The sequence below is a fragment of the Eschscholzia californica genome, unplaced genomic scaffold (assembly GCF_041429995.1).
Source record: "Eschscholzia californica isolate CP2 unplaced genomic scaffold, dmEscCali1.0.p SCAF_1, whole genome shotgun sequence".
Taxonomy (NCBI): Eukaryota; Viridiplantae; Streptophyta; class Magnoliopsida; order Ranunculales; family Papaveraceae; genus Eschscholzia; species Eschscholzia californica.
In genome coordinates this window covers 17,298,989-17,353,393 of record NW_028238198.1, presented here as the reverse complement: position 1 = coordinate 17,353,393, position 54,405 = coordinate 17,298,989, and the positions used below count along the sequence as shown (strand labels likewise).

The following is a 54,405-nucleotide window of genomic DNA, read 5'->3' as shown; positions in this document are numbered from 1 at the left end:
TAAATCAATCGGACTTGATGATCTTCCACATCAATTATCCTAGCCGACATATTGCTCGCATTGCCATCTTGGTCGAAGGACATCTCCTTCAACTCCTTCACAATCTCGTTGACAAAAATTTTTATTCCCTTGCTATTTTTTTTTATGTCCTAAAATCTCCAAAAATAATATTAAAAAAGTAAAATGTATCCTTTCAGTCAACACATATAAATAAAATTTATAGTTAATGATTGTATAGGTCAAAATATTATGTATAATAACTGAAAAAACAAGTATCTTTTTCAAAAACAGGTATGTTCGCAAACCTTCAAGGTCTATTCGGGCAGACCACTGACGAAGAGCTTCTTTTCGCTGGATTGTTTAGAGAGAGGGGAGAAAGAAAAAAATATATATTTTGAAGTATGAAGGTCGCCGGAATTTTGACCGGGCGCCCATCCTATCGGAGAAGATGATGATGTGGCGAAGGGGTTGACGTGGCAAAGAGAGGTGATGAGATGGAGGAGAGAGAGTAACAGACACTTAACGGTAACGGAAAAAAAGGGCCTTCTAGCTATCATTGATAAAGTAAGGGGATAAGCGAGAAGTTGGTCACAAAGTAGGGGGCCTCTAGGAAAATATAAGAATTAAAGTAATAAAAATAAATCAATGAAAATTTTACTTTTTAACTATGTTTTATTAAATATAAAAATGACGTGTGTACTTAATAGAGTTATTTTAGATATCTTCATAGGACATAGATTGGCGGGCACAAAAAGAAATTAATTGTCTTCATTTTGTCACTTGAATAAAAAAATTTAATTAAAACTTTCGTTTTTGGATTGTTTTTTTTTCTTCAATGCTCCATTAGAGAGGCTCTTAATTAGTAACCTGTAAGTGATCTTTTAAGGGTAACAGGTGACATTAGTAAATATTTATGGACAAAATGTGTTATAAACATTTCAAGATGTTTTAAAGTGTTAAGTCAATAAATAAAATATCTCATGGATATATCAAGATATTGAATTCATAGACAAAATCGTATCGATATTTTAGTATTATTGTTAATTTAATATTTATTACTAATTTTATTATGGATTAATTTCATTTTAGCCCCCAATTTGTGATCAACTCACCGTTTTAGCCTTCACAAGTGTCCGCAGTTCGTTTTTTTTTCTCGTTCTCTATTCTCATTGTCCAGCGAAGAGGTTCTCACCTTCATTAGACAGTGATAGTAGAGAAAGAGAAGAAAGGAAACCGTGGAGAGAATAAGAAGAAGAGAGAAAAAAATAACACTTTTTTCTCTTAAGGCCGCCAAGGAAAAATTGGTTGTCGACCTTCATTGGAGAAGATATGATGCGCCGAGAGGGAGAAATGGTGTGGAGGAAAGAGATGATGAAATTGGGGAGAAAAAGAGATATGAGGTGGACTTCATTGATTTTAAGTTTTTTTACTTATTGAAACTGAGGAGAAAAATTGGTTGGCCCCTAAGGTATTTCCGAAAAAATAAAGAAAATACATGCTATTAGGGGCCAAAACGAACTGTTGGATAATTACGAAGCCAAAACTGTGAGCTGGTCACAAATTTGGGGCTAAAACGAAATTAACCTTTTTTTCATTATTTTAGTGTTATTATTAGTAGTTTTATTATTATTATAAGAATATATAATATTATTGTTATTTTTTTTTGTGCAAATAAACATTTTCAGATTATTATAATAGCAGGATACTAGGTTTTTAGACTACTAATAATAACACTAAAATAACATGTTTTTACTTATATGCCAAACATTTTCAATAATATTAAAGAAAATAAACATTCTCATTATATAAAATAACATGTTTTTACTTATATGCCAAACATTTTCAATAATATTGAAGAAAATAACATTCTCATTATATAAAATAACATGTTTTTACTTATATGCCAAACATATGTTTTTAGACTTCTTTCGACATCTGAATATCGACAGTCGGTGAGTATTTATTATTATAATAGTAGTATTATCCATAATTGGTGAGTATTGAGGGAGAGAGCGAGATCTAGGTTTAAGGAGCGTGAGATTTATAGTGGGAGATATCTAGAGAGATATGTTTACAATAGGGAGAGAGATCTAAGATCTAAGATCGTGATAAGAGCGGTCAAGATTAAAGTGACATCATGGAAACAGAAAGCAACCCAAACGAGCGAGGCATTGCTAATCATGGATCGTTGGAATCTAACACTCCCACTCACCATGAAAATTGCAACTACATGTAAATGGAAGGGTCCTGAACTTGGCCAGACTCTTGTAAATACAGATGGCGCTTTTGATTCGTCATATGGAGGTTTTGGTGCTATATTGCGTGATTATAATGGAGATCCGATTGTCGCAGCTGCAGCCATTACAATGAGAGAGTCAGTAATAACTCATGAAATGCATGGAGTCCGGTTAGGGCTCCAATTGGCTTTGAAATATGGTAAAACTCGGGTCAAGAAAGCAACAGATTCTTTGCTTACTGTTTCTATCCTCACAAACCCAGAGAAACCACCACCGTGGCAGATCAAGAGATTGGTCCGAGAAATCAAATTATTATGGGAGCAATTCGATGAGTGTTCTATTATGCACGTGTATAGGGAAATAAACCAGGCAGCAGATTACCTCTCAAAAATGAAGCCCGCAAATGGAATGATTGAGATGACCCCAGAAGCAATGCCTGAGGAATTAAAGAAGCTAGTGAGAGATGACCAGAGGGGCGTAATTAGAATTAGGCATACTTAATTTGCTGATTGATATGTTTCTTTATAAGTTCTTATTGTTTCATTCGTCATTTTCTGACTCATTAGTTGTGTAAAGGGTCGGGCCCTTCAACCCGTTGACAATTTCAAAAAAAAAAAAAAAAAAAAGGATGGAGACTAGGGGCAGAAATAAAAATAAAATCAATTTTTAGTCCCAAAATGAGTATGTCCTCCAGGTCCAATCTGTAGGGATTTACACCCTTCTACTAGTGTTTATAGCGGAAATAAGACATCTAATGTCTACACTAGTATTCCCAGGATCACATGCAAAACTAATAATTAATCTAATGGAGATAGTGGATTACCGTAATCGCTTTTCCCTCGAACTAGTTGAATTGATTGAAGAAGACCAAGAGCTTCAAGTGTAGCTCCTCTACTTGGGACACGAGCAATCAATTTGATCTCCCACCTTGTTGTATGGCTAGCACACCAATGGTGGTTGGATAATAAGAAGACCTTCTTGCTTGACTAGAAGATAGCTTGGGAATTAGCTCACTTTCTCCTCTCTACTTGATGTGGTAGAGTAAGAAAGCTTAGAGAGAAATTCCACACCTTATTCTCTGCCCTAAGAGTGTTTATATAGAACCCTAATAAGAATCCACCTCCTTTTAGGTTTCCCAAAACACCCTTTAGAATAAGATTTAGGGAAATAGTCGAAAATAGCAACTATTGGTATTTTCTCAATTCCCTAAGGAGATGACGTCCAAACCCAGCCAAAATTGGCAGATTTAATATTTATAACATAAGGAAACGTCACTCCAAAAATCAGCCCAATCCGAGCCCTAGAAGTGCCCGAATCGGCTAAGGCCCAAAAACCCTGTTTTTGGCCTTTTTGCACTATCTTTGCCCAATTCCTTTTTAGGCCTATGAGATATGTTTATGGGACACTCCCATGATTATATCTCACTCCCACTAGTCATATCCTAGATCAATTTGACACTCTTATATGTAACCCGTTGTAGGATCCGATCGAAGTTAGCCGCGAATTACTTCATAATTCGACGATCGTAGTTGGTCTCTAGCTACAACTCTACGATCCCTAAATCAATCGGACTTGATGATCTTCCACATCAATTATCCTAGCCGACATATTGCTCGCATTGCCATCTTGGTCGAAGGACATCTCCTTCAACTCCTTCACAATCTCGTTGACAAAAATTTTTATTCCCTTGCTATCTTTTTTTATGTCCTAAAATCTCCAAAAATAATATTAAAAAAGTAAAATGTATCCTTTCAGTCAACACATATAAATAAAATTTATAGTTAATGATTGTATAGGTCAAAATATTATGTATAATAACTGAAAAAACAAGTATCTTTTTCTATTAATCAAAATGTGCTAAAATATTATAAGTAATGAGTCCTAAAGTTGAAAATAATATGAGTAATTATAAATCAGGTCTTTTTTTTTACTTTTTCCTTCCCTAAATACCCTTTCTTACTTAAATAACTCTCTCTCTAAGAAACGTGATATTTTTTTGGGATTATTTGTTCTTCATCTCGGTTCTTCTTCTTCATCTATGTGCTTCTTCTTCATCGATCACATTAAAAAAATCAAACAAAACCTAATATAGATCAACAACTTTGAAATCATTATCTTCTTCTTCATTAAAATATCTTCTCTTGAACTGTTTTGGTCTTTTTTTTCTTGTGTAGGAGGGTTTAAAGGATACCACCTTGAATGTGTTCATGTTCTGTTGTTGAGATTAGTACTTCCATACTCCAGGTTCATTCAGTAGATGACAATGATTCAACTAAGGAAGACAATTCCACCCCTAATTTTCACCAAGCTCTCAAATCTTGTTCATTTGCGAAACTGGGTAATCTCTCCTTTTAAATTATGCTTTTGGTATAAATTGGGATGTTTGATATTAAACTTCTTCAAGTTCCTAAATTTAACCCTAATTTGAGAAGAAGATGAATGAAATTATTCACACTTTCTTCTCAATCATGTCTACTGGACTGTTTTTCTTATTACTTGCTTTAGATGCTTCTTCTACCAACAATCGAAGAGAGAAATCTTTGGGACTTCTTATCTCATTGGATCTAACTTGTAAGTTTCAATGGGTATGTAAAATTGGGATATAATGGTGTTGCACATAGGATATTCAATGAAATGCCAGTTAAAGATGTCATTTCTTGGAACATCATGATTTCTGGATACTTGAAAGATGGGAATCAAGATGCGGATTGAAGCTATTTACACAAATGGTTAAAACGAGAATTAAAGAGAGTAAAAGGTCAGTAGTAAGTATTCTCACTGCATGTGGCAGATCAGCCAAGATAAAGGAAGAAAAATCGGGCCACTAATCATTTATTAAGAACTTCTTGAACTCAAGTTCAATTCTTAGCACTGCGTTGATAGACATGTATAGTAAATGCAAAAGAGTTGAATGTGCAAGAATAGTATTTGAAAGTATGTCGAATAGGAATTTAGTTTGTTGGAGTTGAAGGTCGTAATTTTCTTTATCAAAAACTTGAAAAAATGATGGTTTATGGACTTCGATACAATAACAATTTTGAAGGTTTGATTTTAAAGTCGACCACACAATTTCTTCATGAAATTCATATGATGCATGATTAAATCAATTCTAAACTCAAGTTTCGTAAATACACTCTTATTTCAAATTCTCGATTAACAAATCAAATTTGCAAGATATGCAACTCAAGATTATATTATACGAAACTTGCAAATCATGTTTGCAATCTACATTATGCAAAAACAGTTTGCAGTTTACATTATGCAACACATGTTTGCAGAACAGATTGTTGCAAACACGTTTGCATAACAGATTTTTGCAAACACGTTTGCATAACAGATTTTTGCAAAAACGTTTGCAGAAAAACGTGAAGAGATTTTTTTTTTGAAAAAAAAAATATTGAAAGTGGATCTTGTTAGAAAGCTAATGAAAAATCATTTCTAAATATATAATTTTTATAGAAATCCGACATCTCAAACAAAAGTTATGTCGATTTAAAGTTTAAAGAAAAATAAAACAATTTAGTTACACAAAATGACAAAAAAATGGTAATTTAGTATTTGCACACTTTTTGACATGAATAATAATTTTCAAATGTTGTGTGCTTTTCTACTCATTTTCAATATTATTTTGACCTTTCTAGAAATTACCTCTAAAATTTATTTGAAATCTATTTCAACTCAGAGGCGGCACAAAAAAAAACAAGTCACCATTTTGGGGACCAGTAATGAAACAACCTCTATAGAAAAATATGGGTATTTCAAAAAGAACTTTCTATAAGTAATTTGATCCATTCAAAACTCCTTTTAATAAAAATAAAAACCACATGGTCTTACTCTTACGCCTGTCATTCTCATACAACGTATGAAAAAGGGCAAGCACATTCCTTGTTGGCTCCCGCGTTTGAACTTTCGTGACCCAGTCATTTGCAAACGCATAAAGTTATTAAGACAGATATAATCATTTACAATCCTATGAAATCAACAACAAATTTGTAGTGAATGCTAGCATAAAGTAATACAGGGATATTGTAATTACTACTTCATAACAAATTTCATTTTTGAGTGGTGATTCCATGAGCTCAAACTCATAAGCTATACGACCCCATGTATTGACCAGACTGTCCTGAAGCCCTACAAAACAAAGCCACTCTGCTAGCCGAAAACTGATGCTTATGTGAGAGCTGGCCTAGAAGGCGTCTTAATGTTCTCATGGGTGCAAGGACAACATTGAAGTGGCTGAATATGTTCTTTTGTTTGGGTGCTTAGTGGTGGTCGGTTGCTCTTGTTCTTGGGTTTCTTTGAAATCGGTTTAGTTCAAACTCAAATTTCTCCTTTTTCTTCATTGATAAGATATGTGATCATCAACTTGTTCAAAGTAGTGGCATGAAAGTGATAGATAATAATAACAATTAATAAGAACAATGCAACAAATGAGTTAACAAAACCTGCAATAATTTTCAAGAAGAACCCCAAACGTCGAGATATGAATTATTTTGGTTCAATCTCAATTAATAATGAGAGTTAAGGTTTGACAGATATTGATCCAAGGTGATTTCCTCGGCATTTTCTATATAGGTTTGGCTGCCTTTTAGTTGAAGATCATCCATCATCTTGAAACTCTTGCATCAAAAGCTTCAATTTTATGATTCATGGGTTGAAGATATATTTACTTTCTTTCTTGAAATATGTTTCTTTAAGAAAATGTGAAATTTTGATTTATAGATCAGAGTGCCTAAGTCTATTTTAATTTGTTTGAAGTTGATCGATATGTGCTTTAATCGAAAATCACGGGGAAGGAATCCTTCATTGCCATCCAAACATTTGTGCATAGATGTTTCGGTTGACTTTCCCTTTGCTGCCCATTTAAGTTTCATGGGAATGTTAGTATAAAAATATACGTTCTTTGATCTTTGCCTAGGTTCATTCGAGTTTTTTTTTTTTTTTTTTTTTTTTTTTTTTTTTTTTTGGAAGTCGACTACGATCTACGTATGTCGTTGCATTTGGCACTTGATACATCATAGATGTGATAAGCTCGATAACCGCCCACTCAAACACTAACAGGACCGGGCCTATAGCCCAACTAGAACATGCCCTAAAGGCCAACAACATTATTTACACCCTAATAATCCCAATTCAAATAACCAAAGATTCCACCTTCTCTGGGATTCGAACCTGGGACCTCCAGGGCTTTCTGGAGTTTATGTCAGAACCTTAGAACCACTTGGGCTACCAACTGTTGACAGGTTCATTCGAGTTGGTTTTGAAGATAAACAATGTTGTAGGATAGTCTTGTAAATAGATAGGTTTGTGTGGCTTATTATTTACCAAATTTCAAATAATCCATAAATACAACAGATGACAGGTTACTCAAACAAAAAAATCTTAGGAACGGCCTAGATCAAAGTCAAACTTTAAATTTCTTTTGTCTTTTAGTGAAATGACTCATCATGTCAAAGATTTTGTCAAGGATTTTGTACATGTAACACTCTCGTTTTCTTTTTTTAAGGTGCATTGGTCTTTTTATCAGAGGTGTTGAGGTCAAATTCATATTTGACCGGTTGAGGTCATGGAATGGCTGTTTTTTCTTTTTCGAAAAGTAACAACAACAAAATAATCAGAAATTTGACTTTCTAAACCAGCCATTGACCATTTAAAAAGAAACTACAATATTTATTCGGCAATTAACCTATTTAGTCAAACAACTCCATTTATTATCAATCCTAACTCCGTCCATGATAGAATCTAAATTCCTAGTACTATATAATGTTTTTTTTGTTAATAACATTTATTTTTAAATAATTTCACGGTTCAGTATCAAAAACATATATGGATCCTCTAAACAGGTTCAAAGTCAGTGAATCAAGTACGATAATCAAATATCATAATCATAGGTGAAATAATAACAAATCTCAAATTTGACTTTGACATTCGAATTGAGAAAGAAAAAAAAAAGAAACCATACCCAAGTATTAAGATCCGAGTAGAATTATAGGGTAGAGCAGAATCAGTCGCAAACCAAACATACGAGATATAACATCGAGTCAACATTTGGTTGCCCAAATGGTTTAAAGTGTTAACATATACTCCAAAAGTCCCTGAAAGTCTCACGTTCGATCTCAGAGGAGGTAGAATCTTTGGATTATTGAATTTGAGATTATTAGAGTATAAGTAATGCAGTTGAACTTTAGTCCACAGTTTAGTTGGGTTTTAGACCACAGTGTAGTTGGACTTTAGACTGTTCTTTTTAAATTTGACAATATCGTGCTTATCACATCTTTCATGTAACTCTGGTGTAACAATTCTCGTAGTCAATTTCCAAAAAAAAAAAAAAAACCTAGATATAAGGTCGTGGTAGGTAGCTAGCTAATGGCGGGAGGAATCAGGGTCTAGAATTGGCTAGGGTTTTAATGGCGGGTACTTCTACTTGAGTTGAGGATGTACTCGTAGTCTGTATGTGAAACTCGAACAAACCCAACTTTTTCGTCCATACCAAGATTTGATTATCAGTTAAAATTCTATTTCTGATTAAACAAATCCACATCGAGAACACTATTATTAGGTGTCATTTTTATCTTTCAGTTCTTTTCTCCTTTTATATAGATTGGATAAAATTTCTATTATTGTATTTTACATGGACAGTGTTTTAACGAAGACTACGAGTATGATTCTACTTTTAGTCAACAATATAGAGAGAGAAAGCTCCTTTCAATGATTACTGTAACTATTACCTCAATTTCGAAGAAAGGGTCGTCGTCTATACTTTCTCTTTTCTCTCTCTCTCTCTCTAAAACTTTCATTTTCATGAAAACCCTTTTTCATATTCTTGCTAATTCTGCCTATAAAAGTATTGATTTGGAAGTTTGATTTCATAGTCTAAGTTTTCTTAATCTTTACTATTTTCAATGGTTGGTAAAATGATCTTTGGATGCCGTGTATAAGTTTACTGACCCTTTTCTTTAATTAAATCATGGGAGTGAGTATTCTCTTTACTGTTTGAATTCTAGGGTTTCCTTTTCTAGAAAGACCCAGGAGATGACTTGGTGTAAATGAGTTAGTTCCCTGAAATCCAGACATTGAAGATCAGACCAAAAGTAGGTGAGTCTTTTCTCTTTACCCTAAATTTTCTTAATTTGGAAGCAAAATCATAAGAAAACTAGGTTAAGGTCGATTTTCTGCCATGAGAACTAATTTAGGTAAATGGGTATTATGTAGAAATGAAAGATGCTCTTTATAGTTAATCCAATGGATTCAAGATCAAATATTTGTATTTGGGGAATTTTCGTTGGCAACCTGTAAATCTGAAAGAGTTATGTCGCTTCAATTTGATATGTTTGAAAGTATAGGAAGAGATTAATGATGGAAAGCTGAATTTCCATTATTCGATCTCAATTTGCATTATTGAATTATGTTGTTTACATGTTTTTGTAATCTCTATCTATCTAATTATTTACCTCTCTGACTCTCTTTTTCATCGATTGGGCAGAGGGTGAACTGGTATTCGAAGTTTCCTGACAGTGATATGAATTGTTTTCGTTTTTTTAACGGAGAGAAGAAAAATGAGCCCAAGAACACAAACCCCGTCTCGGTTCTATCATCTAGTGTTTCTACATTTACTGATCGTGAGGTGAGGTCGGGTACTGAGTTTCATTCTCAGGAAACTTCGGAAACTAGCGATGATTCGGTTCGGGCCTCCTTTCCTAGTTTCTCAGAGAGACCCAACAATCTCAGAGAATTCACATTTTCTGATCTGAAAATTGCCACAAAGAATTTTACCCGCTCTTTTAAGATTGGTGAGGGTGGGTTTGGTTGTGTATACAAGGGTATTATAAGAAGTTTAGAAGATCAGCAAATCAAAATCGATGTTGCTATTAAGCAACTAAACAGAAAAGGAGTGCAGGCAAGGTTTCTCTCATCTGATTTTTAATTGTATAGACTAAATACCACCAGTATTTTTCTGCAGAAAACTGATAATCTTTTGTACGTTTTAGTAGTAAATTGTCAAATATTGCACAATTAGATTGACTTAAGGTGTCCGTGGAGTTGAACCTATCAACTCATTGGTTTGGGTGGTCTTGGGCCTCTCTTACCCCAAAAGCTAGCTCAAGAGGTGGCTTCTCCCACACTTGTTAACACACCCCCTGCCCCTTCCACAAACAATGTGGGATTAACCTAACAAATTTAAAGTTAGTTTAGATGAAAACTTGATGTTATTTGAGTGATACATCAATTACACTGCAGATGTCAAAATAGGCAAGTCTTGTGGGTGAATCATCAATTACACTGAAATGGGAGTGCAACCAATGTGGGATTAACCTAACAAATTTAAAGTTAGTTTAGATGAAAACTTGATGTTATTTGAGTCGTACATCAATTACACTGCGAATGTCAAAATACGCAAGTCTTGTGGGTGAATCATCAATTACACTGAAATGGGAGTGTTACCACTTACCAGTGGCAACACTTTACTTGACTAATACCAGTTGTCTTCTCTTGCTGTCTTTAAGAACGGTCAGTTCCTGAGCCAAGGGTCCTTCCCTCAGCCCATTGTCAATCCTTAATTATGTGGGTAGGGCAGATAAGATATTGATCTGGTATTCTGGTGACCCCATTATGATTGCTTTCTATTACTCCCATCATATTTATAGGTTTTTGTTTCCCGTAAGAGTTGGTCTATAATCATAATGGCTGATGGTGGTGAAATTGGGTTTAAGTTGTTCCAAGCATGTCTATTCACATTGGACTTGCCTCCTTGGAGATGTATATTAATAGTCCCACATCGCTCGCGAGAGTGTCCAGAGACTTGGCTATAGGTGTACGCTCAACCTTAGTAAGTACCGAGGCCTTTTGGGTGGGCTCATGGTGCCTTCGCCAAGAACAAAACCCCGTACCCTTGTGAGGTGGTCAAAGAAGGGACAATATCGATAACTGCTAAGACTTGGGGCGTCACAAAAGTGGTACCAGAGCCAAGGACGACTCTTCGATGAGGGTGGGGGATTGTAATAGTCCCACATCGCTCGCGAGAGTGTCAAGAGACTGGGCTATAGGTGTGCGTTCAAGCTTAGTAAGTACCGAAGCCTTTTGGGTGGGATTGTGGTGCCTTCACCAAGAACAAAACCTTGTACCTGTGTGAGGTGGTTAAAGCGAGGACAATATCGGCAACTGCTAAGGCTTGGGGCTTTACATGTATCCAGGACGGAGTGACCGTGTTAATGCTGGTCTTGCCTCTAAAATTTTTATAATTGAAATGATGGTTAACTTTAAAATAGTAACTAGTACGCATCAACTCATATAGCGTATTAGGCAAGGTTAACCTTTAAGCTTAACTTGTAGAGATTTTAATATCTTTAGAACTAACATCCTATATATTTTTCTTGTTCCTGGTTATTTTCTTACTCTACCTTTTGTTTTCAGGGGCACAAGGAATGGGTGACTGAAGTAAATGTTCTTGGGGTGGTCGAACATCCAAACCTCGTCAAATTAATAGGGTATTGTGCAGAGGAAGATGAGAGAGGAATCCAACGGCTTCTGGTGTATGAATATATGCCAAACAAAAGTGTCGAGGACCATTTATCCACTAGGTCAACAACCCCTCTCCAATGGTCTATGAGACTAAAAGTAGCCCTTGATGCAGCCCGTGGTCTAGCATACCTACACGAAGAAATGGATTTTCAGGTATGTGAGTTTTAAACTTTTGTTCATTAAGGTCAGGTTCTATCTTTGTCCAATGACTTCGATATGTTTCGAGCTTTAGCTTCCGCTTTCCTTGTTTTGTGATATATCTGCATCTCTAGGCAAATTATATTTAGAATTTCTTCTGATCACATTTAGGCATTGTTCTGTAGACGCTTATATTTGTAATGTTTTTTGTACAGATTATCTTCAGAGATTTTAAAACTTCAAACATTCTGTTAGATGATCAGTGGAATGCAAAACTATCGGATTTTGGGTTAGCGAGGCAAGGGCCAACTGAAGGATTGACTCACGTATCAACAGCGGTATGTCTATTTCATATCTCAGTCTAAAAGTTTGTACTTAGTATGTGTGAATTGAGCAATTTATCACATCTAATCAGTACAAGAAACCGATAGTGCTTATTATATGAACTAGTGATTGAATAATCATGTCCGACCTGATTTGTTTAAGTCTGCCTTCCATGCAGCACATTTGTAGTCTTCGTTTTTTTTCGTAGCAACTGTTAAATGATCTTTACGCCGAATGCCCAGAAAACATATACGACCACCTTTGGTGCATTTTCTTCTTTTTCTGGTCGAATAAATGCTCTTTGACGAGTAATACCAGTGCTCCAAGGAGCGTATATTTGAAAGAAAACTAGCGGAAAATTAGACCACAGCTGGTCAATAACCTAAAGTCGTATTAAAACATCCTCTCTAACATCATGTGATCAAATAGTGTGGTTGAAATACAGTTTCTCTATTTGATTTTATCCTGTGATAGCAATGGCAATTAATATTCCTAATACGGAAACAGGTTGTAGGTACCATGGGATATGCAGCTCCTGAATATATCCAAACGGGACGTGTCTCAAGCAAGTGCGACGTATGGAGCTACGGGGTGGTCCTCTATGAGCTCATCACGGGTAGACGCCCCTTAGACCGAAACCAACCCAAGAGTGAACAGAAGCTTTTGGAATGGGTGAAGCCATTCTTGTCCGATACGAAGAAATTCCAACAAATATTGGACCCGAGAATTGAATGGAAGTCCTCCATAAAGTCTGCTCGAAAACTTTCATATGTGGCCAATCGGTGTTTAGTACGGAATCCAAAAGCTCGCCCGAAGATGAGTGAAGTTTTAGAAATGGTGAAGCAGATAGTAGAAGGATCGGAAACAAGGACTTCTGAATCGCCTATGAAGAGTCTGACACCAATTACAAGTAGTCCTGAAGAAGATAAAAAGAAAGGAAGGAACGTTAAGTCGTATATTGGAAAGGTTTGGCGATCCTTGAAATTGTAGCATGTAAAAGATAACTGATACATCTACCGAACGAATTTTTTTCTTCGTTGAACCAATGAAGAAGGTTGTTTGACAAAGAGGGATGATATTATAGTTCATTTGTAATGGCGTGTTTTTCATGCATTTATACTGTTAAATGCTGGTGTATAGGACCTTATGATAAAGATAAATAATAGAAACGTAGTGCAAAGCGATATTACTATCGTCTGTTATATGTAAATTGACAGGTCATTATTATTATAGAGTTTCTTAGTTAAGTCATATTTAAAATCAAACTCAAGGTTTAGATCTTTTGAAGATGAGGGTTTTCGAGGGGGTAAGAAGTTGAGATTTTATTGTGTGGAGGTGGATTGGAAAATCCCCGGTAAAATAAATAGGAAGGCTCTTTCACGCAGATAAACAAAAATGTCGTTGTAGTATAGTGGTAAGTATTCCCGCCTGTCACGCGGGTGACCCGGGTTCGATCCCCGGCAGCGGCGCATTTTTTTATTAAAAGGCAATAACAGACGACTTTTTATATACACAATATTCAAACACGTTGGTAGCCTGTTGGTTAGTGCATTTCTGTGCAACGCAGAGGTCCCATGTTCATTCTACTAGAAGTGTAAATTCAGGAATGTTGAATTTGGGTTATTATAAATATATATCATATGATAAATTTGTCGGGCTTTAGGCCTCTTTCATCTTCTTGGACTTTAGCCCTCTTTCATTTCTTAGTTTAACTTTGGCAGTTATCGAGCTTATCACATCTTCGTGATGTATAAATGCCTTTTAAAGACTAACGTAGAACGTAGTCGATTTCTCAACAAAAAAAAATACTCAAACACGTTAACCATAATAACCGACGATTGACAAGGTGAAAGAGAGTAAAGACACTGAGATAATTAAAAACTTCGAAAAGAAGGTGATAAAAATATCGACTGTTAAGTTTAACTAACAGAATCACGTTTTTGATGTCTAATTAGAACGATGTACAAAGGAGTCAAAGTTTTACGTTTGGTCACAAATAGGACCCAAATTGACATTAACCCTTAAATTATTCTGGGTCAACATTTTATTTTATGTAGGAAAACATTTTAAAAAAAAGGTAAAAAAATATTGACGGTCAAATTTAACTTTGTGTCAATTTGCTAACTTAAGTTTAAATAACAGAATCATCCTTATATTGTCCAAATTACATTTTTACCCTTATGTTGTCAAATTATATTTTTACCTTATGTTGTAAAATTATTTAACTTTGTGTCACTTTGTTAACTCAAGAGTAAGAATGCCAAGCTGTTAATAAAACAAGATAAAAATGTAATTTGACAACGTATGGATAAAAAAAGAGATTTTACTAATATGAAAAGGTAAAATTGTCATTTTGACAACAATAAGGGTAAAATGTCAATTTGATATGGTGATGGTAAGAAATCCCGGGTCAAGAAGTCAGTTGGACCGGGTCATTGATCGGAAGTCGAACCTCCACCTGTTAATAATTTTGCGGGCACCGACGACGTCTTTGGGCTTAACCTGTGACAAAAGAAACAAAACACACGTGACCATAAGGTCTTAGGGGACACCGGGATGGCGCCGACCTAAGGGGGCTCCGATGGTCAAGTCAGTAAACTTGACAAAGAGTAAATAAGAACTGTAAACCAGAGTTTGAGCTATGGAGTTAAATATGTTGCTTGAGCGAGTCGGTCGTTGGGAGAAAAGGTGATACAACCAAGTGTATGCCTGCCTTAGTTCTCTTGTCGTCGAGTGAAGTAAGCGCTTGCACCCCTTAGTCGTGTAGAGAGAGAAATGACCAGTCGCCTTCCTTGAGCAGGTGATCGTCAGGAGATAGTCCTTGAGCGGGTGATCTTCAGGAGAGAGAATGATCACTCGTCTTCCTTGAGCATGTGATCATCAGGAGAGAGGGAATGATCGCCCGTCTTCCTTGAGCAGGTGTTCGTCAGGGGAGAGAATGACACTCGTCTTCCTTGAGCAGGTGTTAGTTGACTGTCAGTGGTTCGGATGATCGATGTGAGAGAGAAAATAAGTGGTTAACTGATTACAAGTGAATTTGGATGTCGGGTGTTGTTATCCGTAAGTGGATGCCTTAGTCGATTACCAGCTGATCCTTATATAGAGTTTTGTGGTCAATTGTCCGTTTTGGTCAACCGTCACCTGGTGGTGAGTTGTTGCCTTGAATAATGCACGGAGTTATTACCATGAATGGGGATATCGTAACTCTCATCCAACGAATATGTTGGGGATATCGTCATCTTGAATGACGATAACGACTCCCCAACGGATATACGAAGACAGGTCAGCTGAGGAGGAGAGGACAAACCTTTTCTATCCAGAGCTGGTTGTACTTCCGTATTTTGGTCTGTTGAGGGAGTGAGGACATACCTCTTTATCTAGAACTGGATGCACTTCCGTACTTTGGCCTGTTGGTGAGGACGGATCTCTATATCCAGAGTTGGACGTACTTCTGTACTTTAACGTTGCTTCGGGATGCCTGAAGATAAATGGGTCGGATCCATTGGTCATTAATTCATGGACCTCGTCACCGCGTAAGCCCATCAATCGTGGATTTCTAGGGACTCCCTTGGTGACGTATTTTGGCCCATAGAGATATTATAAAAGAGTAAAAATGTAATTTTGGCTATATAAAGCCAAAATGTCATTTTCACAATTTGGTAAACATGTCATTTGGTAAAAAAAAAGACAAAAATGTCGTTTGTCCAATGTATAAGTAAAAGGTTATTTTGTTGAATTTTATGGTCAAAAATGTTTTTGAACATATATGGAGATAAATATTAAGTTTCAAGTATCTGCATATATTAAAATATTTTTATTTTGATTTTTGAATTTTCCACGAAAACTAATTTCTAGGAGGAGCAAAGAATTAAAAGTGAATTATTTTGTGAAAATATATTTTCTAAGAAATTAAAGTAATGAAACTACACTTCGTATCAAACTGTAGAAATACCTATTTATGTGGGAATTCCACCGAAATTGGAGATATCAAACACACCCCCAACACTAAAATTATTTTGGGTCAATATCTTTTTCTTTTACGTAGGATGATAGATCTGGTGAGCCACTTTAACACCTTTGTTTTAGAGAGAGAAAAAGACACTTGTAAGCAATACTCAACTTCCCCTGTTCACGTCCAACGCAACCTAAACCCAATCCTACTTTCATCTCATCAAATCTTCTAACATCGTTTTCCCTTCTATTTAATCACTGGGAATTTAGTCACTTCTTGAACAATCAATCTCAATTATGTTAACTGGCCAAGAAAATGGGGAAAAGAAACCACCAAATTTATCAGGAGCAAGATCTTGGGGCGGTGGTGCTACTTTTTCAGGGCAATCGATTTCTACCAGCGGTGGAAGTGCCGGTTCTCCATCGACTCGTAGCGAATCTGGGTTGGTGATGATTTCACCGAGTGAAAATGCTTTTGTTCGAATCAATCAGCTTGATATTAACGGAGAAGATGTTGGATCTCAATCGGCGGTTCCGTGAGTTTCTTCTTAATTCTTCAAATTAGGTTTACTTATATAAAAAATTTGATCTTATTTTGTTTGGGTAGTTTCAATTTCTTAATTTAATGGCGGGAAATCGGGAATCACAGATCAGAAAGAAAAAAAAGAAATAATGGCGGGAATTATCGAATTTGTCAAAAACTTCATAGATTTTTCCCAGATTAGGGTAGGAAACCATTCAATTTGACTCGTCTAGGGATTTTGGCTCGTTTCATATTGTAATTTAGATCAACCCATGAATCTAATTTTCATTTGGTTTTGTCTTTTAGAATTTTAGGGCACAATTCTCGAAAATGAACTTGTACCCTGTTTATAAAAATTCTTTTTTTTTGGGGGTGATCTGAAAATTGATTTCTAATACAGTGGCAACAAGAAGAAGAGAGGTCAAAGGGCATTGCCAGGTGATAAGAGTGGTAGAGGGCTCAGGCAATTCAGCATGAAAGGTGTTCTTTTTCTTCGTACTGTGTCATTGTTCAATTTATTTGATTTCCTTTCGAAAATGTAAACTAGGGTTAGTACTAAAGATGTGATTCTAAGAGGAAAACCTATAGAATATCGGTGAAACGATATATCAGTTAGTCTGTATTTGATTTTCCTTTGGGTAGTCTGTGTCTTTCGTTCTCAATAATTTTTGTTGGCTAATTGGTTATTGAGTTGTCCTAATACATATTTCATGTTTATTCCATGTTTGTGATGATTATCAGTCTGTGAGAAAGTTGAAAGCAGAGGTAGAACTACTTATAATGAGGTAGGGCTTCATATCAGCTCGCAATCTATGTGTCATATAGTCGATTATGTTTGTCCGTTCTTTACTCTTGATGTATGAAACTGAATAAGTAGTGATCATGATCCAAGTTCATTACTTTTGATGTATGATAGTGTATAAAAATTTATGTTTTTCTTGGTAATTTTAGTATAACGAGATATGTTGCAAATTGCAATTTTCGAGCACCATACTCATGTGTTGAATGATGTAGCAGGATCTTAAATGGGGAAGTTTAAGTTTTTTCTTCGAATTGATGGTTGAGATGCCACTAAATCGTCCGGCACAAATATTCCGTACTTGCAATTAGGTCTAACTGCCTGAGTATCATTTGATTGTATTGAGTTCACGGAGATTAACTGCAGATTGTAGACCAAGTGGACAGAAAAACCTTTTGAGTGTGAAAACCCATATTTGTAGAAAACGTTAAAAAATAAATCTTGCTTGAATACAATTCATCAGTAGAAGTATATGTTTGACATGGATTCATTCAGCATCTAGCCCCATTTCTTAGATACATCGAAGTTTGAAAATGTTTCTGTTTTCAGTTAATTATGTTTGTTACACTGATTTTATGTCGGCTATCACACTAGTTTGATATTTTACCTAGCCTTAAACGTTTCTCATCCACATGCCGAGTCCTTATTACCTGGCCATCTATCTAGTCTTCATATTGTGTTTCCTGGTTTGGTATCAACCACCACATGAATATCTACACAATACATCCAAGTTGTATAAGTCAGTTCTCTTTCAATTGAAAAACTGAAATTAGAGTATTTTTCAGGTTGCAGACGAACTCGTAGCTGAATTTACAGATCCTAGCAATAGTCTAGCTCCTGATCAGGTAAGAAATTTTGTACCCGAACAACACAAAGTTGTCGGTGTTGAACTCTATCCAATTGGGTGTATGTTAATAATGAAAATGGTCTAATTTAGTCCCACACGCAAACATATTTTAATTGTAACAAAAATTTACAAACCTTGCCTGTCTCTTCTGTTTATGAAGTGGTTATGGGAAGATCGTTCTGATTGAAATCAACTTCACACCCTCTCTATACGATCATGTGATATTAGAAACCATAAACTGATAAACATATATGGAACTCAATCTTGTGACTTTTTTTTTGGTGCACAGCAGCAGTACGATGAGAAGAATATACGACGAAGAGTCTATGATGCTTTGAATGTACTCATGGCAATGGATATTATATCTAAGGACAAGAAGGAAATACAATGGAAGGGTCTGCCTCGCTCTAGCGTGAATGATATTGAAGAACTTAAGGTTTGAGCAGGACCGGGAATGAAAGATTTATTATTAAGAGCTTAAGTTTGCTTCTGCTTAGCCCTGATAGAAGTACTCGTTCTTCAACGATCATTTTGTAGGCTGAACATGCTGGATTGAGAAATAGGATTGAAAAGAAAACTGCCTATTTGCAAGAACTAGACGAACAAGTAAGAGTCTTTCCTTTCCGACCTCTCTCTCCCTGAGTTGTCTTTTTTTTTTTTTTTTTTTTCCGTCTTACGCAATCTGGATTCTGGGGTGGAATATGTTCTTGAGTTGTTTTTAGCCACGATGTTGATATGGTCGTGATGAATTACTGTTCACTAACTTCTCCTCCTTTTCCTTCAAGTACGTAGGTATTCAGAATCTGATACAGAGAAATGAGCATTTATGCAGATCCGACGATGCTCCTTCAGGAATTTCTTTACCTTTTATTCTGGTTAAGGTAAAATTTACTAATCTCACTTTTCTAGTAATCAAGCCTGTTTTGACCCTGAAAGGAGTTTAACGAGTTTTTCTTTATAGTTTCTTTGATTTTCTCGAAATGTAACCATGACCAAGAAAGAATGCTTGCCACCTTCTTATTTCAAATTTGCAGAGACTTAATTACTGGATTACATAGTCTCTAAAATCTGAATTTGGCAAAAGTATACTCCGATCATGTTGTTTCAATATCATTACGCCTCTTTTGTTTCGTTTGATGCTCAAGGAGCTATTTCAATTTCCAATTACATTTAATGTAACTTTATTTTTGGCCTATTTTTAATTTTAGTCGGGTCCAAATGCAACTGTTGAGGTGGAAATATCAGAAGATATGCAGCTGGTTCATTTCGATTTCAATAGGTACAAAAACTCAATATAATAATGTTTATTTTTATCTTATTATTTGGTGGTAAATATTGTTAGATGCTATATACATATTTTGACCCGAAATGGCAATTCTAGAATGAGCGTGGTTAATCAGTACAAAACACAACAAAAGTCGCACCTCTGAGGCATTCTACACACACACACACACTCTCTAATGATCTCTCTCCCTCTCTCTCTGATTATGTTTTTATTTGGACTGTAATTGCAGCAGCCCATTTGAGCTACACGATGACAATTACGTTCTCAAGGCTATGAAATTATGTGAAAGACCACAGAATGATGAGGTTACCCATGATTCTACTGCAAATGGCGGTGAGGGTTCTAGCATGCTTGGCATGTATCAACCCACCATTACAAACCCTTCAATGTCCAATACCACAGGTACTACTAGGCCTCCCACTTCGCCCCCTCTACCAGGAATTTTAAAAGCACGAGGAATGAAACACGAACACTGACCCATTCTAAAGCTTTATCATCTCGTCAGAATACTCTCTTTACCTGTATAATATGTGAAGTAATAAGCAGATCTAGAGGAAAATAACTACAAAATCAGAATAACAACCAGTTGGGAGGAAATTGAAGGTACAAGCAGATTAGCCCTAGTTTGTTCTTGAAGAGTTCCAAATGGTTCTAGTATAGCAGAGAGAGTCCATCACTACACAAATGTAATGGTTCTTTTAATTTTTGGTTCTCGTTTTTATTATGACTTTGTTGTTAGAAATGAAAAACTCCTTGTTGGTTTCCCAGATGAAGCAAACTTGTATTTCATATATGTAAATGGACCGTGGAGTTTTCAGGTTCAATAATGATAGACGGACCGAAAAAGGGGGCCGAAATCAACCAAATATGACCATCAACGGCCGCGATCTTGGTCTCTCAAACAGTGAGATGTTGACTTGATGATCTGGGCTGTTGGGTCTGTTTTTAGCAGATTTCGGTTTTCCTTTTACCTTATTTTTTTCTACCCCTCTTGATCCTCTATTTAGTATCGAGTCCGATGTTTATCTTCTCTTCTTTCCTAGCCCTCATCTCTTTTTACCTAACCTTTCCTTCTCCTATTTTCTTTCCTCTCTCCTTAGTACCTTGTGTATATGTATTGACACTCGAAACCTCTTCCTTGAACAGTTGATAAAATAATAAATATGTTATGACCACTTGAAAACTGATGTAACTCTATTACCTTTATCCGTCATGGCGTGTTAAGCACGAGCAATTGATTGAAAGACGAAGAAAACATAAGAACCGATAGGGATGAAATCTAAGGTTTAATAAGTTGAGTTTATCTTTATATGATCATAATTAGCAAGTCCTAAGTAAACCTTTTTTTTTCTAATAGGATGTAAACAAGCTATGAATTAATCAGTAATATATTTATCTTCAAATATTGGTTGTTTTATCTTTTTGCCCTAAAAGAAAGGCAATAATTAGTAGTTAGCCCAACAATCCATCAAGCAATGATTTCCTTGACGTGTCAAATCCCATTTTAGGTCATACATCTATGGGGCCTAATTGTTCCTCACCAACAAGGATTCTCTCCCATTATTTATTCAAACTTTGAAGAATCTTCAAAACCATTATAAAGAATTATCAACTTTACTAATCAATAATTGAAAAAAGTTTTCCAAGGACAATTAAACCCGTAGATCTTAAACATACTACTGAAATCTTTGTTGTTGCAATACTGATAAGTTATGTTTTATATATGATCGTTGTCTCCAAACCCACGTTTCAAAGGCGTATTTTGTGACTTCAACTCTAGCGTTAAGGGACAGTAAGTACGGGTATTATTTCTTGATGTACGAATATTTTGTATTTGTTAAGTATGTAAGGTTGGGATAATCTTGTTTGTAAAGAGTCGACGCTTTTTTGCTGGACTTTTGTGGGCATCAGAAACAGTTGAACTACCTAATGACACAGACTTTTGGGATGTTTCAACTATAATATTTCTTTAAGAAGATCAATTTATGTACATTATAATTTAGTTTTGTGATTTACTAGTTAAAAACAAAAAATTATTACACAATCCAGAAGACAACTCCATTAGGCCTGCCAACAATCCTTGGTTGGAGTGGTAAGAGGTATAATATTCCACCTAGAGGTAAAGGGTTCGAGGCACACGCTGAACAATTCAAAAAAAAAAACTCCCTTAGGCCTTAGTCTCGTGACATGTCCTTAGTGCCAACCTAATAACCTATTCTGTGAAAAAACTTTAAAATGCTCGAGAAGAAGAGAACTACTCCATTTAAAAATTACTTATAAGAACTAGTCCACTCCGTATACAAAATAGAAAATTAAAGGTTTCTTAATTAACTAGTCCACTCAGTACACAAAATTAGCTGATTTAAAACATATGAATTGTTCCAATGTCGATGCCCATAGATATATTTGTGAGAAAGAGATAGTTCATTATCATAATGGTAATGGGTTATTTAGAGTTCATGATGTTAACTTCTTCAGTATTGTTGGTTTAAGTGAATTAATAGTACAATTAAAGACACCCATGTTTCCCAAAAATAAATGTACCAAACAAAATCAATAAAACTTTGTTCTAATATAATGTCAAAAGTGTTTTTCATCAAAACCCACAAAAAAGGACAAACCCTAGAAACTCATAATGATCATCATCATGAAAATAAGTCTGTAGACATCTCTAAAATCCATAATTCTGAAATCTTCATACCTCACCTTACCTTTCAAATCTATTGATTTCAGAAATACATAACTCTCTCTCTTGTCTTGTTTTCATCACTTTTACTATTACTACTACCACCATTGACAAGATTTTTAACTTCTTCAAAACCAAACCCTAATTGATTATTATGATCTTCCCAAACTAACCCATTTGATGGTTTCTGTTGAATATCATTACTCCATCCATTAACACTACCAAAAACACCATTAGTTGCAGAACTAAGCATGAATTTTTGGTCTTGATCTTCATCTACTATTGCTACCCCATTATACATGTAATTCTCCATTATCATGTCACAATTAGTACTACCACCATTAAAACTCTTATTACTACCACCACCACCATATTCATATTCATGTATCTGCTGATTACAACTTCCATCAGAAGAACTACAACTTGGTTGTTGATGATGATCAAAAGTAGTACTAGCCCCAAACATGAGAAAGTTATTAGTATTTTCTAGATGAACTTGATTATGGGTCATAATCATATTACTAGTAGGACTCATGATTTGATCTTGGGGAGGGTTAATGATGGTATGTCTATCAAGGGTAGTCATGAAAGTTGACCTAATAGGGGTGAAATTAAAGTAGTTACTAGTAGTATTAGCATTGAAGAGTTTTGTTGATGATGATAATGGTGGATGAGATGATGATGATGGAATGACAAGTGATGATCTCATGATTTTCTTCTTGAGTTTAGTATTCCAGTAATTCTTGATATCATTGTCAGTTCTTCCAGGTAACTGTGCTGCTATAATTGACCACCTGCACTCTTCAATAAAGAGAATCAATTCCATTACAAGAAACTAGTCTAGGTATAAATGAAAAATGGGTTTTATTCACATATGAAGAAGAATCATCTAAATTTAGTAATCACTTAATTACTAACATCAAACTTTTCCTAAAACTAGAAAAACTACAATTTCTTTTTTCCCACTTTTGTATCTACTTCATGTTAGAGAATAGAGAGAGAGTTTAGAGAGAGAGAGAGAGAGAGTAACCTGCTTCCAAGTCTGGCAAAGAGGTTACAAATGATTCTATCTTCATCATCAGAGAATTCACCATGTTTAATATTAGGTCTAAGATAGTTTAACCATCTTAACCTGCAACTTTTTCCACATCTCCTTAGACCTGATCAAAGAAAGTACAACATATTAACCTAAATCAATAATCCAACCAAAACCCATTTATCTACAAGAATTAACTAAGAGAATACCTAAAGAAAAACAAAAAATTAAATAGCTATATAGTTTGGTTAAAAATGAAAACAAGGGGTGTGGTAAGTTGATATATATTCTTCTCTCTCACTCTCTCTCAAAGTCTCTCAAAGTCTCTCAAAGTCTTACCAGCTTTTTGGGGCAAAGTAATCCAATTCCCACAAGTTCCATGTTTCTCAATGAACTCCTTGAGCTTTGAATCTTCTTCAGGAGACCATGGCCCTTTCTTCACATTTGCCTTGTCACAACAAGGAGCTCTACCCATTACTCTCACTCTTTCTCTCTCTCTCTAAAACTTTTGAACTCTGTTGATTATACTAATAAATAGAGAAGTTCATGTCTATATTGTGGGTAGTGGGGGTTCCTTTCTATATAGAAGACATGTGCTTCTCCAGAGAGAGAGAGAGAGAGAATAGATATAGTGTTTTTTTTTTAATGTTATTATGAAGTCAAAGGGATAGGCTTGTGTTATTTCAATCAGTTCTTACCTCTCCTCCTCCATGGCTTTGATAGAACTTTCCATCACAAGTAAAACGAGCCCTTACCTCCTAGCAAATGAGGGCCCTGTCTCTCACCTACCTTTGTTTTTCTCTTTCTTCTAAATTAACACAAAAAGTCTTACAAAACTAAAGATACATACCTCAAGCAAAATTTATGAAAATGGGTAGCCTACAAAATTATCATAAAGACTCAAACTTGAAAGTTTCCTAACCATAGGTATATAGTAATTCATAGTGTTCTATATATAAATGAGTGATATACAATTAAATAAATATATATTTGTACTCCCCACAGCTAAGGCAAATTTATGTGTACATTCACTTTACTTGGAAAATCATAAAATATAAACAGACCGATAGACACTAGAGAATAGAGTAATTCAGAAGAATAAAGTCGGCAACATAGAAAAATATATCCATTGTCAGCAACCAATATGTTTACGTATGTTTATTTATGTTTATAGCGAGAATTTAGGCTAAGTTTTGTGTACATCTTCTAATCTATATGACTATATGATCATAAAGTATAATTGTACTACGTAGAAACCATCCGTGTAACAACCAACAAAGGAGTGAAACGGAAAATAGAAAAACGAACTTGTTTTACGACCGGCCAACTAGACTAGGGTTCTATATACATATATAGATATATGAAGAATAGTTTTGGTCCACAATATCATCAATTTGAGTAGTAGTCAAATTAATTTGTGGGCCATCTTCACCAAATAAATTAAATTGTGTGGACCAATTTGCTTGATAACTCATTCGTAGTCAAGTTTCCAAAACCAATATTTGATAAATGTCTTAGCTTGTAGAAATGAAGCTAATAATAGGGCTAGTGTTACATCAAACCAGCTCATATTATGTGGTTTTGATGTACAATTGCACATATTTCAAGAAAGTTCACTAGTATCCAATTTGATTGGAACTATTTGCACCAGGGCAATGTTCGATTCCAAAATCATTTTGTGTTCTTTTTTGTTGCAAAGATCATTTTTTGTATAGTTAGTAATTGTTAAGTTGCTAGCCACAATAGCTGCCAGCACAATAGCTTGCCACAATACTTTCTAGTTTAAGTTCCGTGGTTGTGTGTGGATTAGTGAAATACTCGTCAATTTAACCTCAACGAAACTATGTGCAAGAGAAAAAGGAAAAAAACAATATTATATGAGATCAATTTTTCTTATCGGAAACAACACAGACACCGAATATGTGGGTAGACGCCGGGTAGACACTTTGATGTGGCACAACATGTCGGATTTTTTACCTAGCTAGCACAACTTTTTAGTGACTCAGTTTGTTTTATATTTCAGCTTTCAAGTCAGATCGGTCTAGATCCTTGATAGGTGTTACCATCTGGATCGATAGATTATTGAGCAGTCCAAATCGGTTCAAATAAACCATACCTTTTCGTTCTCATTTTCTCTATCGAATTTTAACCAATGAAATTATAGTTTTTGAAGCTTTTTTTTTGTTGAAGTTTTGAAGCAAAATTAAAACTTTACATAAAATTTGTAGGATCCTTTAGTGTGATTCCCCTTAAAAGTATACAAGTATGACGTCACCAGTTGCGTGCTGTAAAATGTTTCATCCGTCATGACGAGAGACATTGGAGAGGGAAATAAAAAAATGAATCATATTTCAGATTAGACGGCCGAAGCCTGGGAGAAAATCTCATTCATTGATTTGTGGGTCCCAAATATGGCTTTGTTTAAGATTTCTGTCATCGTACGGTCCATAATCAAGAAAAAATCTATCTCATATTCCGGGATTCTCTGATATTGATAACAATGATTTAACGTCTAGGGTTTTACGAACTTCAGTCCCACCCCGTACATGTACACCGTAGATCATTTTGCCTGTTTGAGTTAGTATCTTGACGATATTAAAATCTTACGGTAGGAAAAAAGAGGTGCATTAAATTCGGTAAGCGCAAGGGTTGTTTACCTTTTTACTAAAACTGTTCATCCCTAGGGGGATGTCTTCTTAGGTTAAAAATGTCAGTCATAGTTAGGGTTTAAGTCAATGTCTACCAGAAAACATAAATGGGCCTGATTCCTCTTGCCGCACGTGCTTGACCAGTTCATACATCTTCACTTCTTCAGACCGGTGCCTCGGCTAAGCTAAGTGCAACTCCATTCCTAAGGACCCGGCCTCAACCCCTCAGTGGCTCACTCCAACCGGTTTCTCTTGGGGTTGAGATAAGGTAGAGTGGACTAGAGCTTTTAGGGTCGGGAGCTCATCTGGTCGTTTGGGTGAGCTCCAACCGCTAGATCTACTAGATTTGGACAGTTGGAGCTCATGTTTTCTCTTAACATCTAACTTAAATTTTAAACTACAGCGACGGACTAATTTAGTAGGAAGATTTGTTAGAGAAATTGTGAGAGAGAAAAATGGCATGAGAAGAAAGTAGAGCATTAATTATTTTAGGGATATCCTAACTGTATTTAATTTTTTTTAATTAATCACACTGTTACCCTTCCCTTTTGAATCTATTTACAAAAAGATGGATTAATACCAGCCGTCGGATGTGATCTCTATCAAGCTCCCCACAAAAAAATAGACGGCTAGACTTATCCCTCTCCTAACCGATTGAGCTGTTTTATTATGATACTAGGTTCCCTCCCCGTCCTACGGACGGCCTCTTGGCTAACGCCTTCGAGGAGAAGAAAATAAATTTAAATCAGATGAAATTACAGGGGAGAGTGATAACCATGTGTTTGAAGAGTAGAGAGGGAGAACCGTAATTAACAATTTTGAACTGACTTAGAAGTCTAACCGAATCACTAAAATGAATATTCAAAATAATTAATTGTTTACACTAATACCCTTATTTTTTAAGTCAAATTACACTAAAAAGGATTTTATAACAGTTGTTCGATCTAATCAAAGGTAAATCTCGTAGAGAAAATGAACAGTCAGACTTATCCCCTGAATAACCGACTGAGTTGTTTTAATATAATAGATAGGTTTGGATGATTCCAAAATTGTTTGCCCAACCCTAACTAAAACAATGTGTAATTATAATCGCATTAAACAAAGGAGATCTACCGCACCCTGGTCGCGATGGGAGAGGCAGTGGACACCTACTCTTTCTTAATAGTGCTTCCCTGTAATGACAACCCAATTGTTAAAACAGACAAGACATATCCTCTGAAAAAAACACTTCCACCTTACTGACTTTTTTTTGATGAAGAGATTCCACCTTACTGACTTAAAACCACAAACTTCATTTCTCTCTTTAAATTCGATTTTCAATTGTTTTGTTTTTATTTGAAATTTTTTGTGTATGTGTGAGGTTTCTTCAATGGCTGAAAGGAGATATCTTCTAATAAGTGTCACTCTTAATTAGTGGACTTTTCATTTTGTAGATGCTTCTAAGGATGTGTGTTTAAATTGATAGATTAAGGTTAAGCAATAGGATCATACCCTTTTCTGTAACAAGATCAATGGAATAAATCAATTTTAGTTCACAAAATGGGTTGAACCCTACTGACACGACTAAATGGGCCCAGTTAAACCAATTTTGGTTCACAAGATCAATTCTACCACACCGATTTCAACTCCAAAGCCTCCTCCAAGTTACTGAAATTGAAATTGGTGGACGGACTTGGCGAACCAATACAAAAGGGATTCATGAGTGCTGGAGTTGAAATCTATGGGGACAAACTAATATTAATAACCAAAATGGTTCAGTTAGCCCAGAAAAGACCCAGCACACCCAGCTCACAGAGCGCACGACCCATTTATAAATGGGCAATCTGAACCACCATGGGTCAGTAAACAGGCCTATTAGTAAGACACTTGTAAAACAGTACGAAATCAGATCTTCAGTGGAGAGAGTATGAAACTCTAACCAGATGTTCTTGATGGCTTAGCTCACACGAGAGAAACTCAAATCAGATGCCATATACTAATGATATATCAGCAAGCTTAAGGATCGTTAATCAAGAATCAATTGTATTGTGATATCACAATTTATAAACTCTCCATTAATTAAAAAAAGATCAATCATAATCAATCAAATGGGATAAGGGGAGAATGAAACCCAATATCATAGCAGTTAAAGCAAATAAGTTCATTTCATAGCTTTCTCACCCAAAGCGCCAAACATCTTCCATAGAACAGATAAAATTTTGAAGGTAAGAACAGTAGATTGTATCTAATAATCTAGTCAAATGCTTCAAGGACTTGATTGTTTGTGGTTTCGTGTCAATGGCCTTTTTTTATATATGCATTATGGAGCTACTCAGCTACTTATATTTTGAGACCCCAACAAGCAAGACTTCCGTTTTCAGGTGGTGTAGATGATTCAAGATTTAGGAGATCCGAAATTTCTTTTGCCATAGTAGGGACTATTTGAACGATCTACACCTCAAATTGAAGATTTCTTATAGAAGAAAGAAACAAAACCACCTACCCGCTTAAGTTGCGATTATTCCTAGTTCTTGCTGTATTTGAGATCCGTCAAGAGGTGTCAGTGTTTGGATACTGACACATAAGACTGCAAGGATGGGACCTGTGTCCTCCATTGAAGAACAATAAATTGAGCCTGGTTCCTGGTTTTCAACCTCCTAATTGCTTCTCGAGCTACTACCACCCTTGTCTTTTAACGTTTTAGTCTCTTAAAATCAGGATATATTCTTGTATTTTGCCCCATTTTTTAATATACTCATTGGCCATTATAAAGAGAATACCACTATCATGTCGACTTAATAAACAGGATTCTTCAACCTAAACAATTATAGATGCAAAAACCACCACTAAATCGTCCCCTTTCGACTTTGGATTCAAAGGGGATAAGGATATAAAATCACATTTATAAGATGAATTTTCTCCAAAACAAACTTCAATTCAAAGTGATGAGAGTCAAAATTTTAAGTTTGACAGATATAAACTGGCAGAAACTAGGTCTATGTACTCTATATGCATCAAAGAGAGTATCTAGTGTCCGCTAAAATACCATACCACAGAGGTATACTCCTAGCGTATCACATACTCACATTAGCGTATCGGAGTGATTGCATTCCAGGTAACATTGCCAAGAACAATTAGGGCGACAATATTCATTTAGACTATCTATCTATTAGGATTGCAATTTACACAATATTCAAACTAGCTTAAAAGTGACCAACAATCAACTAGCAAGCTACAAATAACAGTGACAATATAGAGATTCAAAGAAGTACCTGCAATTGCAAACTCTTCTGTCTCTTTCTTCATTCTCTTTTTAAAACCCAAACCAGAACTAATCATCCTCACCACTCTCATCACTAAAATAACTAGATTTCTTCCTCTTCTTAACCTTCTTCTCTGAAACTTTTTCACTCTCTTTCATCACTCTTTCATCAAAATCTCTAGTATCAACAACAGAAGCCCAATTATCTTCCTCAAGCCCTAACCCACCATCCAAATCATCATCACCACCACTACCATCATCATCATTTCCACCACCACCACCCAATCTCTCAACCCCACTTCCAGTTCCTCCTTTAAAACCTCTCCTTACCCTTTTCGGCTCAGGTCTTTCCCTAGGTCCAAGTTGATTTTTAGGGCATTCATAAGACAAATGTCCATCTTCACCACATTCATAACACCTACTCTTATCTTTATAAACTTTCTTACGAATATATTGAGTAGCTTTACCATTATCAGAAGCAATTGAAACCTTTAAAGTTCGTTTATTTAAGATTTTACCTTTCATTTCTTCTACAGCTTTACGAGCATCGTCTTGTGAAACGAAGAGGACGAAAGCGACGCCGCGGCTCTGCCGTGACTGGCGGTCTTTCATGACTGTAACTTTGGCGACTTTGCCGAATGTTGAGAAGATTGTGAAGAGATCGGAATTCGTTAGATTGTAATCTAGGTTTCCTACGTATACTGTTGATTTTGATGGAACTAAACCTCCACTGCCGCTGTTGTTTTTTAAGGGTTTTGAAGATGAAGATGATGGAGGACCTGAAGAAGAAGGGCAACGGTAGTAAATGGTTTCGTCTTCTTCGCTATCGCTGTTCTTCACCATTGTTGGTTTCTTTTCTTTCGTTGATTAGGGCATCGAATTGGGACTACCTCTAAATCTCTAATAATAACCAGGACAAAAGGGGGAAGAACTACAACTGTCCAAATTGACATATAGTCGACCGCCTTTGGTGCACTGGTTGGACACCCCTCTTAAGGTCGTGAGATCAGGTCTTGATGGGAGCAGTTTGTTATTGAGACTTATCCCTTGTAATTTAGGGTATAAATAAAATTAGAGTTAATTCCTGTATGGCCCCCTACTTTGTGACCAGCTTCCTTTCTGGCCCCCTTTTATTCGTAAATTCAAATATGACCCCCTATTTTCAAATAAATGTCAATACTACCCTTCTTAATTCTAAATTTAAAACATTTAAAAAAATTTATTTCCACCTCACCCCTCTCTCTCTCCACCTCATCTCTCTCTACAACTCACCTCTCTCTCTCTCTCCAATTCACCTCTCTCTCTTCCAACTCACCTCTCTCTCTCTCCAACTCACTCCTCTATCTCTCCAACTCACCTTCATCTTCTCCGATTAATGTTGCCGGCCGGAAAATTTTCCGGCCGGCAACCTCCAAAAAAAAAAAAAAAAAATTTTTTTTCCTCTCATCTCTCTCTCTCTAAAAACTCCGGCGAAGGGGGTTTCCCTTCGCCGGAGCCGTGAACAGACCGGTCTGGTCTGTTCACGGCAGACCTTTGAAGGTCTGCTCGTGAACAGACCAGATCCGGTCTGTTCAGGAGCAGACCTTTGAACGTCTCGCCGGAGTATCTGACGTTCCTCATATTCACAAATTGATTCATCAAATGGCAGTATTTGAACGTCTGACCCACTTATTTGAAGCCACTGAAGAAAATTTATCAGCTACCCTTTTCAATTCTCCTCCATTTCAATCCTTCACTGTCTTCATTTTGGAAGTTTCTCGACTCCCATTCCCAGTTGATCAACACAGCATAAACCCTAATTACCCTCCCATCACCCAAGTTGTGAATCTCGATACACCTATCCAAGATCCTGAAGCTAGTATTTATCAAAATGATGGAGACATTGTGGTTGCTGGGTTTGTCTTATTTTTCCCAAATTATTCATCTTTCTTGGCAAAACCAGGGTTTTATATAGAAGATATATTTGTTAGGGATTTTTACAGGAGGAAAGGGTTAGGGAGAATGTTGTTATCTGCAGTGGCAGCACAAGCAGTGAAGATGGGGTATGGTAGAGTTGAATGGTGTGTTTTGGATTGGAATGTGAATGCTATCAAGTTTTATGAAGAAATGGGTGCTCAAATTCTTCAAGAATGGAGGATTTGCAGGCTGACTGGTGATGCACTTCAAACTTATGGAAATTAGGGTTTTTCTTGTCTATGGCTTGTTTGAACTTTCATCTAATCTGGTTAAGTGGTACTTATGTTTTGTTATGTTTTTATGTATAAATGTGTTTAATGTAGAACTGAAGGAGTAAGAAACCAAAATTATCAAATGGTCTGCTCCTGAACAGACCGGATCTGGTCTGTTCACGAGCAGACCTTCAAAGGTCTGCCGTGAACAGACCAGACCGGTCTGTTCACGGCTCCGGCGAAGGGAAACCCCCTTCGCCGGAGTTTTTAGAGAGAGAGAGATGAGAGGAAATTTTTTTTTTTTTTGGAGGTTGCCGGCCGGAAAATTTTCCGGACGGCAACCTCCAACTCACCCCATCGTCTCTTCTCTCTCTCTCTCTATCTCTCTTTCTTTCCCATTTCTATGTTATTTCACATGATCTTTTATTTATTTAAAGATAATTAATATTATTAATTTTTAAATTGATACACTCATTTTAATTTTTAAATTAATTTTTTTTTTTTTTGGAAGTTGCCGGCCGGGAAATTTTCCGGCCGGCAACATTAATCGGAGAAGATGAAGGTGAGTTGGAGAGATAGAGGAGTGAGTTGGAGAGAGAGAGAGGTGAGTTGGAAGAGAGAGAGGTGAATTGGAGAGAGAGAGAGAGGTGAGTTGTAGAGAGAGATGAGGTGGAGAGAGAGAGAGGGGTGAGGTGGAAATAAGTTTTTTTAAATGTTTTAAATTTAGAATTAAGAAGGATAGTATTGACATTTACTTGAAAATAGGGGGCCATATTTGAATTTACGAGAAAAAGGGGGCCATAAAGGAAGCTGGTCACAAAGTAGGGGGCCATATAGGAATTAACTCATAAAATTAATAATGTAATAAATTGGTCGGACTTTAGGCCTCTTTTATGTTTTCGGATTTTAAACTTCTTTCATTCATGGTTTAAATTAGGCGGTTATCGTGTGTATCACATCTTCATGATGTATCAATGTCGCCTTGTCTAACATAGATCGTAGTCGAATTCTCAAAAATAAAAAAGTTGAAAAATACTAGCCGCACAAGTTGCATACATTCAAATCCTTCTTCCTCGACCTTCAACTTTCGTGAAGCCCTTTTTATTGTTGTTGTTGTCTATGTTACCACCGACATCTCCGTCGGCAAAACCTTTTCTCCTTCTTCTGTTTGGTGTTTTGGGTGTTGATTTAATGAAGTTTTATCATCTTATTCTTCTCCAACTTCTTGATTCTGAATCGAATCCATCATATAGAACAAAAGAAAACCCTAACCCACAATTGCAGAAACACCTAGATGTAAAGCCTTCTTTTGCCTTGAGAATCTGAACTTCTCATACAAAGAGAGAGTGAGAGAATTTGGTTTTCTGGTCCAGCAATTACAGTTACAACAAAAATAGATGAGAACCAAACCCATACCCGAAAACAACACACTAATAGTAGGAAGGAAATAGAGATTCCAGCAAAGGGACAATCCAAGATCTAAAACAGTTCCCCTTCGCCGGAGGAAATCGAAGATCTAAAACAGTTTTCGGTCTCGGTTTTTGATTAGGCTTTGTTCTTTACATAATTTACCATGAACTCTGAAAAAATAGGGGCAAACCAGACCCGTGCATGGGCCAGTGCGGGCAGGGCGTCGCACTGGCCCCCCACTACAAGTGCCCATTTCTTGTAACACACTAGCTACTTATCTAGAACTCGGTAGCAAGGAATAACACAATATGCCTATTTGCCCGAGTGGGAGGGTTCTTAAGCTTCCACCGTGGAAACACGGGTTTGAATCCCTCTCCACTCAAATCTTTTGATTTCTTTTCAAACTTTGTAGGTTGAGGGTAAAAGTGTTAAATATACCTTTAATTCTACTACATTATACTACTATCTCGTTATTTTGGATGAATTTTCAATTTTTGAAGTGTTTTTTAAAATGAAAATTTAAGAAAATGCTATCAATATGTAAATATATATGCCAAAATTATTACACAAAAGACATCATATTCAAAAAAATTACTTAGATTCTAACTTAGTGTAAATATGATTTTTTTTTGCCAACAACCCTTTTTGGAATGGTAAGAGGTATAATCTTCCACCTCAGAGGTCAAGGGTTAGACACACGCTGAACAATTAAAAAAAGATAAATTATTATTTTTTCAATTATTTTAAACTAGTCATGCTCACTAAAAGTCTTTGTTCTCCTCCTGGTCATATTTAATAAGTAGCGAACAATCTATATTGTTAATATTAAGATCTAAACATTTCATAAAACCTTAATATTTCATTAGAAGAAACAAAAATATGGGTTTAAGTTATCGTGGATTTTTAGACTAGATTTTTTTATAAAATGAAATTTTAAAACGGAAAAATTTTCTTACGACTGTTTTTCCCAAAATACATTTCGATTTATCTATACTATGAACTAACATATTACCTTGCATTTTCTCAATTTTCATTTGTAATTTTTTATTATACAAAAGGGCTACAAAAAGAATTCGCCCAGGGCCCCTTAATTCTCAGGCACGGCCCTGGGGCAAACTCCAGGTCGTCCAAGTCAGCTTAGGGCCTCGATCGGCTCTTTTATTCAGGCTTATATTTTTTTTGTTGTAGGAATCATCCAAAGAGTTTACACTTCACATCCATACATTAATTGCAAGCGTAAACAAAGTGTAAGAACTAAGAACATAATCTCATAACATATAGATTTGCCATTCATGTTTATTTTTCTGTACTGAATGCAAGAAGATATAGCAGAATACAATAAAATCAGTTATAGGTCTTTTACAAGACCCACGTGGGCAACTTCTTCAGTAGTCAATTTATCTTGAGTCCATCTTTTAAGCATCTCTAATGCAGCCTTTGGCTGATCCATCGGAACCATGTGACCAGCATCGTGAACCTGAAAGAGTCAACATTTGCATAGTTTCAGAACTGTCGCTTGTACATAGCAAACAAGCCTGAGAATTGAGATATCACGAGAGATAACACGGACCACATTTTCTTAACCACGTGACATATATGAATACCGTGCCTAGTAGCCTACTGAGTATCTTTTGGTGGTCTACATTTTCGAGATTTGGTATGTATATATACTACCATATGATGTAGTTATATAGCTTGGTTTACATATCTAGCATTACAAATAATCTGACAATGTATCAGAGAGAGAGAGAAAGAGATGAACCTTGAGAAAAGTGAGAGGACCATTGCTTTTCAGTATTCCTGCTTCTGAACCGTCAACCGTGAAAGGAACATTGGATGCTCGAGCGAATTTTTGTTGCCCAGACCATTCCATCGCATGAACCCAATTTGAGTTTCCTGCTCGAAATAAAAAACCGTAGCTTAGAAAATAGAATACTCATGAGAATTCATGACCACTTCGTGAAAAAGATGTAGGATTCCTAGAAATCATGTAAAATAGGTTTTGGTAAAAAAAACGAGAGAATTACCAAGCCAGTTGCATATTAGATCATATTCCCCAGCATATATAAGCAACTTGATGCCATCTTCGAGAAGAGCCGGAATACCAACTTCAAGATTCTTCATCCAATCTTTCCTCATTGCCTCGTATACTCTTGGACTACACGAGACGAATTCTATGTTCCCCACTCCAAGAGCATTCCTAACAGTTTTCTCATTTAGAAATTTCTCCATATTCGAAAAATCATAACAGAGATTTCCTTCACACTGCTTTCTAATATCATAATACTGCAGAAATAAACAATAATCATCCAAGTCTCAGATAAAGTTCTTTTTTCATACACATCCAAAAATTCTTCATATGCCAAAAAAATTAAATTTTTTTGGTTCCTTACATTGATATTTCCTGCGAGATCCATGACTTTGTTGAATATAGAAGTGCAAGCTGAGTATGCTCTGATGCAATCTTCATCACCATTAGTACCTAAAACAGAATTTCCAAATGATCAAGAAATGAATGATCTGAAAAAAGAAAAAGTGAAATAGATAATAACAGCAAACGAAACGCAACAAGTTACCACAAAGTTCTATTGTTCTTTCGCATTCTGGAATCATTTCATTGATATTCTTGTGATCAGATTTTTGGATGAGTCCCATGTTTAAAGCATAATCTGTGTATGCTTTATACTGGATTGCAGGATCTGTAAGCCCATTACCGATTGCAAATCCCTGTTCAACCATTTCTTAGTCAAGCTAGTTAAAAAAAAACACCATATTTATATGAAAACTAGTTGATAAGCTCCGTAAACATTTCACCTTGAGGTTTATATGAATTCCTTCTTTAGCTTTGTTTCCTTTGTGAACTCGGGAAGCAAAAGCAGGAATATAGTGTCCAGCATACGATTCTCCAGTTATGTAAAAGTCATTCTTTGCATATTGAGGATGCTTCGAGAAAAACGCCTGGCATTTCATTGAAAGAAATAAGTAAGGTAGTGTCGATTATTTTTTTTAAGTCAGATCTGAAATCTGACTCCAGGTCTAAATTGACTTGAGTCAAGATTTCAGAATGTTTGTTTTTGTCTGACTTGTGATGCCTGACTCTTCTGATGAATAATTTTCAGCCCATTCGAGTTAGACATTTCGAATTCAGAAGAGTCCAATTCAAACGATGAGAAAAAACAAACACCACCTTAAGAGGTATAGCATCTAACTTTGACTCATCTGAGTCCAATCCGACTGAATTGGATCATCAGCTTAAGGATGAAGAGCAAATTCGTAAAGATCACTATACCTGCAAGAAGTCATATAGATCATTACTAACTCCTTCCTCATTCTGACGAAGGTCACGTTGATCTGAACTATAACTAAATCCGGTTCCAGTTGGCTGATCAACATAAATTAAGTTGGATGCCTACAAAATAACAACAAAATTTATTTAAAACTTGTTGAAGCAATCAAAAGAACGTAACAAGTAAACAAAATCACAATTTCTTGTTTTGCGATTGCAATAACCAAAGTCAAGAATAAATACCATGTCCCAACCATAATCATTCCACAAAAGAGACATGTTGTTTGCAATAGTGAATGGTCCATTTTCATAGAAGAGAGCAACTTCACTAGCACACCCTGGGCCTCCTGTTAACCATATCACAACAGGATCGTCCTTCTTGTTTCTTGATTCGAAGAAAAAGTAGAACATCCTACAAAAAATAGCATATACAACCAGCTGTAAGGCTTTTACATATACAAGCCATAAGAATTACATCAAAAACTTGAGCGTAGTTCCATGTAGAAATTTATATTTTGGGAAAAAGAATGAGGATGAGGAAACTAAGTTGTACACGAATTAACTGAAATTTCGTAAAATTTGGATGAATATTTAATAATTGATACAGAGAGAAAATGACCTGGCAGCGTGAGAATGTTGAATCTTGTAGTACCCAGCATGATGACCTAGATCTTCAACAGAACCACTACTACTACTACCTGATTCAATTAAATTAGGAAACTTAAAGTTTTTCTCAACCAATTTGGAGGACACCGAAGAATCCTCTAACATGATTTCAGGGGATGCATCTTTAGGAAAAAGATTTAAGCGTTGTATAAGTTGTTCCGCATTAGAAAGAAGTTGATGATCAGGTGGAATTGCATAAGAGAAATGAGAAATGAGAAGAATAAAACATGAACATGTAAGTAAGATATTTTGATACATTTTTGTTGTTTGTGAATGATAAAAATGAGAGAAAAAGTTTGAATTTAAATAGTGTGTGAATTATGGAAAGGAGATGACTTTGCCAACAAGGGGAAAGAATCTTGGAGTGAAAAGCAAGTTCAGTGTACTTACTATATACAAAAAGTAACCAACCATTCAAATATTGTTGGAGTGCAAGTCTCTACAAACCCTAGTTTTAATTAACATTGCTTTTACAATCTGATTGCTTTTAGGAAAATGACTGTCGGTACATGAAAAACGGGGTTGATGAAACCCTAGTAGTCGCAGCTGATTCTTCTTGGGATTCTTCGATCATAATGCGGAGTTGAGAACTAGAAGAATGATTAATCGGAACCCTAAGTATGGAGGAAACATAGCCTTTGACATCATCTTCCAGACAATCATCGAATCCATCTTTCTACTTCCAGTTTTCCTCATTCTTCTAATAGAAGGTGTTCGAGATATGAAATGAAATCACCAACGACAATTCTAGAGAGAGATTAGGTAGTGTGCGATATTTTGGGGTTTCCCCGGCAAAGAAACGAAATTTTAATCAAAAGATAGTCCCACATTGGCCAGGTAATAACCACCTCTCTCTGTCCTCACTCTTATATAAAGGATCAGTTGCTTCTTAAAATAATCACGGAGCCGTGCGGTGAGCACAGAGCGAACTATTCTTTCGCCTTTTACTAAAGAATACCGTGTGCTCGCCGCTAATAGCGGCATACGCCTATTTTTGGAAAGCTTTTCCCTTAATTGGGGAAGGCTCCATCAAATCAATGTTAAAAATATAAGCTGAACAGTTTTACGACTCTTTTCAATCAAAACGTGGAAAGCTTTTCCCTTAATTGGGGAAGGCTCCATCAAATCAATGTTAAAAATATAAGCTGAACAGTTTTACGACTCTTTTCAATCAAAACCTAGTACACCGAGCATCTGAAATTTTAGCACTGAGGCAGGAGAGTTGGCAAAGGCCTTCTGGGTGGACCAGGAAAACTGCGCTACAACATACTATCATATTATCTCGTATGGGTTTCTCCTCTCTCTCTCTCTTATCTTCAATTACAACATTGGATTTGGATAATTGGATTTGGATAAGGCCGTCGTCTGGGTGGGCTTTACGAGTAGGCTCAAGGCTTTTTGGGTGGCTCACTAGAATAGTGGCCTCACCTCGTTTAAGTCTGTCAAGTATAAGGCCTTTTAGGTGGACTGACGATTATGCTCAAGGCCATTCGGGGGGCTAACCAAAGAACAGTGCCCTCGCGTTGTTTGAGTCTTCCAAGGACATGCTTTCTGAATGGCCTTATGAGTAGGCTCGCCAAGGATAAGGCCGTTTGGGTGGACTTACGAGTGGACTCACAAAGGACTAAGTTAAAGGTGTCTAAGTGAGGACTATATTCTGCACAAATTTTAATCGTAGACATTGCAAATAGTATATTCTAATTCCAATTGATATGTCAATAATGTTCAAGTCCAATTATATACGATAAAAAGGATCAAATCAAAGTGTTAATTATCTCAACAAAAAAAAAAAAAATCAAAGTGTTAATGAATCAAAACAAGATAAGAAATATAGAAAACAAGCGAAACTATGTTCATAAACTTTATCTCCTTCAAGGGATTAGAGCCACTTTTTGCATTTGTATCTGAAATAAAATGGAAAATACCGCAATATATTAGATTAATCAAGAATTAGGCAGATTAATAACTCGGAGATAAATAACAAACCTGATAAAGCTAGGAGATCTTCATGGTATTGGTCTATCCATTTCTTAATGATTTTGATAATTGATTTCTTATGTGAATTTAACCAATCCGGGTCATTGGGTGACATAGACTCCATATCCAAACAATGGGACCCTACAATAAAAAAGTATGTTATTCTAACCACTTATATTAATTTTGTCATACATCGTTAGAGGAGACCATAATTATTAATGATACCTACCATTAACTGTATTTAGAGCTAGAATGTTGTTGTTGATGCTTTTCAGTACTCTGCAAAAAAGAAAACACGTAAAGAAAAAGAAGAAATGATAGACATGACGGAAAATTTCATATGGTAGTTAGCTAATTTCCTGTTCCTACATCAAAAGCCTCCAGCTATTATGACGAATCAGGGTAAGCTGACATACATACTAGACTTACTCAAAGGACGTAGATGACTGCCTTTTTTTTTGTAGATTCTTCGAAGTATATGTATTTTACTTACCCTCCCGCACTATAGGGGTCTTTTAGGCTATTTGTGAAGAGTATGTTGCTACCAAACCTTTTAAGCACCAACTCAATGTCCTGTTAATCAAAAGTATAATCTAATTAGTAACCTCTTTCTAGTACTTCAAATTATTGAGAATTTTTATGTGGCGGTACTTGTGTTTTTTTTCCTTCTCATTGTCTGAATGTAACTCATCTCACTCATCTGAATCTAAATCAAGTAGACCCAAAATCAACTCAAATTAGCCATTCAGATGAGTTAGAGAATAACAAACAGTCTGAAGTTTGACTTGACGTAATTCAGTTCTCGAGTCAGATTTCAAACTTGCCTTGAGGAAAAAAACAGTACCGTAATGTAAGGACAGATCTGTAATAACTTACTTGTCCAACAACTTCGATGACAGCCCAATGCATTCTTCCTGGGACACCAAACCGAGATTTGCAGCCATCTACATAATTGCGATCATCATCTTGTTGTTGTTGTTGGTCTTCTTCTTCTTCTATTTGAAACATGGTGTCATTTTTACTCATTGCAGTTGGAGGTGCCATCTCTGTACACTCCTGCAAAGCAAGATTTTAACTTTATGTAATAAAGCCTGTTGAGCCTAACTCCCCTTAAAAATTAATGTGGAATATAACGAGCTATAGCATGGTTCTAAGCTTCTTGTTGGATGCTTATTTCTGCTTAATTGGTCGTCAAACTCCAATTATAACGACTCTATCTCTTTTCTCTGTAAAGGACTAAAGGGTGAGATCGGAAGTGGAGCGACATATATGTTACTAGTCAGTCAAAGTGAGTTTCGCAAAAAAAAAAAAATTGTAGATAAGGTTAAACCTGTAAGGTCTAGATTATGGGAGCCTTAATTATTAACGTTGTTTTGGGCCTGGGCCAGCCCTGTCAATGGGCATACTCATTATACATCTACTTGAAAATCCAATGCCGAAGGCTCTACAAGAAACCCTCGGCAAAAAGGTTCTAATACTACGTAAAAGGCGACTGAGCCGAGAAAACTATATATATTTATGTGTGTGTACGTTAAAGTACCTGCCAATAGAAAATATCTGACCACGGATCGTAATCTTGAGTTGTGTTTGTGCAATCAGAGCCCTTGAAGGCATTATAACCTGCAGAAATTGTTCCATTTATAACCTAGCTAGTATTATAAGATTTAATGAGAAAATAAAAAGAGAAACCAATGAAGAACCTGCTGATATTCTTGAAAGAGAATCAGTTCCTGGAGGCATTTCATCAATGGCATTACAGATCACATTTACTAAGGATTGCACACCACCATATTGTGCAGCTTCACAATACATCGAGTTTAGAAGACCTTTGAGATCATCTGAGGATTGCATTTCACTATAAATAAATAACACAATTTATGTACTAATTAGTATACAAATACTTTCTCTACAAATGTTAATGCTTAAACGATGCGGGATAATGCTGATACTGTGGCATACCGTTTTTAGGGCACATTGTTTTCTAAGTATTTTTTTTGCCATTTGGTCATTTTTCTTTCCAGAAATGTTATTGGGCTCGACAATGGGGGCTGACCACAGTCCTGAAGCTGATGTGGCCGGTTGCCATTGGTCTAGACAAGAGGAGAGAAAAGCGCCCATACCAATGGGAGTCGGTCGCATCAACTTTCGTGCAGTGGTCGATTCTCATTTTCGAGCCAAATAACATTTCTCTTTTCTCTTATGCATTCCATAATTGTTGTGCTTTTTTTTCGTTAACTGTAATACTTTTGCTTTCCTTATAAAAGTTGCTTAAGTCTATAGACTGTTATTTCGTCATTTTACTGACTTAGGTTGTGTTTGTTTTTTTATGGAGGTCTGAATCTGAATTGGCTGAATCTGAATTGGCTGAACTGAATTGGCTGAATCTGAAATGATTGAATTATTTTATAATTAAGATATTTGTTTTTTTAATCTGAATAATTAAGTCTGAATAAAAAATATAACATATATACCCTTATTACTCTTTTTAATAAAAACCCTAATTTCTCTTTCTCCAACTCTACAAAACTAAAAACCCTAATGAAGTTATCTTCTCCTTCTTTTTCCCAACTCAATCTCTCTCCTGATGGCTGCCTGGTAGGAATTCTCTCTCTCTCTCTCTCTCTATCCCTATATCTCTCTCCCTCCCTCCCTCAATGTCTGAGATCAAAGATTAGAGAGCTCTCTCCTCTGTATCTACAATCAAATATCAGAGACCTATAACCCTCGCCAAATCCGGCGAGGGTTTCGAGCTAAATAACCTTGCCAGATCCGGCGAAGCCGCGAGGGTTCACAAACCTTTTGATGTTCTATCCCCTTCGGATCATATTATTATGAAGCTTGAATCACTTGACGACGGATGTACTAGGATCCTGGAGTATTTTGCACTAATGGCAGTACAAGTTTGCCCTAATTTTTCTCTGGTGTGGTGTTTATCTCTCTAGAAAAGATAAAAAAAGGTAAGGATAAGGTGGTGGTTCTGGTGGTTGGTGGTGGTTCTTGTCAGTGGTAGTAGTTATAGGCCGGTGACGGTGGTGGCGGCGGTGATGGACGGTGGTGGCCGGTTGTGTAAAAAAATGACAAAAGAAATGGAAAAACTGATTTTCCCAGGGGTATTCTAGTCATTTGAGTTTATTTCAGATGTTGGGCCCAATTTCAGACTTGTTTTAAAGTCTGAAATGGATGGCCTTTTATTCAGCCTATTCAGATGTTAAGCCAATTCAGTCAAATTTTCAGATTTTGTTAAAGAAAAAAACAAACATCTGAAATCTGAAAAATAAAAAAAACAAACAGCACCTTACTGTTTTTTCAGATATAGCCACAACCCATGAAATAAAAAGATGAGAAATGAAAAAGTTGCAAAGATTATACCTGCAAGTATTGAATTTCTTGCTAAGGGATTTAAGACCTTGAGGATTGGAGCCAATCTTATCTATTATAGCCCAACTATTTTTAATGGTATTGTAACAGCTCTCACTAGCTTCCTATAGAAGAACAATACAATTATTATAAATAAGAAGAATGATTTAATAAACTTGAATTAGATTAGATATATTACCCTGAAATCCTTCGTCACGATGGTATCGTATTCATTATAATGATCAATGTCATTCGCGTACAAAAGTGGAGCTGAAGATGCCCAAGCACCCATTGCAATGTGGGGGTATCTTAGTCGAAACCATGTTGCTAACTCTATATATTAAAACAAAAAATAATTTATTACCAACTCAAGACATAAAATATAACATATATGTATATATATCTTATACCTCCGGAATATGAACCACCAATGACGAATACTGGACAATGTTGAGCGTGCAATTTCTTTTTAAGATACCAAATCACCTCAGCGAAGTCGGTAAGTGCTTGCTCTACGCTCAAGTACCCTAGAGTAGTAGCATTTAAGTTCACTCCATTTTTCATCTCAAATGGCATAGACTCGCCATAATATCGATGCTGTTATGATGTTCGTGGAACAACATTATAATTAGTTCATATCTACTTTATCGAAAATAAATAAACAAATAAATAAAATATTAGATATGATGATATTTACATATACCTCAATGGCCACCATGAGAGCTTGGAAATAAGGTGCATTGTCAGGGATTAGACCATAAAATCCCCCATCCTCTAGAGGACTCTCTTCACCAAGGAAGACAAAGATGGGAGAGTTATTCTTGGGGCCACCCCAATGTTTTGTATTGACTATATATTTTTGCTTGAAAGTGGTATAACTTTCAGGGTTGCTGTTAAAATGATCTAAAGTTTGGTTATAGTAATGGGTTTTGTAATCTTCTATAGAATCATTAGAAGGAAATATACGAGTTTTTTGATTTCTAGAGTGTCTTCTTCTTTGAAACAGTGGTGGTTTTCTTGAAAGAGATTCATCTACTAATAATAATAAACAAAGAAATAAAACACTTATTGTTCTTGATGAAATCATGCTACCCATCTCTCTTTGTGTATAGAATTCTAGTTGATTTTTCTCTTTAAGGGTGTAGAAAATTTTGGGATCTTTTGAAGTGCCCAATATCTCTCAACTTGGATTTGTCTTTATCTCAGATGTGTTGGGTTGTTGTTTAAGTTATGATCTTGTATATATTTTCTGTTACTCGGTTCTTATCTTTGATTCATAATTTGTAAGCTTACTTGGGTCGTGGGCCTGGAGCAACTCCAACGGGTTAGCTCCCAGGGTCCACTTACATACCGACCAATACCCATATATATAAACCCTATCTTCTAGGATTTTGATTTTTGGATCTGCATTTAACATCTATTTTAATTTTGGACTCAGATTTTCAACTGATCTTCTAGTGTGGTCACTTTAGAAATATCTCGAGCTTCATATTCAATTTTAAATTATAAACTGATATTAAAGTTATCTGGATTTCATGATACTACTGATATTGACATACAATTTAAGTTTCTTCCAACGTCTCATAGTCTCACTTTTATTGAGTATATGAACTAACCTTTAATATAAAAAAGTTGTTTGTGACATTGTAGATATGAAGATTGCAAATAATAAGAAATAAAGAACCAAAAATCATATTTTATACATGAAATAAACAAGTGAAAATAAGCTGAAAGTCATTTTTCATGAATGATGTAAATTAATGTTTTGAAGTCATGCAATATTACCCTTTCATCTTACATTCATGAGTTCTGCCAATGCTCATGACAACCAATCCGAAATTTGCCACAAATAAAGAAAAAAAATCCAAATCTAGCTAAGTTAGTTTCAAGTGCATATCAGTATGCTTATAGACCCATTTTATAACTAAAATATGATATCTAATTATTATTAAAGAATACCGTGTGCTCGCCACTAATAGCGGCATACACCTATTTTTGGAAAGCCTTTCTCTTAAGTGGGAAAGGCTCCATCAAATCAATGTTAACAATATAAGCTGAATAGTTTTAGGACTCTTTTCAATCAAAACCTAGAACGCTACCACCTGAAATTAGAGCACTTGAGGCAGGAAAGAGGTGTTTCAGCTCTACAGGCCAATTTGTGTTGTGCTTCTATTGCTGATGATTTGTTGTAGAGAAACAGTTTAAAAGAGTGAAGGCCAACACTAGAGTGAGTAGAGGCTAGCCATGGGAAAAGAAAGAGCTGTTAATTGGTACTGAGGCTAGTCACTACAAAAGGATGGAGTGTTAATTTGTATTTTACTTGCAACAATATGAAAGGGCGATTATGGACCCAAAAAAGGTCATGGACGGCTACAATTTCGGCCATAAAGAGAAGAAAGTAGACCCGGAAATTTTCGTCGTTCGTTTAGTTCAGAGTGGGCTTTTAACTTTCGGCTGATATATCATATTTTGTTGTATTTATAAATGAGTTTCAAATTCAGATTTGTCTGTACCATATTTGTTTAGTAGGTAAGTTAAATCAGAGATTGAGATCCCAAAAGAGGAAAACGGAAAGGCTAGGATACATTGTCACATAAGACTATTGGCAGGTATGTGGTTTTGTTAAGCTGAAAGATATTAAATAGTCCCATACTGGCTGGTTAAGATACCGCCACTATAGGAAGAAGCTTCTACAATGGGCTAGCTTCTCATTTTCAAATCACGCAGCCGTGCGGTGAGCACAAAGCGAACTATTCTTTCGCCTTTTACTAAAGAATACCGTGTGCTCGCCGCTTAAAATGGTATACGCCCATTTTTGGAAAGCCCTCTCTCTTAGAGATAGGCTCCATCAAAACAAATTTAATATACTTTTAACTTTCTTCAAGGTGAACTAGTTTTGCAAGGTCCATGAATTGGTAAATTTGCAAGTTCTTTTGGGTGGGCCAGGTCCATGAAGTTGTATATTGGCGAAGGCCTTCTGGGTGGACCGGGTCCATGAAGTTGTATATTGGCGAAGGCCTTCTGGGTGGACCAGTTCCATGAGTTGGAAATGGTTAAGCTTTTTTTGATATGACGACTGAGCTCACCATTGAAATGGCAAAATGATTTGAACAATGGTTGTGCTTTGAAATCGAGGGTATTGTTTACTTGCCAACCTTATCAATGACAGGGAAACTCCGCCATAACATACATCATATTATCTCGTATGGGTTTCTCCTCTCTCTTATCTTCGATTACAACACTGGATTTGGATAAGGCTGTCGTCTGGGTGGGCTTACGAGTAGGCTGATGACTTTTTGGGTAGGCTCACTAGAACAGTGGCCTCACCTCGTCTAAGGCTGTCACGGATAAGGCCTTTCAGGTGGGCTGACCAGTATGCTTGAGGTCTTTTGGGGGCTAACCAAAGAACAGTGGCCTCGCATCGTTTGAGTCTTCCAAAGGCAGGCCTTCTGAACGGGCTTTATGAGTAGGCTCACCAAGGATTAGGCCGTTTGGGTGGACTTACGAATGGACTCACAGAGGACTGAGTTAAAGGTGTCTAAGCGAGGACTATATTCTGCACGGATTTAATCGCAGACATTGCAAATAGTATATTCTAATTCCACTTGATATATCATTAATATTCAAGTCCAGTTATATACGATAAAATGGATCAAATCGAAGTGTTAATGAATCAAAATAAGACAAGAAATATAGAAAACAAGCGAAACTATGTTCATAAACTTTATCTCCTTCGAGGGATTAGACCCACTTTTTGCATTTGTATCTGAAATAAAATGGAAAAAAACACAATATATTAGATTAATCGAGAATTAGGCAGATTAATTAATAACTCGGAGATAAATAGCAAACCTGATAAAGCTAGGAGATCTTCATGGTATTGGTCTATCCATTTCTTAATGATTTTGATAATTGATTTCTTATGTGAATTTAACCAATCCGGGTCATCGGTGGACATATAGCCCATATCCAAACAATGGGACCCTACAATAAAAATTGGAGTATGTTATTCTAACCACTGATTTTAATTTTGTAATACATTGTTAATTTGTTATAGAAGACCATAATATTATTAATGATACGTACCATTAGCTGTATTTAGAGCTAGAATGTTGTTGTTGATGCTTTTCAGTACTCTGCAAAAAAGAAAACACGTAAAGAAAAAGAAGAAATGATAGACATGACGAAAAATTTCATATGGTAGTTAGCTAATTTCCTGTTCCTACACCAAAAGCCTCCAGTGAGCTATTATGACGAATCAGGGTAAGCTGCCATACATACTAGACTTACTCAAAGGACGTAGACGAGTGCGTTTTTTTTTAGATTCTTCGAAGTATATGTATTTTACTTACCCTCCCGCACTATAGGGGTCTTTTAGGCTATTTGTGAAGAGTATGTTGCTACCAAACCTTTTAAGCACCAACTTAATGTCCTGTTAATCAAAAGTTTAATCTAATTAGTAACCTCTTTCTAGTACTTCAAATTATTGAGAATTTTTATGTGGCGGTACTTGTATTTTTTTCCTTCTCATTATCTGAATGTTACTCATCTCACTCATATGAATCTAAATCAAGTAGACCCAAAATCAACTCAAATTAGCCATTCAGATGAGTTAGAGAATAACAAACAGTCTGAAATTTGACTTGACGACTTGACGTAATTCAGTCCTCGAGTCAGATTTCAAACTTGCCTTGAGGAAAAAAACAGTACCGTAATGTAAGGACAGATCTGTAATAACTTACTTGTCCAACAACTTCGATGACAGCCCAATGCATTCTTCCTGGGACACCAAACCGAGATTTGCAGCCATCTACATAATTGCGATCATCATCTTGTTGTTGTTGTTGGTCTTCGTCTTCTATTTGAAACATGGTGTCATTTTTACTCATTGCAGTTGGAGGTGCCATCTCTGTGCACTCCTGCAAACAAAGTTTTAGCTTGATAGAATAAAGCCCGTTGAACCTAACTCTCCTTAAAAAATACGGAAAATAACGTGGAATATATCGAGCTATAGCATTGTTCTAAGCTTCCAATTGGATGCCCGTTTCTGCTTACTTTCAAAGCAAGCGGTAGCAAACTCCAATTTTAAGTCGAAAAAATCATTTTTAGGCAAACGGTGAGACCCGAAGTGGAAGACATACGCGAGCCTTATTTACTTAACATTGTTTTGGGCCTGGACCAGCCCTGTCAATGTGCAATACTCATTATACTTATGTATATGACAAAACCAATGCGCAAGGCTCCACAAGAACTCTTGCAAAAAGGTTCTAATACTATGAAAAGGCGACTTAGCCGACAAAACTATATATATATATGCATGTGTGTTCATACGCTAAGGGACCTGCCAATTGAAAATATCTAACCGCGGCTCGTAATCTTGAGTCATGTTTTTGCAATCAGATCTCTCGAAGGCATTATGACCTGCAGAAATGATTCCATTTATAAACTAGCTAGTACTATAAGATTTAATCAGAAAATAAAAAGAGAAAACAATGAAGAACCTGCTGATATTCTTGAGAGAGAATCAGTTCCTGGAGGCATTCCATCAATGGCATTGCAGATCACATTTACTAAGGATTGCACACCACCATATTGTGCAGCTTGACGATACATTGAGCTTAGAAGATATTTGAGATCATCTGAGGACTCTATTTCACTTCATATAAATAACACAATTTATTTACTAGTTAGTAATATACTTTCTCTACAAATGTTAATTCTTAAACGATGTGGGATAATGCTGATAGTGTGAAAGAGCGTTTTTAGGGCACAACCCAAAAGCCGATGTGGCCGGCTCCGATTGGTCCGGACATGTGGAGAGATAAACGCTCGGATCAATGGGAGTTGGCAACATCAGCTTTTGGGTTGTGGTTAGCTTCGTTTTTCGGGCTAAATAACATTTCTCTTTTTTCTCAAAGATTTCATAATTGTTATACATTTTTTTCGTTATAAAAGTTGCTTAAGTCTATAGACTGTTATTTCATCATTTCACCGACTTACTGTTTTTTCAGATATAGCCACAACCCAAGAAATAAAAAGATGAGAAATGAAGTTGCAAAGATTATACCTGCAAGTATTGAATTGCTTGCTAAGGGATTTAAGGCCTTGAGGATTGGAGCCAATCTTGTCTATTATAGACCAACTATTTTTAATGGTATTGTAACAACTCTCACTAGCTTCCTATAGAAGAACAATACAATTATTAAGAATCATTTCAAGATTAATGATTAAATAGGAAGAATGGTTTAATAAACTTGAATTAGATATTACCCTGAAATCCTTCGTGACGATGGTATCGTATTCATCGTAATGGTTAATGTCATTCACGTACAAAAGCGGAGCTGACGATGCCCACACACCCATTGCAATGTGGGGGTATTTTAATCGAAACCATGCTGCTAACTCTATATATAACAACAAAGATAATATATTACCAATTCAAGACATAAAGTTATATATATACATTTTTCTATACCTCCAGAATATGAACCACCGATTACGAATACTGGACAATGTTGAGCGTGCAATTTCTTTTTAAGATACCAAATCACCTCTGCATAGTCGGAAAGTGCTTGTTCTACGCTTAAATACCCTAGAGTAGTAGCATTTAAGTCCACTCCATTTTTCATCTCAAATGGCATAGACTCGCCATAATATCGATGCTGTTATAATGTTCATAAAACAACATTATAATTAGTTCATATCTACTTTTTTTTTTTGTTGAACGGAGTTCATATCTACTTTATCGAAAAAAATATATATATAAATACACAAAAAATAAGAATATGATATTATTTACATATACCTCAATGGCCACCATGAGAGCTTGAAAATAAGGAGCATTGTCAGTGATTAGACCATAAAATCTCCCATCATCTAAAGGATCCTCTCCACCAAGGAACACAAAGATGGGAGAGTTATTCTTAGGGCCACCCCAATGTTTTGTATTAATTACATATTTTTGCTTGAAAGTGGTATAACTTTCAGGGTTGCTATTAAAATGATCTAAAGTTTGGTTATAGTAATGGGTTTTATAATCTTCTAAAGAATCATTAGAAGGAAATATATGAGTTTTTTGACTTCTAGAGTTCCTTCTTCTTTGATACAATGGTGGTTTTCTTGAAAGAGATTCATCTACTAATAATAAACAAAGAAATAAAACACTTATTGTTCTTGATGAAATCAAGCTACCCATCTCTCTCTTTGTCTAGAATTCTGGTTGATTTTTCTCTCTTATAGGGTGTAGAAAATTTTGGGATCTTTTAAAGTGCCCAATATTTCTCAGTTGAATTTGTTGTTAGTTTTTATATATCTCTTAGATGTGTTGGGTTGTTGGGTAAGTTATGATTGTGTATATATTTTCTGTTAGACTCTGTTCTTATCTTTGATTCATCAACATTTGGGTTAGGTCCCTTACTACATGTGTATATAACCAAAAATGGTGAGTGCATATGATTATGATTTTTTAACAACATCACATTTTCACACTGCAACCGGAAGCATAATTAGTTAGCTCATAATCAAGCATGATTGTCTACAACTTAGCAGGGTTTTAAAGCCATCATTTGTAATAGTGCTTGATTTTTCTTTTCCCCTGTTTCATTGAAAAAAAAGTAATGTGGGTAGTATTTAGAAGATAATATCTAGACCATGGATGTGTTAGCGTAAGATATTCGGTTCACAAATATTTGCATTTGAGAATATTCCCGATTGTGAGGCCTTACTTTCAGGGTTAGAGTCATTGACATCAACAAGGAACTAAGGAAGAAAGACAGTTGTAGGCTAAAGAAAGGTAGGGAGAAAGATGGTTGATGGTAGTGGTGATAAGAGATGGTGATGTTGGTGAAAGTGTGAGAGAGATAGACGGAATGGCGCAGTGCCGCAGTCAGATCTTTATTTCTTGGTTTTTTTTTTTTTTTTTCAAATCCGGGTATGTGAATAAGTAACGTGCATGTTTTTGTAAAACATTGATTTTTTCTTTCCCTTATGTGTCTTAAAATGTGTGTGCCATTTTATTCTCCTTTGGCCCTCTTAACACTTTTTTTTTTCCAATAAGAGGTTAGGCCTAGCAATTTTAATTGGTGCCTAAAGAACTTTCCAAAAATGAGTAGCTCTAGTACAAGCTAGGTGAGGTGCAAGTGCATTTCAAAACCAACCCAATAAGTAGCCATTGGATCCATCTTATTTGACTTTTAATAAGTGGAGGTCGGTGCAGGCTCCTTTCAAGTTATGAACATTCATAATCAACAAGGAAGAAGAATTAAAAAACCAAAAATGATACACCTCCCGGCTCATTTCCCGGCCGAAACCCGGCCGGGTGAGTTGGCTTGCCAACCGGGAGGTGTGTTATGACGTGGAAGTCAATTTTCTTAAGTTATTGGGGGAATTTAAGAGGAGTCCTTAATATTAGGTATAATTACAGTTGAGGACGCTTATTAAAGTAAAAGAAATCTGATTTCTTTCCAGCAAGAGGCTCCCGACTTTTTACCCATCTTCACGAACAAAAATTTTCCCCCAAACCGAGCTAGGGTTTCGTGGTTTCACCAAAACAAATCGACTCTTAGTTACAACCGAAAATCACCATCTCATAGGGTTTCTTGGCATCTCTCTCTCTGTCAACCTCTCATCCTCTCTCTCTCTATACAAGTAAATTCTTCAATCTCTCTAGGTTTATCTTGAGTTTTTTTTCAGTTTTGTTGGAGTTATGAAAGAGAATTATAAATCTGGTTCTTTCTTTTTAATACAATAAGTATATATTTGGGTTTATCATCTTGATTCTTCTTTACTCTTACATAATACTTTAGGGTTTGAATTCTTTACTAATTGTTTGTTTTGGGGGAAACGTTTATTAAAAAATTGCAGACATTAGGTCAAGATCTATTTACTTAACTATGTTTTGGGGGAAACGTTGATTATAATACTTTAGGGTTTATCTATTTAACTATGCTTAATTTATGTATGTTGAGGGTTTAGATTTAGGGTTTATCTACTTTGCTGTAGAGAAAGTAGGATATTTGATCTGGTTAGCAATATTGAACATCTTTTAGTTTCCAACGAATCTTACCAGCTATTAACTAGTGTACTGGTAATAGTTTTCTAACCCTATGAAATTGTTCTATTTGATTATTAATGAGATTCGTTGTTTATAGAGCTACTTCTTCAGCTAGTCGTATATAGTCTCCTAACTACTTTATTTATCAGCTATAAGCATTTACAGTTTGAATTCTTCTTCTTTGAAGTAGATTGAAACTATTTCTCCATAAAATGAAATTACCCTAACACATCAAAAGTATCTGTGTTATGTTAAATGTAGTATACTGGGTTTTTGTTAGTTTAGATGTAATTTTATAATGGGTTTTTGTTAGTTTTCAATTTTATTGTGTGATTAAGCTCAAGTTCCAACAGATACCGAGTTTTTCTCAATTGGGTTTAGTTGCTTATGATTGGAGAAGTTAAGGTTTAGGGAAACATCATTGATTTCTAGTTGTGCTCTTACATTCTAAATTTTGAATGTGTACTATTTTTTTCTAAATGTAATGTGATGCTATATTTTGTTTGCTTAGGTTACTGTTTTGCAGGCGATGGCTCGACTAACGGAAAGTGAAAGGTAATGGTGTGGTCTTGTGTGTTTATTTAAATACTATGTTGAGCTTATAATAAAGTTTATCTATTTTTGACAAATAGAAAATCAATGATAATGGATTCTGTTCATCTTAGAAGTTGGAATCTATAAAATAAACACAAACATGCTAAGAATTTTAACTAAATAAGATGAAAATAGGTAAGTTAACAAATTACCATCATAGGTTCCGGCGCTGAATATACTTGGGGCAAACTCTCTTGTGTCTTCACCTCGGGCTCACAAAAAGCGGAAACCTAGAAAATAAACACAAACATAATACAATTTAATATAATAGACAATGTAAGAGAAATATGAAACATTAATAGAGGTAAGTTAGACAAACACGACTTACTTTTCTCTTTTTGTATGGTTTCTTTTTAAATCTAGTCTCTCTTGGACGCCCCTTCGACTTAACTAACACAGGATCATGGATATCTTCACGTGCATTATCCTCACAGTCAACTGTATAACCCGTTTGTCGACTTGTCCCTGAACTAGTTCTCTTGACTTCTTTTGAGTTCACCTTCAACTTATATTTCGACATCCATTCTTTTAAATGATTAGTGCTTTTCTCGTCCAAAGATGCCTCATCTGCTATTTCAGTGAATAACAAACATAATTCATCATAACGCTTCTGTTCTGGTGTTGTATCCCACCCGCCATAGTTTACATTAACCCGTGTATGAGATCTTTTCACATCCTTCCTCCATCTCCTTAGAATGTATTTCTCTGGTATGACCTTTACATCATTTCTACACAACACCATTAGTGAATGTCGGCATAAAATGCCCTTAGACTCAAACAAAAGACAATTACATTTAATCTCACACTCAGTAGGCTGAAACAACACCAGATATTTAGCCTTACTAAATTCCTTTTTCTCCGAAATTAAATACTCATACTGTCCGCCATACTCTCTAACATCCACATAGTCACAAGCAAGTTTTCCAGATAGTTCGGAGTGAAAATCTTGAAACTTAGCTAGTGTGTAAATGCCCCTCATCTGTTTTTCTATTTCGAAAGGAGTCACTAAAGGCAAGACAAAGTTATAAGACCTAAAGTCTTCTCTTGCCTCTTTCTCAACTTTATCCTTTAAAGCGACGTTGTATTGTTCAACAAAAACCTTTAATGAAGTTTTCGCGTTAACATATCCATCAAAAAACGCATTCATACTCTCACTTCGTTGGGTACTAGACATTCCTGCCCAGAAGTAAGGTTTCACAAATATTGGAACCCATCGTTTTCTCTCTCTATACATATCATCCAACCATCGATTATCCCATAAACTATAATGATCCATCATATATTTCCACTTAGACTCGAACTCTTCGATGCTAACTGTGTCATAAACAATATCATGTAGCGTAGTATTTATCTTCTTGTATTCTTTGTAGCTACTTAGTTTTTGAGGTATCTTCTTCATTATATGCCAAAGACACCATCGGTGTCTTGTGTTAGGAAAAACTTCTTCAATAGCACACCGCATAGCTTGATCTTGATCTGTAATAATACCATCAGGCGCCTTACCATCCATACAATCAAGCCAAGTCCTAAACAACCAACTAAATGTCTCTGTATCTTCATTAGACAATAAACCACAACCCAAAAGAATAGACTGTCCATGATGGTTAATCCCAACAAAAGGAGCAAAAGGAAGACCATATTTATTTGTTAGGTAGGTTGTATCGAATGTTACAACATCGCCAAATTCTTTGTATGCCTCTCTACTCCTCCTATCTGCCCAAAACACATTTCGTAAGCAACCCTCATCGTCTAAATCCATACTAAAAACAAAACCATTGGTCTTCTTCTGCATAGTCAAAAAGTATCGTTGAATAGCTGCAGCATCTCCTTCCCCAAGACGAATTGCTCTTTTCTTTTGTATATAATTTCTGCAATCTCTTTCATTAAATGGGACATTCTCATGTCCACCAGCTGCTACAACATGTTGCTTATAGTTTCGGTTCACTTTAATTCCTGCCATATCACTAATTTCAAGTTGTCTTGCCACATGTGCATTAATCTTTCGATAACATCTGAAGTGGCGTGCTTTTCCGGGACTAAGAATATGATTGTGCTCTAAAAGAACACTAGTAATTTCGTACTTCCCACTTTCATTCAACTTCCCACAAATTTTGGCTTGACACCCAGTTTTACTAGTAGGTTGTGGTTGAATAGGATTGCTACTTGCTGATTTAGCTGACCCATTTTTCCCACAAGTCAGTGTAATGTATCGAACTACTCCTTCCTCTTTTTTTGATGATCGTTTGCATATTGAGAACCCTTCTTTTCTAGCATAAGAAAGACATACTTCATACATTTCATCAACGGTTTGGAACTCCAAACCAACACTTGGTACAATTACTTCTTTATGTTTGTCACTTTCTTTCTCGGACATTAGCTCAAAATCATCCATATGTTTACTTTCTGAAGATTGCGGCATCTCTGCAAAAGATATTCTATTAAGAAAATATTAAAAAAATTCTAACTACTTCAACTACTAAGAATTAAAGCTGTCTGTAACCAATAACAAAAAAAACCAATCCTAAAAAGAAAAGATATACATCTAAACTAACAACAACCCAGTATACTACCTTTAACATAACCTTGATACTTTTGAGGAATGAAGATTCAAACATCAAGATTCAAACATATCCCAATTATACTAAAATTACCAAATTATAC

General features: G+C 35.8%; 9 protein-coding genes and 3 non-coding genes across 16 annotated transcripts; 6 read left to right on the top strand and 6 right to left on the bottom strand.

The window, feature by feature from the left end:
• Window positions 1–8,474: 8,474 nt before the first annotated feature.
• Window positions 8,475–13,469, top strand: LOC147564704 (serine/threonine-protein kinase PCRK1-like). Of its 4 annotated transcripts, none has more exons than XM_086649177.1 (6): window positions 8,603–8,796; window positions 8,838–9,332; window positions 9,721–10,134; window positions 11,649–11,909; window positions 12,110–12,232; window positions 12,726–13,469. In XM_086649177.1, exons 3-6 carry the CDS (start codon window positions 9,757–9,759, stop codon window positions 13,206–13,208), a joined length of 1,245 nt encoding a protein of 414 aa, XP_086505303.1. In that variant the 5' UTR covers window positions 8,603–8,796; window positions 8,838–9,332; window positions 9,721–9,756; the 3' UTR covers window positions 13,209–13,469. The 4 variants fall into 4 exon arrangements, with proteins under 4 accessions (XP_086505309.1, XP_086505297.1, XP_086505303.1 ...); XM_086649191.1 differs by having other exon boundaries at window positions 8,606–8,796; window positions 8,838–9,328; XM_086649183.1 differs by having other exon boundaries at window positions 8,475–9,328.
• A 146-nt stretch (window positions 13,470–13,615) lies between these two features.
• Window positions 13,616–13,687, top strand: TRNAD-GUC (transfer RNA aspartic acid (anticodon GUC)). Its single transcript has one exon. It is a non-coding gene; the product is annotated as a tRNA-Asp (tRNA).
• A 2,463-nt stretch (window positions 13,688–16,150) lies between these two features.
• Window positions 16,151–20,608, top strand: LOC147564702 (transcription factor-like protein DPB). Of its 2 annotated transcripts, none has more exons than XM_086649213.1 (9): window positions 16,151–16,705; window positions 17,093–17,172; window positions 17,434–17,477; window positions 18,277–18,336; window positions 18,631–18,774; window positions 18,876–18,944; window positions 19,124–19,219; window positions 19,547–19,617; window positions 19,853–20,447. In XM_086649213.1, exons 1-9 carry the CDS (start codon window positions 16,467–16,469, stop codon window positions 20,097–20,099), a joined length of 1,050 nt encoding a protein of 349 aa, XP_086505339.1. In that variant the 5' UTR covers window positions 16,151–16,466; the 3' UTR covers window positions 20,100–20,447. The 2 variants fall into 2 exon arrangements, with proteins under 2 accessions (XP_086505339.1, XP_086505331.1); XM_086649205.1 differs by having other exon boundaries at window positions 16,230–16,705; window positions 18,628–18,774; window positions 19,853–20,608.
• Window positions 20,609–22,178: 1,570 nt separating this feature from the next.
• LOC147564701 (uncharacterized) lies at window positions 22,179–24,081 on the bottom strand. The gene is made up of 3 exons (XM_086666109.1): window positions 23,685–24,081; window positions 23,340–23,469; window positions 22,179–23,103 (listed from the first exon to the last, which is right to left on the bottom strand). The coding sequence occupies exons 1-3, from the start codon at window positions 23,818–23,820 to the stop codon at window positions 22,353–22,355; spliced, it is 1,017 nt and encodes a 338-aa protein (XP_086522235.1). The 5' UTR covers window positions 23,821–24,081; the 3' UTR covers window positions 22,179–22,352.
• A 3,235-nt stretch (window positions 24,082–27,316) lies between these two features.
• Window positions 27,317–30,202, bottom strand: U11/U12-31K (RNA recognition motif and CCHC-type zinc finger domains containing protein). The gene is made up of 2 exons (XM_086649160.1): window positions 29,245–30,202; window positions 27,317–27,664 (listed from the first exon to the last, which is right to left on the bottom strand). Exon 1 carries the CDS (start codon window positions 30,075–30,077, stop codon window positions 29,304–29,306), a length of 774 nt encoding a protein of 257 aa, XP_086505286.1. The 5' UTR covers window positions 30,078–30,202; the 3' UTR covers window positions 27,317–27,664; window positions 29,245–29,303.
• A 48-nt stretch (window positions 30,203–30,250) lies between these two features.
• LOC147564699 (GCN5-related N-acetyltransferase 8-like) lies at window positions 30,251–31,537 on the top strand. Its single transcript, XM_086636232.1, has 2 exons — window positions 30,251–30,259; window positions 30,810–31,537. Exons 1-2 carry the CDS (start codon window positions 30,251–30,253, stop codon window positions 31,413–31,415), a joined length of 615 nt encoding a protein of 204 aa, XP_086492358.1. The 3' UTR covers window positions 31,416–31,537.
• Window positions 31,538–34,015: 2,478 nt separating this feature from the next.
• LOC147564698 (serine carboxypeptidase-like) lies at window positions 34,016–37,683 on the bottom strand. Its single transcript, XM_086649289.1, has 9 exons — window positions 36,718–37,683; window positions 36,342–36,510; window positions 36,102–36,221; window positions 35,627–35,770; window positions 35,389–35,539; window positions 35,206–35,294; window positions 34,840–35,098; window positions 34,575–34,708; window positions 34,016–34,289 (listed from the first exon to the last, which is right to left on the bottom strand). Exons 1-9 carry the CDS (start codon window positions 37,020–37,022, stop codon window positions 34,161–34,163), a joined length of 1,500 nt encoding a protein of 499 aa, XP_086505415.1. The 5' UTR covers window positions 37,023–37,683; the 3' UTR covers window positions 34,016–34,160.
• LOC147564697 (U5 spliceosomal RNA) lies at window positions 37,669–37,788 on the top strand. The gene has a single exon (XR_015231552.1). It is a non-coding gene; the product is annotated as a U5 spliceosomal RNA (small nuclear RNA).
• Window positions 37,789–38,430: 642 nt separating this feature from the next.
• Window positions 38,431–43,738, bottom strand: LOC147564696 (uncharacterized). The gene is made up of 11 exons (XM_086649279.1): window positions 42,802–43,738; window positions 42,509–42,695; window positions 42,298–42,431; window positions 42,111–42,223; window positions 40,442–40,596; window positions 40,282–40,361; window positions 39,618–39,797; window positions 39,235–39,314; window positions 38,971–39,020; window positions 38,751–38,882; window positions 38,431–38,668 (listed from the first exon to the last, which is right to left on the bottom strand). The coding sequence occupies exons 1-11, from the start codon at window positions 43,192–43,194 to the stop codon at window positions 38,568–38,570; spliced, it is 1,605 nt and encodes a 534-aa protein (XP_086505405.1). The 5' UTR covers window positions 43,195–43,738; the 3' UTR covers window positions 38,431–38,567.
• Window positions 43,739–44,823: 1,085 nt separating this feature from the next.
• LOC147564695 (U5 spliceosomal RNA) lies at window positions 44,824–44,939 on the top strand. The gene has a single exon (XR_015231551.1). It is a non-coding gene; the product is annotated as a U5 spliceosomal RNA (small nuclear RNA).
• Window positions 44,940–45,689: 750 nt separating this feature from the next.
• LOC147564694 (uncharacterized) lies at window positions 45,690–49,381 on the bottom strand. The gene is made up of 11 exons (XM_086666097.1): window positions 48,904–49,381; window positions 48,574–48,760; window positions 48,369–48,502; window positions 48,166–48,278; window positions 47,600–47,754; window positions 47,440–47,519; window positions 46,841–47,017; window positions 46,451–46,530; window positions 46,185–46,234; window positions 45,951–46,082; window positions 45,690–45,864 (listed from the first exon to the last, which is right to left on the bottom strand). The coding sequence occupies exons 1-11, from the start codon at window positions 49,291–49,293 to the stop codon at window positions 45,764–45,766; spliced, it is 1,599 nt and encodes a 532-aa protein (XP_086522223.1). The 5' UTR covers window positions 49,294–49,381; the 3' UTR covers window positions 45,690–45,763.
• A 2,405-nt stretch (window positions 49,382–51,786) lies between these two features.
• LOC147564693 (protein FAR1-RELATED SEQUENCE 5-like) lies at window positions 51,787–54,163 on the bottom strand. Its single transcript, XM_086636131.1, has 3 exons — window positions 52,073–54,163; window positions 51,924–51,974; window positions 51,787–51,825 (listed from the first exon to the last, which is right to left on the bottom strand). Exons 1-3 carry the CDS (start codon window positions 54,161–54,163, stop codon window positions 51,787–51,789), a joined length of 2,181 nt encoding a protein of 726 aa, XP_086492257.1.
• Between the last annotated feature and the right edge of the window lie 242 nt (window positions 54,164–54,405).

What these genes read in the sequence shown, in the direction of transcription:
- LOC147564704 (XM_086649183.1), top strand. Translation starts at nt 9,757, where the DNA reads ATGAATTGTTTTCGTTTTTTTAACGGAGAGAAGAAAAATGAGCCCAAG. An exon ending in TAAACAGAAAAGGAGTGCAG is followed by an intron (nt 10,135 to 11,648) that starts GCAAGGTTTCTC and finishes TTTTGTTTTCAG; the next exon opens with GGGCACAAGGAATGGGTGAC. An exon ending in ACGAAGAAATGGATTTTCAG is followed by an intron (nt 11,910 to 12,109) that starts GTATGTGAGTTT and finishes TTTTTTGTACAG; the next exon opens with ATTATCTTCAGAGATTTTAA.
- LOC147564702 (XM_086649205.1), top strand. Translation starts at nt 16,467, where the DNA reads ATGTTAACTGGCCAAGAAAATGGGGAAAAGAAACCACCAAATTTATCA. An exon ending in GTAGAACTACTTATAATGAG is followed by an intron (nt 17,478 to 18,276) that starts GTAGGGCTTCAT and finishes AGTATTTTTCAG; the next exon opens with GTTGCAGACGAACTCGTAGC. An exon ending in ATGATATTGAAGAACTTAAG is followed by an intron (nt 18,775 to 18,875) that starts GTTTGAGCAGGA and finishes ATCATTTTGTAG; the next exon opens with GCTGAACATGCTGGATTGAG.
- LOC147564701 (XM_086666109.1), bottom strand. Translation starts at nt 23,820, where the DNA reads ATGGGTAGAGCTCCTTGTTGTGACAAGGCAAATGTGAAGAAAGGGCCA. An exon ending in TACTTTGCCCCAAAAAGCTG is followed by an intron (nt 23,470 to 23,684) that starts GTAAGACTTTGA and finishes TTCTTTGATCAG; the next exon opens with GTCTAAGGAGATGTGGAAAA. An exon ending in TTTGCCAGACTTGGAAGCAG is followed by an intron (nt 23,104 to 23,339) that starts GTTACTCTCTCT and finishes TGAAGAGTGCAG; the next exon opens with GTGGTCAATTATAGCAGCAC.
- U11/U12-31K (XM_086649160.1), bottom strand. Translation starts at nt 30,077, where the DNA reads ATGGTGAAGAACAGCGATAGCGAAGAAGACGAAACCATTTACTACCGT.
- LOC147564698 (XM_086649289.1), bottom strand. Translation starts at nt 37,022, where the DNA reads ATGTATCAAAATATCTTACTTACATGTTCATGTTTTATTCTTCTCATT. An exon ending in ATCTATATGACTTCTTGCAG is followed by an intron (nt 35,771 to 36,101) that starts GTATAGTGATCT and finishes ATGAAATGCCAG; the next exon opens with GCGTTTTTCTCGAAGCATCC. An exon ending in GAATTCATATAAACCTCAAG is followed by an intron (nt 35,540 to 35,626) that starts GTGAAATGTTTA and finishes ATGGTTGAACAG; the next exon opens with GGATTTGCAATCGGTAATGG.
- LOC147564696 (XM_086649279.1), bottom strand. Translation starts at nt 43,194, where the DNA reads ATGGGTAGCATGATTTCATCAAGAACAATAAGTGTTTTATTTCTTTGT. An exon ending in TCGTGACGAAGGATTTCAGG is followed by an intron (nt 42,224 to 42,297) that starts GTAATATATCTA and finishes GTTCTTCTATAG; the next exon opens with GAAGCTAGTGAGAGCTGTTA. An exon ending in AGCTCTAAATACAGTTAATG is followed by an intron (nt 38,883 to 38,970) that starts GTAGGTATCATT and finishes TTTTTATTGTAG; the next exon opens with GGTCCCATTGTTTGGATATG.
- LOC147564694 (XM_086666097.1), bottom strand. Translation starts at nt 49,293, where the DNA reads ATGGGTAGCTTGATTTCATCAAGAACAATAAGTGTTTTATTTCTTTGT. An exon ending in CTCTCATGGTGGCCATTGAG is followed by an intron (nt 48,761 to 48,903) that starts GTATATGTAAAT and finishes ACATTATAACAG; the next exon opens with CATCGATATTATGGCGAGTC. An exon ending in TCATCGAAGTTGTTGGACAA is followed by an intron (nt 46,531 to 46,840) that starts GTAAGTTATTAC and finishes TTTGATTAACAG; the next exon opens with GACATTAAGTTGGTGCTTAA.
- LOC147564693 (XM_086636131.1), bottom strand. Translation starts at nt 54,163, where the DNA reads ATGCCGCAATCTTCAGAAAGTAAACATATGGATGATTTTGAGCTAATG. An exon ending in AACCATACAAAAAGAGAAAA is followed by an intron (nt 51,975 to 52,072) that starts GTAAGTCGTGTT and finishes TTTATTTTCTAG; the next exon opens with GTTTCCGCTTTTTGTGAGCC. An exon ending in CACAAGAGAGTTTGCCCCAA is followed by an intron (nt 51,826 to 51,923) that starts GTATATTCAGCG and finishes TTTATTTTATAG; the next exon opens with ATTCCAACTTCTAAGATGAA.